This window comes from Chenopodium quinoa, unplaced genomic scaffold, assembly GCF_001683475.1.
Source record: "Chenopodium quinoa cultivar QQ74 unplaced genomic scaffold, ASM168347v1, whole genome shotgun sequence".
Classification (NCBI taxonomy): domain Eukaryota; kingdom Viridiplantae; phylum Streptophyta; class Magnoliopsida; order Caryophyllales; family Amaranthaceae; genus Chenopodium; species Chenopodium quinoa.
In genome coordinates this window covers 987,284-1,059,372 of record NW_018743510.1, presented here as the reverse complement: position 1 = coordinate 1,059,372, position 72,089 = coordinate 987,284, and the positions used below count along the sequence as shown (strand labels likewise).

Here is a 72,089-nt window from a genome sequence, read left to right as displayed (position 1 = left end):
GCTCAAAGACAAGAACCAAATACTTCGTTGTTTTTTTTTATTATTTTTTTTATTTTTTTATTTTTAGAAAGAACCAAATACTTCGTTTATACGGAGTACACAATCTCTTAGACATCTTTTAATAATCTCTTAGATATCTTTTAATACGATTAATTAGACCAACCCATTATTAATCCAATTCATTTCTCACTAAAAATATTAATCCCATTCATTAATTAATTAATTCACCACAACCCAATCAAACCGCCCCAATTCTCATAATCTTACTCGCCATTAACCTTCTCAAAAGCAACGCTTAATTACCCCGCCAATCCGCCACAATTACCACTCCGTAATTACAAAAAAAAAAAAAAAAAAAAAAAAATTCTACCGTAAATTTCCCATTTATTTTTTTCCCTTTAAAAAATTGCATTTCGTTTCATCATCCCTTTATTTTATTGACGAGTACATCAAATTTGAGCATTAAAAAAAAAAAAAACACTTTCTCTCTCAATTCAATATTTTCTGCTGTTATAAAATTCAATTCAATTCAACTCAATTGACTTTCTCTCTCCTCTTTCTTATTCTCTCTCTTCCATGCAAAAATCTTCCGCCATGGATGTACAAGTTAAGCAAGAATACGAAGTTCTCTTCCAACGAATGCGAGACAGAGCCGTCAATGCTGCTACTCCTTCGTCGGCGCCTGCTCCCGTCATTGATCTTAGCGACGACGATGACGCCGGCGATGGGGGCGCCGAGAAGAGAGCTTTGAGTTCCTCTAATGGCGGTGTTCCGGCCAAGAAGCAGAAGGTTGTTGATGGTTCTCTTCCGCCGGGGTTTCTAGATCCTATTCCGTCGTTGCCGGAGTCTGCTTTGCTACTTCCGCCGGTTCCGGTGAGTTCGCAGGGTAATAAGCAGTTTTGGAAGGCGGGTGATTATGAGGGTGCTCCTTGTGCAAAGTGGGATAATAATACAGGTTTTTTTCTTCTGGGTTTGATTTAATTTTTGTGTTTTATTAAATTGGTTTGTTTTTAGGTTTTTTTTTTTTTTTTTTTTTTTTTTTTGGTGCTGTGTGATTTTTGTAGAAATTTAAGTAAATGTGTGTGAAATTCGTTGCTTGAAGATTTATAATGTTTTTAATTGAAAGTTGATCCTTGGACTGTAATGGGGTTTTGAATGCAAGTAATTGGGGGGAATTGTTAATGGGAAGTTGAATTAGTTAATATTTTGATTTCAAGTAACTGGGTTTTTTTGTTTTTATGGCTTGAGAACAATTGTTTGTAGTGGTTTATTGTAGATTGATTATTTAGTTTGTGCGCTTTTACATGAATTGTGGAGGGTTTTCGTTGCGAAGTGAGTTTCTGTCATGAACTGTGGAGGGTTTTCGTGGCGAAAGGAGAGAGATAATCTGGTTTTGTGGTGCAATTGTGATTTTTAATACTAGTATGGAAGACTGAAAACTTGGAAATAAGTGATTCTTTTAGGGCACTAATGCTTGTTGAATTATACATCTAATTACAGACAGTTTAGTTATGGTTATTTTTCCTGGGAAACTTCACATAATACGGAGGTCTTGCTTTGAACATGGTTGCTGATTTGCTGGTAATTCATTTGAAGATTAAAGGGTTATTTTTCTTTAGAAGGGGATTTTTTAATATTAATGCGATTCGTACACCCAATGTGGTTATGTGTGCCTTTTGATATTTCATAATGGTGTTGGGTTGGTTTCTAAGAAAAGCGGATTGCTGTTTAAATTTGAATTTGTATACAGAATGAAGTTTTAATTAATTACAGCCTTTATACTCAATAGCCCCATGCTCAACAAAAGCTCAAGTTCCTCCTATGTTAATCGAGTTACTTGACAGAGCAAAGAACCCTTAATGGAGAGCATATTTTATGGATTATACTGAAGGACATACATTGATGGAGTAAGGGGACAAAATCAATGCCCTTCACATTAATGGAGAACATTTATGGATTATCGAGTTACCTGATTGTTCCATTAGGCAACTAAATCGTCATGATAGACCTTTTCATTTGAAATCTGAACTTTATGCTCTTTTTCTTTCAATTCAGTGCTTTCTGTGATCACTTTTGTCTGGTCCTTTAAGTGATAAAAACCTTCTCTGTGATTTAACTGCTAATCAATCAGCAGCAGGATACGGATTTTAATTTCTTTTAATCATTTTGCAGGTGGAATGGATCATGTTAGGGTTCACCCCAAGTTTCTGCATTCTAATGCCACTAGTCATAAGTGGGCTCTTGGAGGTAAGAACATTCTACATGTTCTATCTGTGGAAGTCCCGTCTTTGCATTATCTCTAAATGTTTGTATTATTATTTTTCTCAATTCTGTCTTCTCTTGTTTATCTAATGAGATTATCACATTCACTTTTCTGTGTAGCTTTTGCGGAGCTCTTGGACAATTCATTGGATGAGGTACTTGGCCTCTCTGTGTATGATTAACTATTGAATACATGTCCTGTCTAGAGTGTCTACTTTGTCTGCAATGACTAAGGTTCTGATTTTTTTACTGTTAGGTCTGCAATGGAGCAACATTTGTCAACATAGATATGCTTATAAATAAGAAAGATGGGAATAAAATGTTGCTGATTGAAGGTACTGATTGAACTATTGAAGTGGTAGCATGCCTCTTTGATGCAGTATTTTTATAGGCATTCATCCCCTTTCATTTCTATTCATTATTCAATTCATGTTCTAACTTCTAATCTATTTGGCCATCATATGCCTCTTACAATGATTAATGAAATCTACTTGGAACTTCTAGGTATAAAATTATCACCACCTCATCTTTTTATGATGAATGGTGGCTTTTAGTTGATATACTGAATTCTTATGATGTGGTTTCAACATTATAACAATGTGGCTATTAAATGCTGAATTGCTATGGACTTAACTATCTCAAACTTCTTCTGAGTTTGTTGGTAACCTTTCATATAGATAATGGTGGTGGGATGGATCCTGATAAAATGCGTCAATGTATGTCCTTGGGGTACTCTGCAAAGAGCAAATTGGCGAATACAATTGGGCAATGTAAGTGAATTTTGCTGTATATATGTTTGTTTTCAGTAAGTGTCTGGTTCTCCTGTTGTGTTAGACTGTTGACATGTTCTTATCTGTTATCTTTCAAGATGGCAATGGCTTCAAGACAAGTACTATGAGGCTTGGAGCTGATGTTATTGTCTTCTCACGCAGCTGTGGAAAAGATGGTAAAAGGTTTGTTTGAAAATGGCAAATTTTTCTCGTAGTGATTTTTGTTTTTCTGTGTCCCAGTTTGGATTCCCTTATAAATTTTCTACAGAATTACATATACCAGGACATATGTTGAGCCATTAAGTTACTAAGATGGACTTTATCCATTAAGATATGCTTAAGTCTCGAAACCCATCTTTGACTAGTTTATCCTAGATAAGCATTTTATTGTTTTGTCTCTAATTTTAATGCAGAAATTATGTTTCATTAAGTACACATGGGGATGCTTGTCCTACACAAATATGTCTATTTATTTTTCATATAATTTTCATTACTAATTATGCTTCATATGGAACTTGTAGTTGTCTTTCAATTTCATCGCTTTTAGACAAGCCACTTGTGAACAGCTTGTGAAAAATCATGAAAATTGTTTTCAAGTGCAAGGTGAAGAGTGAAAGCTTCAGAATTGCTTCCCTATTTAGGTCTTTGTCATGAGCATTGGACTGAGATTTACTATTTTTTTGTTGCAAGTTGCAACTGTTCTGTATCTCATTTATGACAGCATAATATATCAACCAAGCATTTCCTGTGTACCCTATGTGCATAGATTTGGTTTAGGTTTTAACGATGAATCTCACAACAACATCCCTTAATTCTGCAAATTGGAAAATCTAAGTAAATTCAATCATCTGATCCGGCAACCCTATGTGCACAGATTTGGTTTAGGTTTTAATGATGAATCTCACAACAACTTCCCTTAATTCTGCAAATTGGAAAAACTTAGTAAATTCAATAATCTGATCTGGAATTGAAGTTCCTGATTCTTACACTAGATTTATTGTAAAGAATGTAGTTTTACTGTTTTAGAGATGACTGATGGACTAATATGATGTATGAATGGAAACACATAGAAATTTGATTGAAGAGGGTATGAAATTATCCAGTAAGCAGAATTCCTGTTGAGATGGTCATCTTGTGGCAGTTTCTTGCTTTTGGGAAACTCAGTGTGGCTCTTGTACTAAATGATAAAATTTGTACTCTGCACACACCCAAGTCTAGTGCAAACTGAGGAAATTAGAACGGTGTTGAAATTTGAGTTTTTTTGACGAATTGTGTGCTCAAGTTATGTCTTGATTTCCTACATAATCCTGAAGATTTTGACCTTTGCCTCTTCTGACCAACTAGACTGGACAATAAGGATCCGTGTAGCGATTTAAGCAATTGCTACAATCGGGACAGAAATGCTTTTCTTGTTGGTCATTGTCTACTACACTTTATATTCTCTTTCATTGTTTGAGCGTGTAATTATTTATAGTTTCCATCATCTGTATGTCAAATATCTAATAATTTCTGATTTTATGTTCTTGTACATTTCAGCGTCACACAAAGCATTGGGTTGCTGTCGTATACATTTTTGAGAAGCACAGGAAAGGAAGACATCGTAGTTCCCATTGTAATGTCGACATACTCTTTCATGTTATTGTTGTGTCTAGCATATATATGTTGCTCTTTAATTTAAACATGAAGAATAGTATAAAGAAACCACTTCTAAATCTATTGCCTCTATTTCCCTTCCCCTCAAGAATGAATTTAATCAATAAATGGGTTTTGGTTTATGGTATAATTGTATATTCTTTGGGGGCCATTTGACCCAACATACAATCGAATAATCAAAGTATCAGTTGCTTTGGTTTCAATAACTTGTTTTGTAACTCTGAGACCTGCTCATGTAGTTATTGTGGTTCACTGTTCCCTAGCTAGTTCTGAAATACTTGAAATATGCTGTTGACTTTTAACCAGAGTTGATGTTATAAATTATCCAATATAAATTTTCTGTTTGTGTGTTTTCTGATTATTATATCTTTTGCACTTTTCTAATCCTGTCTACTTTGCTGTTGGATTCAAAGCTTGACTATGAAATGAGGGAGAGGGAATGGCAGAAGATGATGCGGTCCTCTGCCGATGATTGGATAAGAAATGTTGATACAATGATAAACTGGTCACCATATTCAAGCGAAACTGAACTCCTCCAACAGGTAATCATTCACTTTTTAGTTGTTGCAAGGTGAATTGTTGGTGGCCATCTTGTATTCTGAATTTTGGCTTTGCTTTTTCGAGCTCTCATTCTTCTTGTAAATGAAACTGAGGGTACAGACTACAGAGCCACAGAGCAGTTTATATCCTCATAGACTCATTGTAAAGCATGATATATTTCAAGTATATAGCTGTAGACTAATATCTTGTGTTTTCTATCATATTTATTTCAGACTAAATTTAATCCCTTGTTGTCCGTTAGAATTTTCTACTTTACCTTAATTCTAAGTTCCATGGTTTTTATGTGGTATGAATTTATAATTTTACATCCTAAACAGCCACTCTGTTTAAAATGGCCTTGCACTGCTGCAGTTTAATTTAATGAAAGACCATGGTACACGTATAATCATATACAACCTCTGGGAGGATGATCAAGGACTACTGGAACTTGACTTCAACTCTGATCCACATGTAAGTTTGTCATTTATTGAACTCTTTATTTCCCTAGTATTTTGTGCTATTGTCTTTCTTTTTTCTGCTTGTAAACAATATTGATGATGTGAAATGACAGGATATTCAAATTAGGGGTGTCAACAGAGATGAGAAGAGCGTAGAAATGGCAAAGGAATACCCAAATTCTAAACATTTTTTGACTTACAGGCACTCATTAAGGGTAATTGATACTGCTTTTGATATTTATTTGTATAATGTTAAAGATTTCAATTACTTGGCAAATCAATGTGAGTTGCTTCATATGATGTCCAACTTTTTAGATGAATATCTCAGTGATTCACGGAGTTTTGAACATGTTTGTATCGTTTTGAGTGCAAGCCTGGACATGGAAGTTGATTGTTGGATAGTTGAAGAGATGATAAATAAAACTTTATTCATATTCTCTGTTACTGCTAATATTTTTGTTTTTTTAACGTTCCTCCTCCCACAAGGCCACAAGAGACGTAAATTATTGAATGAATGCTTTTGATATGGCGATTTTTCAATTATTCATAAAACACTTGGCTAGGAAAATTCTTCCTCTTGTTTTTGTGATATAATATCTTACTGCTTTCTTCAGACAGTGAGCCCTTGTTATCTTTTCCTCCACTTTCCCTGTATGTCTATCTTGTTCTTTGCTAAGCAGTTTTTTCAAGTATACAACTTTTGCTCCCATGATGCTTGGTTTTATTGGGCTGGGAGGGGGGGGGGGGTTGGAGGGGGAATGTGATTCTTGTCTTCAGCTCTTTTACATGAATACATAGATCAACTCTGTGTACATGGTTCTCTAGATTTTCGCTGTTGCTTTCCCTTCTATTTGATTAATTTTTGCAAATTGCGGAGGTCTGACTGTCTGAGGAGTGAGGACATTAGTATTATTTTAGCAGTGTCCCTTTCTAATTATACTCCTGCTTTTCAACCTTCAGAGTTATGCATCAATTCTATATCTCAGACTTCCACCAAGATACCGTATGATAATTCGAGGAAAAGATGTTGAGCACCACAACGTAGTGAATGACATGATGATGAGCGAGGAGGTTACGTACCGTCCCCAGCCTGGTGCTGATGGTGCTCCCAGGAATGCAGATGTAATTATTCACTAACTAATGTTCATCTTTAATTACATTTACTGCTATCTCGCTCATTGCATTTTGTGTGTCTAATTGTAGATGGTTGCTATTGTCACTATTGGATTTGTGAAAGACGCGACAGCTCATATTGATGTTCAAGGATTTAATGTTTATCATAAGAATCGTCTAATAAAGGTTAGTTACATGTCTTTTATTGTTACCTTATAGTGTTTTCTCATATATGGTGTTCATCTTAACCATGGAGACATTATTCGTAACATCTCCTCTCGATTTTGTCGCTTGATACCTCATTTTCATGATTCTGATTTTCACATGTTATGTGGATACTTTTATTCCTCATAGTTTGATTCCCTACATAAACACTTTGCATCTGATATGAGCTTTCTCTTGGTTACTTTTGCTGCATTAGCCTTTCTGGAGGGTCTGGAGCGCTGCTGGAAGTGATGGCCGAGGTGTCATAGGTGCTGCTTTTTCCTTTCATTACTCCTTTATGTTGAATCTAGTTCAGCAATCTGAGCCAAAACATGTATTACAGGTGTGCTAGAAGCAAACTTTGTTGAGCCAGCTCATGATAAGCAGGGGTTTGAGCGCACTACAGTTCTTGCCAGACTGGAAAATAAACTGGTGCAAATGCAGAAAAACTATTGGTCTGTTATCTCACCCAATGCTTATTTCTGCTTTATTATATTCTTCATCAGATCTAAACATTGTTATTATTCTTTGTTCAGGCGCACTTACTGTCATAAGATTGGCTATGCACCTAGAATCAACAAGAAACAACTAGAAGCGGGAGACAGAGGTATATAATTATCATTTATGCCTGAATGAAAGTTAACTTGTGGTTGATTATTAGTGGGTTGCTATTTTTCTGTTACTTCTTGACTAGAGTAAAAAAATTACAATTTTTAAGTGATCAATTATTTCCAAACTTATTTTGTTAGTTGGTGTACCAATGTATGCATAAGAATTATCTCTCGTGATGAGGGGCTCTTAATGTCTCCTTTTCTTTACTATCTAAGGAAGCCATTATAAATAATACGATATCAATATGCATCCAAAGCTGACAATATTAGATTTCCTGTTTTATATTTTCAAATTACATTATATTCTAAACCATTTGTAATGAATTAATTTAGGTATAAACTATATTCAAAATCTAAATTATTATTTTAATTAAAAGAACGCAGTAGGGAGAAAATGTAGAAAACGTTTATGTACTATTCCCCCCCCCCCCAACAAAAAAAATAAATAAAAATAAAAATCGAAATAACATGAGCTGGAATTTTTATCTTACTGTAAAGGAGTTTGAGTTTTAATATATGTTTTTCATATTCTGAACCGGCAATGGCAGAATCTTCTCCTGATTACACTCCATCATCACGTGCTAAAAGCAAAGGGAGAGGCGTGGATTATGATAAGCTTTATTCCCCTCGTTCATCTGACAAGCATGGAGGGAATACAGTGGGAAAATACGACAAATATGGAAATGGTCGTAGATCTGACAAGACTGGAGAGAAAACTGCGACAAAACATATATCAGTGAATGAGAAATATGGAAATGGGCAATCATCTGACAAGAATGGAGAGAAAACTTCGGGAAAACATGTATCAGTGAATGAGAAATATGGGAATGACCGCACTGCCAGAGTTAGAGAAAGTTCTGAAGAGCCATCATCACCGTCTATGGAAGATACTTCTGACAATTATGAGCTACCTAGGGTTTTAAGGAAGAGAGTTAATGAAACTAGTCATTCAACATTGAAGACTCTTGAAACTAGTCATTCAACATTGAAGACTACTGACAAAGACCAGTCAGGAAAAGCTTTTCCTTCTGGAACAACGAGCTGTGCAGTACAACAGGTATATTCACATTTCTGTCAGTGTATAATTGATTTGTGCACAGTTCTCTTAGATGCATGCTCACTTTGGAAGAACTAGTTATTGCATGAGCAGATGATTCTTCATGTCAAAAGTAGGCTGTGATGTCATATATGAAAATGGATCAACGACAGTGTACAGCAAAAATTTTATCTATCGAGTTTTCTCTTTTTTGAAATGCTTCTGTTTTACTTAAATGAGGGCGGAAATGGTCTGTCCATGTGCGGCTTGAAAAGGCAAGTCTTTCCTAGATATCTATCTAGAGTTGGAGCTCTGACCGAAGAATTCTTGAATTCTAAAATTGAGGCACGTCTGAATTGAGTGCTGTTTTACTCCAATATTTTAAAGTGTAAACAAATTTGAATCATATACAATGCAGATATTGCATTGATGAAATTCATGGGCTAGGTTGGTAAAATTAAGGTGGTCATATTAGAATGAGGTTTGGGTTTCCTTTCTTGTTGTCATCATGCCTGCTAGATATCTGAAAGCTAAATTTAATTCAGAGTTTCCTTGTTTGGCGTAACAGGTTGAGTTTCTAATGAGTTTCCATTTTTCTTTTTAAATTACTTTTGACAGGAAAAAAGTGCTAATGGTGCTATGGATCCCACGTCCTCCTCCGATTTGCAAGGTTTGGTTCAGTCAGAAAAGGAGAAAGAAAGATTGCAAGCTTTGGATATGCTGAAGGAGGAGAATCGTATATTGAAAGAGAAGTTGCAAGTTTTGGATGAGTTGAAAGAGGAGAATCGTTTATTGAAAGAAAGGTAGGAAAGTTGGACTGTGATTCTGATTCCAGACGATCTGTGTTCATTGTGTCTAATCTGTTGTCTTACTGGTTTCTGCATCAAAACTGTAATGTTGGTGATGAAGCAAGTGAAGAAGAGTTTGAGTCTAAAGTTGAGACATGAAATAGGATAGAGGATCTTTACTGATATATAATGGCATTCAGATACATTTTTTTATGCTTACATTTTTGTATTTTTTTTTTTAATTAGGTTGGAGGGGAACAATGGGGAGAAGCTAGATGCTTTGCAACGCAACTTGCAATTTGAAAGAGGCAAATGCAAATCACTTGAAACAAAGGTAGAATCCGTAATACCAACTAGTCACTGCGAACAAACTTCCAAACTCTAGCTGTTCGAATTCGATTAATCTATCCTTATTATTTTCTAAATTGTTTCTTGCAACTCATTGACTCCTTACAGTATCAACCTCCTTTTCTGAATTCTCCTTTCTGTACTTCGATCTTGAATGCTTTTCCCCCACTCTATTTTACTGTGGTAGGAATCAGATGGTTGTAGTCTTGCATGAATCTATGGTTTGCCCCACTTTTGTTCTTGTGACACATGTTACGGTTTCTTTCTAATTGGTAAAATAATCATAGTAACAAATCTGAAACCATGCAATAAAAATCACAGTTCCTCTTTTATGGCTCCCTCTTGTGAATGGACATGATGGTTATTTTATTTGATGCATTGTCTTCTCTGTAACTGTGGAGCGTCTGTTTTTTTTGAAATAATTTTGTCCCTTAATTTTTAATTCTATGACGAACAGCTCCATGAAGCGGAATGTAAAATTGAGGAGCTCAACAAGGAGCAGGAGAGTCTAATTGACATTTTCTCAGAGGAGAGAGACAGACGAGACGTTGAAGAGGAAAATCTGAGAAAAAGACTAAGAGTTTGTTCTTTCACTAGTAGATTCATGTCGTTGCTTTTTTTACAGCATAAAAATAACAGTGCAATATCTGGTGTCGTGAATCTGCTCATTTCATCTTTTTTTGCCTAGCAGGATGCATCCAACACAATTGAAGAGTTGCGCGGGAGAGTGATGCAACTTGACAACATGAATTCTTCTAATGGAAGGCGTTAGTGTGAGGGAGCTGTAGATATGTCCTTGTTGCAACCTCTATTCAGCAATAGCAGTGTACATGGTGGGACGTGGAAGATATGTGTATCATAAATCATCTGGCTTGTAAATTTTAGTAGTATATCAGCGTCATTCATTGTTGTTCTTGGTAACAAACTTGTTCAAGTGTGGTATATTAGGTGGGCAAGTGCCTGAGTTGGGAGATTTTGTAGGCTTGTATTATACGAGTCCTTTTTTCTTTTTGGAGCTGTGAAAGGAAGCACTGGGCAGCAACAGCTCTCCTCTAGCACAGCTGCTTGCCTTGGGCCTCAGAAAAACTGATAATTCACTGAAACCATGATCTGTAGCTTTGCTACAGAATATTGTTAGCTGTAGTTCTAACACCCAGAAGATAATCTCTACATCATCTACCAATTACCGTCTGTGCTTCTCTTCAAACTCTGGGCAAAATAGACTCCTCAGTTTGGATTTTCAACTGAACCAAAGAAACCAAGGATTTGAATATGGACTTTTGAAGAGAGCTGAGGCCACGTTCTTAAATGGCGACTTTGTATTGCAGCCATCCTTCAGGATTGAATAGCGCACTAATCCTTTGCTCATAGAAAGGAGAATAATTGTACTGAATGTATGGAACTGTAATTGGACAAATTCCAATAATGTTGTCTTGATAAATGACAGAAATTTGCAGGAAGAACGGGCTGAAATACTCAGGAATTACTTGATGATTGACATTGATACACACGTAGATGGACAATAAGAATGCCATTATTGATACAATATCTTCAGAGTCCTTCGATTTTTTATTTAACCGATCCATTTACCAAAGTCCTAAACTCGTAATCAACCCTTTTTTTTTTTTGAATCGAACTTCTAATCAACCTTGTCAAAGTTAAAGTTAAACTTGATATAGCAAGCAAGGGTTGAGTCCCCATGAAGAGGAAATACAAGTTGATCTACTAGATCAACAAAAATTGTCAATTATAAGGGCATTTTTGGTTTTTCCTTCATTTAGTATAGGACAATTTGGTAAAAGCACAACCATGATTAGGAAATATTGCCAAATTACCATTGCCAAATCACCATCTCCATCTTCCAGTTGAACGGCAAACTTACCACAATAAACACCAAGCCTCATGGCCTAAGGCAGCGACCACAATCACCACCACTATGACACCCCTGTTGTCGGCAACCGCTAGCAAGAAGGAATCGGTGTTGAGCACGGTACGACATCCTTTTTTTAATTTTTTATTCTATTTTATAAATGGATGGCGATTTTCGAAATTTTCCATTGAAATTGAAGCTCTAAGGGTAGCATTAATGGAGGAGGATAGCACCCTTCCCCTTTAAGGTTAACCATGCCCTTAATTTCACCTTTTTAACATAGGGGTTTCGTTTAATTTGGCGGCGAAGCCGCCGTGATGTCGTCGGTAGAAGATGATGGTTTTTGTGAAAGGAGGAGACGATGCAGATGGTGTCAGTGGAAGGAGAAGGTGATGCAAATGGTGTCGGCATGGTGGAATTGGTGGTGTCGGTGGAAGGAAGTGGGAGGTATCGGTGGAAGGAAGGTTGAAGCTTCAATGGAATATTAATGTCTACTTTGATGACTAAGCAGTGACTAAGCATCACTAAACAACGACTAAATATAGATTGACAAATTTTGTTGATCTAATAGATCAACTGGGGCTCCCTCTCCCCATGAACTAGGTGTTATTGGTTGATTTTTTTTTTTTCTTTTTTTTTTTTTTTTTTTGTGACGAGGTATTGGTTGAGTTCACAATAGATTAAGTTAGTCCAATTTTTTGTGACATTCGTCTACTAACATGAGTAATATCTACCAAAGTAAGCAGGGGCTAATATAAACTACTAAAATAGAAAAATGAAGAGTTAACCATATACACTTAAGCATTGAAGTCCATAAGAGCTAGCCTAGGATGTAGGTTTCCAGCCTTCCACTAAAACTAGTCAAGCATGGTCTAAAACAAACCACATTAATTAACAGCCAATTTGTTTACTGATTATAAACAATGGTAATGTGAATAAATTTGTTTGCAAATTCAGAAAGATCATCAATGAGATCAGTTAAGGACGTGAAGGGTAATGTAAAAATCGAATTATGTTAATTCAATGTTTCTATATGACTATATTGATTTGAAATTATTAATTTAAGTGATCACATATATGTTAACATTACGGGTTTGAGTCGGTTTTGGATAAGATAAGTTTGGTTATTTAATCAAATTTAGGATAGAATATCAGTCACACTTTATTTGGATAGCAAATAAGGGAGGAAATTAAGGAAGGGGAGGGAAATAGGAGGAAGGGGAAGGGTCGAGGGGAGATAAAGGGAGGGGAAAGCTAAACTCCATTTTCCCTCCAAATCTCTTCCATTTAGGAGGGATTATGCTTATTTAAGACTAATTAAAGAGATAGGGATAATGGATCCCTCCCTCTCCTTCCCTTTCCTTCCACCAATCCATAAATAAACCTATATTAAAGCAAAGTTTTTTTTGGAGGGATTTTCCCTCCTAAATTCTACTTAACCTTTTTTCTTTTGATTTTTTAGATTTTTGCAAAAGTACTATTTTATTATTTATTGTTATGATTGACTTATAAGTTACATTTTTCTAGAGAATTCTATATTTGAATTTCAATTACTATTACGGGTTGTTTGGTTCGCACAAGGTAAATGAAATGGAATGAACAAAGGGAATAAAAGAGAATGGAATGAAAAACCATTCCATGTAGTGTGTTGTTTGTTTTTAAAAATCAAAGGGAATAACCACCACCACCAACACCACCACACAACCCCTTTTTCCTTCACTTTCCCACTTCTCCAGCCACCTTACCGCCCAGCCACCACCTCGTCGGAATCCCCTGGAGCCCGTCGCACAAAATCTTCCCCTAATCCCTTTCACCTTTCCTTCTCCTCTAAACCAGCCATTGCCGTCAATTACAAGTTTTGACGAGGGGTCGGGGAAGATTTTCAAGGGAGATGCGATCTTACCGGAGGTCGGCGAGCGGCAGAGAAGGGACGGCAATGGCCGGGGGAAGGGCGGCGAGGTGGCTGGGCAGTGGGGGTAGAGTAGAAGGGTGATTGCTGGTGTAGACATGATGGTGTAATGGTGGCTAAGAAAAGGGAATGGAAAAGGCAGGGGGGGTGGGGAATCAATATAGACTGATTTTGGGTAAACTCAAAAATAAAAATGGGTAAAGGGAATGATTAAAGGTGACAAACAAACACCAACAAAGGAAATGAGACCTGCTCATTCCCTTTCCCTTTAATTATTAACCCCAACCAAACAGCCCCTTGATTTTAAAAACAAAGTATGACTCGAGAAATATCTAGTCATTACCTAAACAAGAGAAATTATCCTCCTCTCTTTCTATTATCTCCTTTTCCTTCCATTTCATTCTATCTAAATAAAATGTTTATTTATTTTAAATTAAGGTCGAGTTTGATTTTTGTTTAATAAAAAAACAAGCTCGAGTTTGATTTGGATTTGTATCAGATTCATGTCCAAGTCTAAAGTCTTGTTCAATCAATCCAAACTTGTCATATTGTATACTCTAGTACTTATTACAGTTTCAATCAAACGTGGTCACAAAGGTTTTGGATTGGAGGTTTGGAATTGTATATTTGTACTCAAGTTCGAGTTTATAATATTCCAATTAACTACTAAAATTTGAAATTTTAACTACAAAGTTCGAGTATATTTGAAGTACTTATTACTTAATATAATTTAAATTATACTCGTATGTTACAATATGTGCTTTATATGATTTTGATATATACAAATTATAGGGATTCATGTCACATTTAGGGATTTTCCCTTTGGTGCCCAATTTTTAGTTTTACTCCGAAAGGTATTGTTGTAATTTTGACTTATTCTTTACTTATAACATCTCATTAAATGTAACATTAGTTTGGGACAATTGTGGTCCTTTTTTTTTTTTTTTTTTTTCGACTGTAAAATTTGATCCTTTAAAGTCATAATGACTCCCAAAACTTTAACCGAACATATTTTTTTAATAAATCAAAATATACAAATTGTGACATTTTTCTTGCACATAAACCGCGACATTTTAAGCGTTTTTTTTTTTTTTTTTTTTTTTTTTTTTGCTAATTCCGACCTCAAACTTGAACCTTAAGGCCGCTAAGGGCTACCATCCTCTTAAAACTTTAACCGATCAATTTTAATGACACCCAAATCGAAGAATACATAGTATATTTAATGGAATGCTACAGTAGAGAATAAATTAAAAGTATAGTGGTACCTGATTAGGGGATTTTCCCCGCCCAATCACTGTCTGCCACGTGGACCAATCAGGTCCTGCCATGTTTCCGCCACATGGACCAGCAAGGACCTGCCACGTGTCAAGCAGAGATCAGTCTAGCTTAGACCACTCATGCCACGCCACGTGGCCTTCCATCTGTCAATCAGGAAAACGGCCACCAAGGCCCGGTTTCCGAGAAAGGCCCAATTAGCCCTAGGTTGACCTAAACCTAGTGTTGGGCACGCTTCCCAAGAGTATAAATACATTAATTAATCCTCAAAAAAGGGGATTGAGAATTAAGTACTCTCACCTAGAGAAACCTAAACACCCGTGCTTTCTGATTGCTAGACCTGACTTAGCAATTAATTGCACTTCCTGATCACTCCTCCCCTAGAGGAACCAGATCACCTTTTACTTTCCGCACCTTTTTACTCCACATACAAGTACTAACTTGATCGTCGGAGGCGGAGCTCCCACCACCCGGAGTCTCCGTTGTTTTGCAGGTACAGGCACAAGGGTACCAGTCCCGGAATTGTAACTCTCCCGCAGGACATTAAAAAACCCCCAAAACATTTTGGCGCCGTCTGTGGGGAGAGTACTTTTGAGATGGAATCACAGTTTGTACCGATTCTAAGTGACAAGCGTCCCATGGACGATCCCCTGGTTCAATTCAGACGGACTAGGGCACTGACAATGAAATTGAAGTCGAGACTCATACGGCCTCTGACGGGACCTTAAGAGCTCGACGCACCCGTCCCTCCGAAAGGAAAGAACGGGAGGACTGCCTAGCTGGATCTAGTAAACCAGTCGGCCAGCCGCTTGATCATCAACATGCGGCCGAGGGATCTGCCCCCATCACTATAAACGAACTCATAACCTTCATGAATAGTTTCAAGGGGGAGATCTAGCCTCTAATCAACAAAAGGACGACAGTTCCACCAAAGGAACAATCAGCTAGAAGACCCTCCCAATCTGGAAGGAAGAAGCTTGTAAAGGATCGGGAGGCGACTCCTTACCCTAAGCTTAGGGCAAGGGAGGAACCAGTTATCGATCTAACTAAGTACCACTTTCCCTCTCCAGGAAAGAGAAAGCCCATCCGTTATGTCAGAAGAGGAATGACCGATTGTCAGAGTCGGCCTCTACTTCTGATTTCCAAGACAGCCTACATAATACCTCCCTAAGGTGTTCTAAGTCAAATTATGAGAGCCAGACGCCCGGAGCCTCATTTCGTTCAGCTTCCCACAAGCATCAGGCGGCCCCGTATGTCCCTCAACCATACGTCCCGCAGTCTCAATATTTCATGCAGCCTACTCTTTTTGGAGGACAGGCGGCAAGGAATGTCCAGCCTTTGGACTGGCAACTTAGGTTGCTCAAACTTGGAGAACAACCATCCGCCTTCTCTAAGGAAATAATAGAGGCCGCTCAGCCGACCAAAGTAAAAAATGTGTTGGTAGGGGCATATGATGGCACTACCAACCCAGAAGATCACATGATGGCATACACCAACCTAATGTACCTCCAAGGGTTGGATGACTCCACATGGTGCAAGTGTTTCCTGGCCACATTGAAGGGAGTCGCCCAGCAATGGTTCGGCAACTTGCCGGCCGGGTGTATCAACAATTTTAAGACCCTCACCTACTTGTTCACTTCAAATTTTGCAATGAACATTCCTGCTAAGAAGACCACCCTTGATTTGGGGGCCATACAACAGGGAGAGAAGGAGGGACTGCGCTCTTACATCAAAAGGTTCGATCTGATGAGAATTCAGATACAAGGACTACCTGATGAAGTAGCCTATACAGACTTTTTCAAAGGTCTGAAGGACGAGTCGAACTTTAAATTCGATCTCGTCAAAAAGAGGGTGACCACCCTCCAAGAAGCAATGATGGAGGCGGACGCCTACATTCAGGCAACTGATCTCTGTAATGTTGGAAAGCAGTCGGACCACAAAAAGTCCGACAAAAGAGAAAGCCGTCCAAAGCAGTCGGCCAATAAGGAAGAGAAAAAGAGAAAAGAAGTCTGGGCAGCCGACTCCTCTGAACAGCCGTCCCAGAAAAAGAAGAAGGAATTTAAACCATACTCCCCCAAGTATGAGTTTAACAAGGATAGCCATGCTATCCTCAATGAAATCAAAGGCCGGATGTCAATTGAGAAGCCGGCCGCAATGAAGGGTTCTGCCAGCAATCAGAACCAAGATAAATAATGTCACTATCACGAGGACATTGGCCATGAAACCAATGAATGCATCAGCCTCAAGCGTCTTCTAGACCGCTTGGAAGATAAAGGAGATCTTGACTCTTATGTCAAGTCCAAGGGGAAACCACCTCTCAAACAGAAACAAGCGGCCAAAAAGAAGCAACGGACAGCCGACAGCTCTGACACTGATGAAACGCCCATTTATACCACAGCAGGCGGCTTCGCATGAGGTGGTCCTACTATCCGGGTCAACAAAGATAACATCAGGCGTCTGGATATTAACTCCGTCGAGCAAGGACGGACCCGCAAAAGCTCATTTCCTGAGGTTGTAATCACTGAGAAAGACTTGGGAGGTGTTAGGGGGCCGCATGATGACCCTATTGTAATTGAAGGCAAAGTGGCCAACCAAAGAGTTGGTCGAATAATTATTGATACTGGAAGCTCATCTGATCTCATAAGTCACCGATGCTTGACCAAGCTGAAGTACAAGACTAAAAGCATGCAACCTGTCTCCCATCCTTTAGTAGGATTTGGAGGAGGAGGAGTCCACCTAGTTGGACGGGTGGATCTGCCTATCCGCCTGGGTGAGAAAGGGGAGGGCCGCCACATGGTGGTCCAGTTCTTGGTAGTCGAGGAGCTCTCGGCATACAACATGATCTTGGGGCGACCCACCCTGAACAATTCAAAAGCTGTCATCATACCACCTCTCATGCTTCTCAAGTTTGAGAGGGATGATGGAACAGTTGGCTCCCTGAGGGGAGACCAGAAAATGGCTAGAGAGTGTTATCTCTCTGATATCAAACCCACTGTGGCGGCTTCTAGCCCCAGTGGAGAGAAAACTAACCTTGATCAAATCAAGGATGATGCGCCTGCTCAGGTAGTAGGCGGCAAGAAGAGAAAGGCCGCCCACCCGGGGGTCGAATGAAAAGAAAAACGATAGAAATCACTTGCCAAGGAGTGGTCAGACGTGTTCCGCCCTCAGCCGGCTGGTGACACATGTGGACGTCGTTCTGGACGACTCGCAAACTGACCGAACTGTTAAGGTTGGGACGACTGCTCTTGCTGCGCTTGGTGATGATTTTCACCAACTCTTGAAGGAATTCAAGGATATCTTCGCATTTGAGGTATATGAGATGCCAGGTATAAGTCCAGACTTGGAAGTACATAAGCTGGCTGTGGATCCGAAAAAGAAGCCGGTCAGGAAAAAGAAAAGGAACCATGGCGAAGAAAGAAGCCAGGCGGCTGCCGCCGAAGTTAAAAAGTTACTTGATGCAGGGTTCATTCGGCAATGTTATTTCCCTGACTGGGTTGCAAACGTTGTGCTCGTGAAAAATCCGAATGGTACCTGGCGCATGTGTGTGGACTACATATACTTGAACAAGGCGTGCCCTAAAGATAGTTATCCATTGCCCAAGATCGACAGTCTGGTCGACTCTACAGCTGGCCACGCCTTAATGAGTTTTATGGACGCCTACTCTGGCTTCCATCAGATTCCCCTGTGGAAGAAGGACCAAGAGAAAACAAACTTTGTCATAGATCAGGGATTATACTGTTATACGGTCATGCCGTTTGGTTTGAAGAACGCCCCGACCACCTTCCAAAGAATGATAAATATGGTCTTCTTTGAACAAATTGGGAGGAATGTGGAGGCGTACATAGATGATATGATTGTGAAATCCAAACTCTAGACGGAACATTTGGCCGACCTCCAAGAAACATTCACCACACTCAGGCGGCACCATGTCATGCTCAATCCCAAGTAGTGTGTTTTTAGTGTTGAGTCTGGGATGTTCCTCGGATTTCTTATCAATCAAAGGGATATAGAGGCTAACCCTGAGAAGATGCAGGCGGTCATAGACATGCAGTCGCCCTGCACTGTCCGAGAGGTCCAGAAATTAACAGGTTGTCTGGCGGCCCTGGGGAGATTTCTCAGCCGGGCAGGCGACAAATGCCTCTACTTCTTTCAGGCAATAAAAAAGAAAGCTATGTTTGAATGGGGGTTGGATGTTGAGGCGGCCCTCCAAAAGATGAAAGAACACTTGCATTCCTTGCCAAGGCTGGTCAGCCCTTTGCCTAAAGAAGTGCTCTATATGTATCTAGCAGTGTCTGATCATGCTCTAAGTGTCGTCCTCCTTGCTGAGAGGGACGACTGCCAACTCCTAGTCTATTTTGTTAGTCACGTCTTGAAGAATGCCGAGTTAAGATACCCCCTGGTTGAAAAATTTGGCCTTGTCCTCTTCATGGCAGTTAGAAAGTTGAAGCCCTATTTTTTGGCGCATCCAGTCGTGGTATACACAGACCAGCCGATCAAGCGGCCCCTGACTACCATGGAGTCGTCAGGCCGAATGATCAAATGGGCGATAGAAATACAGAGCCTTGTAATCACATTCGAGCCAAGAAAAGCAGTGAAGGGGCAAGCGTTTGCTGACTTCATAGTAGAAATGACTCGGCCTTCTGATTCCACAATTCCAGACCAAGTCTGGAAGGTCTATGTGGACGGAAGCTCCACTATGAATGGTTGTGGAGCAAGCATCATATGTCAGTCGCCCGAAGGCGACAGGTATGAGTATGCTCTACGATTCAATTTCCAAGCCTCGAACAACGAGGTAGAGTATGAAGCTTTGCTGGCTGGCATCTGCATGTGCAAGGCGGCCGGGGCAAGGAAGATAGCCGCCTGTTCAGACTCACAATTGATAGTAAGTCAATACAATGGTGATTATGAAGCCACCCATCCGGCTATGATTAAATATTTACAGGCGGTAAGACAGGCGGCCGGGTCTCTTGAGGAATTTCATTTAACTCAAGTACCCAGGTCCGAGAATAACCAGGCGGACGCCCTCTCTAAACTGGCATCCTCGACCTCCTGTGACACTCCAAGGACCGTTTTCTGGGAAGTTATGGAGAAGCGAAGCATTGAGGAAGATCCTATTGGAATCCTTGATAGAAGCTCAACCTGGATGGACCCTATCAGGGCCTATTTAACAACCGGCACCCAGCCGAGTGATCACTCCCAGGCGGCCCTACTGAAAAAACGGGCGTCCAGTTTTGAAATGTGCAAGGGAGAACTCTTTAAAAAGGGCTATCTTCAACCTCTCCTAAAATGTGTCACCCCAGAAAGAGGACGAGAGGTCTTAGAAGATCTACATTCGGGGTACTGCGCTTCTCACCTAGGCGGCAGGTCGCTTGCTCAAAGAGCAAGGCGACAAGGTTACTTTTGGCCTACCTTGGAAGTAGACTCCTTGGAGATGGTGAAAAAATGTGACAAGTGCCAAAGGTTTGGCAAGTTAATCCATCGTCCGGCCACTGACCTCACGGCCATCCATAGTCCTATACCATTTGCTAAGTGGGGCATGGATATTCTAGGGCCTTACACGGCGGCAACAGGCGGCAGGAGGTATATATTCGTTGCAGTAGACTACTTCACTAAGTGGGTGGAGGCAGAAGCAGTTAAGGGTATCAAGACTAAGGACGTGATTTCTTTTATATGGAAAAATGTCATCACTCGATTTGGGGTACCCATGTCTATGGTTTTTGATAACGGTCCCCAATTTGAGACGCCTGTTCTCAAAAACTGACTGGGAGACCAAGGTATCTCTCACTGCTTTGCATCGGTCGGTCGGTCGCAAGCAAACGGCCAAGTAGAAGCTTTCAATAAAATCATCTCAGACGGTATCAAAAAGAAGATTGAACGAGCAGGCGGCATGTGACCAGACGAACTACCACATGTTCTCTGGGCCATAAAGACGACTGAAAAAGGGGAAACTGGAGAAACTCCGATCCTCCTAACTTATGGGGCAGAAGCTATTCTGCCAATTGAACACTACGAGTCGACCCTTGTTTTATGACGAAGAAGCAAATTGGGAATCGATGCGCTTGGCATTGGATTCACTCTTAGAACGTAGGGGCAATGCAGCCCTACGCCATGAAATCTACCGCCTGAGGATGACAAGGGCATATAACAAAAGGGTACACAGGCGTCCAGTCAAAGTGGGGAACTTTGTACTACGAAAGATGGAAGCGGTCGGTAGGGCCAATGAGTTGGGCAAATTAACTCCCAACTGGGAGGGACCTTACCGAATCTTTGAAGAGGTTAGGGACGACACCTACCTTCTGGAAACACTAGACGGCCAACCCCTACCTAGAACTTGGAATGTTGATAATTTAAAGAAGTATTATTTTTGAATGATGTAATTGCCGAGAGCAACTAATAAAACTTGCAAATTTGCTTCATTTATATTATGTAGAGAGGCATGCCACCTGCTCCATTAGCAGTCGGCTACTCTCCAATTTGCACCAATTGAGGGGCATGCCGACTGGACTAACAATCGGCAACTCTCCATTTTCTTCACTTTGTACTGTTTCAGAGGGCCGCCTGTAACTTTACAGTCGGCTACTCTCCTATACTTGTAGTTGAAGATAACTTAGCGCCTGTGTTCACCATGAACTAAACAAGGCCTACGGCCAGATGACCAGTTTAGGCGCCTTGCCAAGTGATCCTCTCTTAAAATTAAACTAATACGACCTGTCCCAACATCATAGCAGGCGTCCGGCAACATCCCTCCGGATTAGATTCGTTGCAGAGAGCAGCTCCCTTTTGGGTGGAATAATGCTCTATAAACTAAACACACGGCCCCTAAACGACTGTCCCCAGGGACAACCACGTAGTCGTTTATAACTGAGACAAGGATAACTCTACCACTAACCGAGCCAGAGGTAGCAGTTAACATCTGAGTCGGATGACCGCCTGTATTACTTGGGATAAATACAAGGGGTACCTCTTGAGTTAATAGCCAACAAACATTGGCGAATCAAGGGGACCAGCCGGCCTCCGCCGCCTGGGACCTCTACTACTCAAGCAGGAGTGGTGACGACTGGGCAATCTCAAAGATTACTCATAGTCACCCTCTCATACTTAGTATGGAATCTAAAAAGTATGGCGAGTTCGACTATTTTTTTGGCAAACAGGAACTCTCAAACCACTACTCCTACTAGGTGGACACCTTTTTGAGTAAATAGCCAAGCAACACTTGGTGAATTAAGGGGACCATCCGGCCTATGCCGCCTGGTTACTCTACTACTTAAACAAAAGTGGCGGCACCTGGTAAACCCGTGTGGGTAACCAGTCGTTTCCCTAGGTATAGAATCAAAAAGTTTGAGAGTCGACTGTTTTTTGGCAAACAGGGGCCCTGGGACACTTCCTACTTGATCAAAAATTAGAATTAATTGTGGCTATACTCATAAACACAATTAATTCAAACAGGCGTCCAACCACCTAGGTAACGCCCAAACAAAGATAAGGCAAGCCTAATATAGTTAAACTAGTTGGCACCAAGCTACTACAACTCACAAGGCGGCCCGAAAATATTAATTTGCAAAGCCTGATAGTCCGACTGGGTCCATGGACGACTGGTCGCCAATTCTGGAACAAAGACAACCAGTCGCCCGGGGGCATAAGCAGTCAACACCATGAGTAGTCGGCACCTGGAAAAACCTCCATCCTAGCCTACTACACCTTGCAAAAATTTTATCAAAATTTTTGAAATTCAAGACAAGCTAATACAGTCGGTATGGCATTTAAGAGGATATCAAGGATCCTCAATACTTGATAAAAATAAGCATAAACAAGGTGGAGGAAAATTTGATCAAAGACGACCGAACAGTCGCCAAATTAGTATTAACAGCCGGCCAAAAAGACCGAAAAAATATTCATAAACCCCGGCCCCCTGGCCGGGTAAAGTTGATACAAGAACAAACGGCACGCAGGCCGGAGAAAAGTTTGAAAAATAAAAGCTTTAAACATTAGGAGGGGCTTCGGAGTCAACTCCGTCTGATCGAGCTCAATTATGGGCGCCGGATCCTTCAAGGCATCCTCTTTCTTTGACTCGATTTCAGGGGCAGGATTCTTAGGAGCATCCGCCTCCGTTGGCTGGTCGACCATCTCCTCCTCCTCTCCTGAGCTGGAGCTGGCCGCCTCCTCCTCCTCTCTTTCATCCTCATATGCTGCCTGCTGCATGATCCTTCTATTGTACTCTTCACTACAGGCGGTGAACTTGGAATCCCATTGGGCATAGTCACCTTTTGAGAAGAGGGTCGACCAGGTCATCTTCATTATATTGGCCGAGGCCTCCATCATGGCCTGAGCCAAAGCCAGCTTCTCGGTCTCAGCCTTGGCCTTAAGCTCTTCAGTGATTGCCGCCTCCTGTTTCTCTAGGCGCTCCTTAACCTTGTCCAAAGACTTCTGGAGACTTTTAGCCTTATGGGCAATATTTTTAAATGGCTGCAACTCGTCCCGGAGGTCTTTTACCGTCTTCTCCAGCTCTCGGTTCTGTTTAATGGCCGCCTCCAACTTGTCTTTGATCTCCGAAGTAGCAGTCGCCTCCAACTTGTCTTTGATCTTCGAAGTAGCAGCCGCCTGATAATAAAGAATATAAGTTGTCAAAATTTCATTTTGGGCATTTTGAAACATTTCCTTGTCAAAGTCAGAGGCGGCCATGGCTTTGGCAGCTTTTACCTCTTTGTTTTTGGCGCTAATCGGTCTACGAAGACCGTGTACACGAAGCATAGCCTGAAAATGAGCACCAGGCGTCAGATTTGCAAAAACATGCGGCAGGCAAAGTCATTCAACATTACAAAAATGCCAAGTATACCTCGGAGAGGACACCCATGATTCCGTCAAGGTCGAGGGTGCCGACTCCCTTGACCGCATTCCTCTCTTCTAGAGGGATGGCTTTCACCCTAGACTTGGCCATGTTGACCAAGTCTGGTTCTTGATGGCCGCCTGTATTCAGAGACAAAAAAGTTAGAACAAAAGAAAAATAACAAAGAAAGAATTAAACAAGGGCCGAGGGAGCCGGTTATACCTCTTGGAGACCGGCTGTCCCTTGGGACTTGTGTCTGTTTACCCCCACTTTGTGGGGTGCGCGACTGCTTTTCAGCCGCCTGCTTTCTAGTAGAGCCAGGCGTACTCCCAGCTGTCTGTTTCCGAACCTTTGAGTTCGGCTGCTGGGAGGAAGAGGGTTTAAACGAGCCCGTCTGCAAAAACACGAAAAGTTAATACTGGCAAAAAGAGGATTTCAAAGAGAAACTCGAAAGATCATAACTCACTTTGGGTGCTTCCTAGCAGAAGGGCGGACGCCTTCTTTGATGCCGAAATGTGGTCCATAGCTTCGGCTGCAAATAGGCACAGCAAAGAGTTAGAAAAACTTAAAATAAATCAAATGATGCCTATACAGGAATAAGAGGCCGGCTACCTCTGGAGGTCCGACTGCTTAGGCCACAGGCGGCCAAAAAATATTCATCATACAGCCATTGAAATTTGGGGACGCAGTTCAAAGGCACCTGCTCCCGTACCCCAGTAGTAGAGTTGGCCCTAATCGCTACTTTGAAGAGTCCTCGGTCAAGGATCTTTTCCTCTGCTCGGTGAGGAACAGGCGGCTACTAGGGCCGCCTGCAAAAAGAGGCGGATCCCTATTCCACCTATTGTACCGCTTGTTTAGGAGCTTGTTAGGACTGGTGACTAGGAGGAAAGTGTTTCTCCAATCTTTCCACTTATTTTCCTTCCCTCTAGTCATCAAGTAGCCTTTGTGGCTTGTTATTTGGTACCAGCCGGTACCGCTTGCTTTGGGGGTTCGACTTAAATAATTTATATGGGCGAACGCCTCAAAATTCGGCTCCACCCCATGCATCTCACACCCGACTACATAGCCAAGGATGTTGAACCAGGAATTAGGGGCTAACTGCCAAATCCCCACCTTGTACCCATCAAGGATTGGTTGAACTGCCGGATGCAGGGGAAATCGAAGTCCAGCCTTAATGGCCGCCTCATAACAGCCAAAACAGGCGTCCCGTAACTAGACCCCGCGGGCTAGACGACTGTGTCTTCAGCATCCGGCACAAATAACTTAAAATTCAGACCCATCACATGGTCCGAGAGAAAAGTCTCTATTCGCTCATTCATGGCCTTGATCCGACCTTTTGGGACGTGACAGTAATAAGGGGTGTTTAACTAGCTATGGGAGGAGGATGTTTCTGACCAGAAGACCCCTTTTTCGACTGAATGAGATAGTCTCGCCTCATGTAAGCGAGAATGCCTTTCTTCCGAACTTGGAGAAAGCCGACTTGAAGAGCTGGATTCGGACTCACCATCAGAAGAGTTCGACTCCCCTCTCCCCGAGGGGGCCGACCCTTCTTCTTCAAAAGGAGCCGACTACTGACCAGCTAGGTCAAAAAAAGCATTAGAAGGGGCCACCTTAACCCCCTCCTCAGAGCCCCAGTGACGGAGTCACCTGGGGTACCAGTGGTATCAGGCGTCTGGTCCGATAGCTCACTAACTTGGTCCCGGAATGACGAGCCATCAGAGTTTCAATCCTCTTTGTTCTTTTGGTTCTTGCCATACTGTCCTGCATAGATACAAAGACAGTTAGATTCCAGAACTTGCGCAAAGATTGAAGTACCGCAGGGCAGTCGGCACCCCCAGTCCTAGACTCAGCCGTCCCCGGTGACCGGCTGATTGCTAACCTAGGTCGTGCCGGATGCTTTTGAGGCCTCATTTTCAAAAAGAAAGAAAAAATGTAAAAAAACAAAATAGAAAGGGATAAAGGAACAAAGGTTACCTGAAACTTAAGTTCTGAAACAAACTTGGTCGAACAGGCGTCTAAGGAAAGCAGGCGGTTGGTAAAATCAGTTGTCCAGGAAATCAGAGCTCAAGTTCAGGGGTTCGAGAGTTCTCTTTCAAGAAATTTTTTTGCAAAAGTGTGAACATAAGACTTTGGTCATGCCCTTATATAGGGTAAAATGAGAATGCGAAGGGTCACTTCCAATTTTGAAATAAGGCGGGAAAAACTCTCGGCCTATCACAGGCCGACACCTGTAGCAGGCCGTCGCCTGTTGCAGGCCAACACCTGTCACAGGTGACATGTGACCAGTCACGCGCCACCTGTGAGGGGTAAATGATTAGGGGATTTTCCCCGCCCAATCACTGTCTGCCACGTAAACCAATCAGGTCCTGCCATGTGTCCGCCACATGGACCAGCAAGGGCCTACCACGTGTCAAGCAGAGATCAGTCCAGCTTAGACCACTCATGCCACGCCACGTGGCCTTCCATCTGTCAATTAGGAAAACGGCCACCAAGGCCCGGTTTCCGAGAAAGTCTCAATCAGCCCTAGGTTGACCTAAACCTAGTGTTGGGCACGCTTCCCAAGACTATAAATACATTAATCAATCCTCAAAAAAGGGGATTGAGAATTAAGTACTCTCACCTAGAGAAATCTAAACACCCGTGCTTGTTGATTGCTAGACCTAACTTAGCAATTAATTGCACTTCCTGGTCACTCCTCCCCTAGAGGAACCAGATCACCTTTTACTTTCCGCACCTTTTTACTCCACATACAAGTACTAACTTGATCGTCGGAGGCGGAGCTCCCACCACCCGGAGTCTCCGTTGTTTTGCAGGTATAGGCGCAAGGGTACCAGTCCCAGAATTGTAACTCTCCCGCGGGACACCAGAAAACCCCGAAACAGTACCATTTAAAATTAAATTTAAAATTGGGTACCAAGTCGAAAAGCCCAAACTACAATGGTACCAAATGGAAAATCCCTTAAATTTATTACCAAAGTGGTATAAGTTTGAGAATTTATGAAAAAATAACTCGTTGATGAATCTTGTAATTTCTTAATAAGTATTAATCTTGTGGATGATTAACTAACTTAATTGGTTAAAATCTTAAGGGGTGGCGTTCAAGTCTTCAGGACCTATAATAAAATCGCGTCTACATAATTTGTCTTGTGGCTCTCTCTAATTCGATAAGCTAATAGCTAAATAATTAATTATTATTCCTCAATGTATTATAGCTAGGGGTGAGCAAAGATCCAGGGTACTCGATACCGGACCCGGAACCAGTTAGAACCCACCGGGTCCGAACCCAGAACTGGTCTCACTGGTTCCGGGACTGGGTCCAAAATGTCGGATCCGGTTGTAACCGGTTTCGAAACCGGATCCTAACATTTCGGATCCGGTACCCACTGGGTACCCAGTTTAAATCAATTCCACTTGTGAAATTAGGCCCATATTCAAAAAAATTATAAATTTTTATTTAAAAAACCCAACAGTCCATATTCTCCATAAGCCCAAAACCTAAAACCCTAACTCCACTCAGCCGCCACCCTTCTATCTCCTCTTTCATTTCTGATCCTCCCCCTCAATTATTTCTATGATTCTATCTCCTCTTTTCTCTCATGCCTACTCCACCATTGCTACACTTTTAACTCCATCTTCTTCACTTAAATCGAGATCCTCCATTACAAAGAGCATCGCCGAGCAGCGCTCGAAGAACTCGCGTCGAGCACCGTACACCGGCCTTCTACCCACAACCGCTGTAGCCCTACCTTTGTTTACCCTGAGCACAACTGTTGGTGTTGTGGGGTACCGTGGCTGCTGTGATGAGGCTGGTGTGGCTGCGCGGATTGTGTGGGTGAGCTGGACGGAGACGGAGGCTGACTGGTGGAGTCGGGGGTATTTATTGTGGTGGTTAGTTGTTGGTGAAAGTAGGCAGGGGTTGTTGTGTATGGTGGAGGAGCAAGGCAGCAGCTTCTTCTCCGTTGAAGAACCGAGTACCCGGTTTTAGAACCGATTCCGAAAGGTTCCGGGACCAGTTCCGAAATTTGGCTACCTTGTACAACCGGTTTCGGGACTGGGTCTAAGATTTGGCTTCCCGGTACAACCGGTTCCGAGACCGGATCCTCTGAAATGTACCGGGTAACCAGTAATGCTCACCCCTAATTATAGCCTATGTTTATTAAGAGTAGGAACTATTGTTTTGTAAAATTTGCCTATGTAAGAAATTAAGAGTGATGTTTGATTAGACCATATGGATTTAGTTGTTTTTTTTAACAAAAATGATAAGTTATAGAGACCAAAGGTTAATATATAAAATGTCGTTAAATAAACTTTGATTGGATAAGAATGGATTTGGACTTAGAAAAATTGTTTTTGAATCGAATTGGATCAAACTTGTGAATTTTAGTTTGGACTTGGACTAAAAAATTTCAAGTCCAAGTAATTCAATAATTCTAATTCAATCCAACCAACTTACACCCCTACCATTCTACCAATAATGCTGAACCAATATCAATTCATGTGCACTGCCTTCCCCTGCCCACCTTCCCACCATCTCAACATATTGGCTATCACCTTGTTTGTTCCTATTCTCTAATATGAATACCTAAAGCAATAAAGGATATCTTTGTCGTGTAATTGCCCCTAGAGCTAATAGCTACTCAAAACTAGAGCTGATCAAAGGTAGCCCGACTCATCTCGAAAAATACTAGGGTTGGGCATTTTTTGGGGCCAAATTAGGGGCTCAGAGTTTTTTTATTTTCTTTTATTGGACAACCTAAAATTTTGGCCCAATTCAAAAAACCTGCAATTTTAGTCTTAAAATAGTTAGGTTTAGCTAAGGATGTAACTGGGGCGGAATGAGGCGGATGTTGGCCTTTAATTCCCATCCCCACCCCTACGCGCGCGTGTCCAAAATTCATCCCCGTCTCTGTCTCGGTGGGTACACTTCCAAAACCATCCCTGCCTCACCTCACTTGGATATCAACACCCACCTAATCCCCACCCAAGACCCGCCTAATCCCCGCTCTCATATACAATAATACTACATAATGTACATTACAATTAAAAAAAAAAAAAAAATTCATTGTTAATATTACACATTATTTATATTTATTTTATAAGTTTATTACAAAGTATTATATTTACTACTTTTTTTATTATTATTATATTTACTACTTTGCTTTACTTAATTTTTTTATTTTTATAAAATGGTATAAAAGTATATAATTTTATTTCTATATGGATGTGGGTGCAGGGTAGGGTGGGTGGGGTGGGTACGAAGTAGGGCCGGTGGGGCGGGGCGGGTATGAAGTGGGGCAGGGTGGGAATGGGGCAGGTACAACCTAAAATCCACCATCGCCCCATCATATATGGCGTGTATGATTTTTATCCCTATCTCCGCTCCACCACCAGCCAAACTGAGACCCATCTCCGCCCCAGTCTCCTACTTGACCCGTTTCACTGACATCCCTAGTTTAGCAATAATATTTCAGCCATTTTTGACCCAGCGTGACCCGAAGCTTTGACTCAAATTGGGTCAAGATTTTGAAACAGGGGGAGTTATCTATGCCCCATTATTTGTGGTGAATTTTGCACAAATATATACTTCCTCTGTTTCACAGATATTGCGACAAAGATGAAATTATGCATCACAAAGCACATGTTATATGCTAAATATCTATAATTATATAAGAGTAAAAATTATAAAAAGTTGATATTGTGAAATTAAAGTATTCTACGAGATGAATCTAACAAGATTCCACATTACTATATTTTACTTTACGTATAAATCATAATATGTGGTCAAACAAGTATAATGAATAGTGTAAAAGTCCATTTATTGCAATATTACTAGAACGACGGAATTACTTTATTTGTCCCATTATAGTGCATGTTTTACTTTTCCTAAGTGCTAAAATATTGTGCCTATGTTTTTTTTTCCTTAATTTACCCAAAATATTTCACTTTTGTAAGGAAAAACTATGTCCCACTATTTGATGTTTTGTTGGGAAAAAAAAAAAGCGGAATATCTAATTTTCTTAATTTATTTTTTTAAAAAAAAAAAAATTACACCCCAATTGAGCCACGCACATAACCAAAAAAAAATAAACAAATAAATGAAAAGAAAAGAATGATATTGTACTACAAAAATAACACCAATAAAGTAAAGTTTATAAGAAATCAATCTACTCCTTGTATTGTCCTTCATAAATTAAGGTCCGAATCTTCTATCCTATTATTGTATCTCATTTCATGTACCATTTAATTTTATTCGTCGATATATGATTTTAACTATCTAATTCTTTATTTAATTTATAATAGTAGTAAAATTAACAAAAAAAAACTAACCTAATTTATATTTTAGTCTCTATCTCTCTTTATTTTCCTTATATACAATTACATTTAATTAAACTCTATTATTATTTTATTTTCTTTTATACTATCTCTATAACTTTACAAAAACCCTATTCATAATTATGTAGCACCAAAAATCACATTAAAATTTCAATAATAATACATGTATCCAAAACCTAAAACCGGTGTAATATCATTTTGACAATATTATAGAATATACTAAAAGCAATTGTCAATATATACTCTAATAGCTGCCTAACGATCAGAAACAAAACAGATGCATATAGTATTTCATAGACACCTAATTCAATAAGAATTAAACTCAACCAACAAAATTTTCATATCTTATATGGTAAATTGTCAACTATCGCTCGTCAGTATTTCTCGTGGAGAATCCAGTAAAGTGAAATTTTAGTGCGTTAATATTTATGGATGCCCTGGGCGAATGGAAAAATTCCTTCAGTAAAGTCAGGTCAAACTCTGAGGGCAGCTGCGAATTGGAGAGTGAAGGACTTTATCAACAGGGAGACTCAAACTTGGGATGCGGGGAAAGTAAGGGAATGTTTCGACCGGAATAGTGCTAAGGAGATCCTGTCCATGGAACTTCCTCAATCCACTGAGGAAGAAGATTTTCTCTACTGGAATTATCATCAGCCTGGGAGGTACACCGTTAAAACTGGGTACTACTATCTTTCAAAGGATTTGGGATTAGAAAGATCCACTTTTCTAGCAAGAGATCATGAGTTTATAAAGCTGGTCTGGAGATTGAACATTCAGCCAAAATGGAAGTTGTTCCTTTGGAGACTTTTTCATGATGGTATTGCAGTAAAAGATAATCTGGCTAGAAGGGTAATACAAGTGGACGCAATTTGTGATCATTGCGGGGTAGGCTTGGAAAACAGCCAACACCTCTTCAGGTTCTATACTCTGGCAAAGGAAGTTTGGGAGAATGGCTCCCTAACTATTTGCCCTGACTATCCTGGGTTCAACTCATTGAAAAGATGGATCCAGCACTATATCCTGTTGTTTAATAGCGAGGATGGTAAGCATAGCAATCGTTGCACCGTGTTTATTGCAACACTGTGGGGGCTTTGGAAATCTAGGAATGCTAGATGTTTCAAGGGTTCTACAGAGACGATATGTTCAGTAAGGGAATTTATTAATATTGCCATGAATGATCATGAAATATTTAATCTTCAAGCAAGTCCAACACCGGAGTTGGAGGTTTCCGACTGGTAAAATCCGACTTTTCCTCCGGGGTTTCATCACGTGCACCTGGGAAAGGATAAAAGTGGTTATGATGATTTCATTGTGGAAGCCGATGGCTCCTGGGATAAGAAGACAAGGAGGGCAGGGATAGGTTGGGCAGTTAAGAGTATTCAACAGGGCAATGCAATGGACGAGGGTGGAAAGCATGGAGTGGCTGCTTCAGCCATTCAATGTGAGGCTTGGGCTTGCCTAGAGGCAATGAAATGGGCCCGAGCGAAAGGTAAACAAGGAATTCTTGTTTTATCTGACTCGATTGGTCTTTTGACCAACTTACAAGGGAACCATGGTAATGATATTTCGATTTCTTGGTTGCTTAAGGAGTTAAGAGTATTGGGGGCATCATTATAAAGGTGCACGATTTTGAAGGTACATCGTGATCAAGTCTAAAAGGCGAACGACATTGCTAGAAAATGTCGGACTAACCTTTTGAATTTGTTGTAGGTTTTGTCTTAGTTTACTTTGCTATTGTCAAAATATATATATATATAAATATATATATATATATATATATATATATTTATATATGGATGCAATTAGAGAAAAAATGAACCGATATAATTAAAAAAATCCGGGTTCTTGTAGAGTTGTGGAGGTAAAAAAAAAAAATAGAGTTGAATTAAACGTAATTGTATACCGGAATATAAAGAGAGATAAGGACTAGAATATAAATTAGGAGTATGTAAATTCTATTTAATATTATTTTCTATTAAAAATTAAATAAAGAAATAGGATAGTTAAAATAATGTGGACCAATAAAATTAAATGGTACATGCAATAGAGCACAATAGTGAGATAGAAGATTCAAACCCATAAATTAACACTATATTGCGGAGTAGAAGGTAAGGGAAGTATAAAATAAGTATCATGTTGTTAATACGAAATTAGATTTTAAGCTATGTACGACAAAAAAAATTTTGAAATGTATTTTAATGATCGTCCACAATCGTCTCAAGTCAATGTTAATTATGCATAGCTCATAAGAAATTTGGATTGAACTCGAATAATTCACAAGTCTTGTTGGCTCTATAGGTATCTTTGGAAAAACTAGCGTAGAGGGTAGCGGGTAGCTGTCAACAAGTAGCGGGTGAAGGTTAGCTGTCAAAATAGCGGTTGATAGTATGAGTGTTATATAAAACTGGCGGTTGGATTATGTAAAAACAATAAAAATTTATTAAATTTATTAATTCATTATAAAATTAGTAATTTAAAGTCAGAATAATAATATGAAAAATTACATAGGTACTAGTATAAAAAAAGAATACATTTGTCCTCATCACAAAAAAAAAAAAAATATATATATATATATATATATATATATATAAAGAAAAAGCAATTCCATAAAAGAGAATGCGAGTGTTTCTTATAATAACCGACGTCTCTCATTTCTCGCCTTCCATAAAGCAACTGCTATTTTGTCACGAAAGATTTTCATTTCAGTACAACTTTCTATGCTATTTTAACCATGGGAAGTAACAAGAACGTTAACATCAGGAAGCTCACAAGAAGGTATAAAATTAGGATAATCCTCTAACACTCGAAAAAGGGGATCTTCTGGAGAATTTATTCGGATATAGTTATGTAGTGCAAATGTTGCAACCACAATCCTTATTTGTGTCTCAATGCTAAATTGTGGCATACTTCTTAGTATTTTCACCTTTGCTTCAAAACTCCAAAACATCTCTCAATGCAACTTCGAAGAGACGAGTGCCAACGATTAAAAGTTTCACGATTATTTTTTGGAGGCTCGTATTCAAATTGTGACTTATGATATATTGTCTTCGGATATGGTACAAGATAACCTTTTCGATCTGGATACCCTTTGTCAGCCAAATAGTACTTACGTATCACAATATAAAGATAAATAGTATTAACATAAACCACCTAATTTATTACCTAAAGAAAATATATAAATTTATACACACCTTCAGGCAGTTTAGGAAACTTAAAACCTGGAGATTCAATTGCATGAAGAAATACACGAGTATCATGCACAGAACCTTTCCAACCCGCTGATACAAACGTGAAACACATATCAAAATCACAGGCAGCTTATACATTAAATGTAGGAATTCCTTTTCTTCCTCTATAAGGCATTTGTAGGGCCTCTTGTATACATGCCTATATATGTGTACCATCAATACATCCAATACAATCCTGAAATACAATCAATATTAGTCTTCATATTAAAACTTTAGATAATAACACCATTACAAAAAAAAAAAAAAAAAAAAAAAAAAAAAAAAAAATTACCTTGAAGTAAGGCATATATCTTGCATTTGTTGTTATTTTTGCCGGCACACATGTAAAAGTTGGATCATATGGTCTTATAATATCATATGCAAGCCCCTTGATTTTTCGACAAGAAATTTAATTGAGGACATCATGAATTGCCCTACTTATAGTTTCACCAGAACGTTGTAAACGCTCACCAAGAACTCTAATTGAGGCACCTTGAGCAATTGCATATATGAAAAGACCCACTTTCTCGCGAATAGACATATTACAACTAGATTTTAGTCCATATTTCGATGATAGATCATTACATAATCTTAAAAATAATTGTGGCTCCATTCTAAATGCATTGACACATCGAATAGGATTGCCAATCAACATTTCTTTTACCCACATCTCTCCTGTTAGAATTGAAGTCATGCATGGTTCTTTATACATGTATTTATAATATATGTAGACATCAAATATATTGTAAATGCAATTGCAATCCAAAGTTTGCGCATTCTTTCATCATCAATATCCATATTAATAAAAACCTGCCAATTATAAAAATAAGTCATGAATAAAACTATTATAAAAAATACTGAAAAACTTCTCTAAGAAAAACACACATAACACAAATAATCCAAATATTTCACAAAGAACAAATCTACATTTTTATTTTACCACTAGAGCAAACAAAACATTGATTCCTAAACTACTCCTAGTTATTACCCTTAATATGTAGATAGTCTAACCACTTAGCTCTGCTATCATCATCCTCCATACTTAAAAAAAAATCTCTCCTTTAGTTGCATCTCCAATGACAGTAGTAGCAAAGCACCAAAACTCACTATGTTTCTCCAAATACTCATGTTCCACCATACGACTAATGGTATTCATTGCTATAGAAATCGTGGACGCATTTGATGTACTACTTTGACTAATTTGTTTAATACATTCTGTCATTTCAATAATTCCCTTAGATAACATTGCAGATCCTACGGATTGTCTTCTTGTACGTTTCACTTGACCACTATTAGACTTTAATGGAGGCTGCTTATCTTACTAGAAGAATGAGTGTCATTGTTTGCAGCTTCACGAGTCACTTGTGATGACCTACTTCCCGAACTACCTAAGTTTGCATCATAACGTGCTTGCTCTATAAAATGTTGAAAAAAATTCCCCTCATCATTAAGTAAATCTAGAGCATATTGGTCACTTGGAAAATAGGTATCGTCACCATCATTTTCAAAGTTCCCTTCCTCTAAATTTTCATTTTGTATGGTAAGATCTTCAATGGGGTCTATTGAGGGCACATAAACATTCTCTCTTGTAGCATGAATCTCCAAACAATTGTTCCCACTTTTTTTCAAGCTCCAAGTTTACACCCCTTAGTCGAAACTTTTGAAATTCTGAATTTTCCTACATTAGATTATTATAAAAATTAAAATGTTATTAAAAATAATTTCATACTATAATTGTTAATATAAAGAATATATAATAAATTAAATTGTGAATAATACACACCTTGATTTTTCTTTGCCACTATTCATTTGTAGCGTCAATTTGTCCCGACTCTGGATCCCATCCTATACCCGTCTCCGATTGTTTTAAGTTTTTCCAATTGCGCCAATCTTTTCTCATTGTATCATATTTCTTCTTGCAAGTATTTGGATTACTTAATTCAGGACCAATTTTTTTTTCGACATCCGTTTGAATTTCCTTCCACCTAAAAAATTGTGCCTTCCCATTATCCTTTATAAATGCAAGACAAACTTCACATAGGATGATTGAATCCTTGTCACTCCACCTAAAAAATTGTGCCTTCCCATTATCCTTTGTTATTCTTTCGTTACTCGATGAGGCCATCGAACCATCAAACACATAAAATCATCCAAGTATTAACATGGTTGTCAACCTCTCACACAATTAACATAAAAAAATATAATTAAATCATTATGATAATTGGTAATTTGGTATCATCATGATAAGTGGTATCATATGAAAATAAATCCAAAATTCAATATATTCGATATTCCTATACAATTTCAACTACAATAATAATGATTAATGAACCTAACTCTACAATGTAACAATGCAAGCTACTGATTAATGACTAATGTACCTAACCCTACAAGAGTAACAACTTCTTCTGGCAACTTGTATTTCTGTATAATTTCAACTACAATACAATTTGTAGGTGCCTATATATCTTACACAGAGTATGATCCTATCCTTTTCTTTCTTCCATTATAATTTTTCCCTTCAATTTTTTTTTTTTTTTACATGAATGTATCAATCAAGATCAATTTCATTCCATTAATAGGTCTTATATAATCTTATTGTAAACTTTCATCAACAACACAATTTCAACACTCATTATTAACCAAAATCGACAAACAACCCATCAAATAAATAAGCACAAAATCAGCAATTTAACATAGATAAGTGATTCAAAGAACAAGAAAAAGATCACAAACAAAGCTAAATAAATTCGTTGAATTTCACCATAAGCGGAGAGAATTTGACAGTGTTTCAATCTAATAATTCATTTATGCATAATAATCTAATAATATTATCACAATATATATATATATATATATATATATATATATATATATATATATATCACATATCACTAAAAATTAAATCGATCGAGAATAAATTGTCGAAACACATTTTTTTAGTAATCAACATGTGATATTGCTATAAATTGTAAGGTAATATTTCATGTCATTTTATAATATATGTACTTGTTTGGGTCCAATTTACTCCAATTGGGCCGATCCACAAATGATTCAATTACAAAGCCCAAAAGAAGGTTCAACTCTCCTAATACATGCTAAGTCAGTCAAAGGCCCGGTCAATATGGCGAGCCCATTTGACCTCAAGGCCCAATTTATCCATTTGAGTAAGGTATAAAAGCCTTGACTTCTCTCTATCTCAATTCATTCACTTCAAGCCTCAAGCATTAACTCTCTTGCATAGCTTTCTCTCTCTAAACACTGTATTGACTTCGGCATCGGAGGGTCCTTCCTCGGCACAACCCCGGCCAGTTTACGTGTGTTTTTTGTGCAGGAAACCCTCGTCTCAGTCATCACTTGGAACGAGTTCAATCTTCAGCTCATAAGTAAGGTCCACACGAAGGACCCATTGTTCTCACCCGAAACAATTTGGCGCCGTCTGTGGGGAAGACATTAAAAAAACAAGCCAAAAATCCACCATCTTAGCAACATGACTAAGAGAGAAAGGAGTGCGAAAAGCACCAAAAAGAATGGTCCTTCTTCCTCGAAGAAAGTCCCAATTCCATCTTCACCCTCGAAGAAGGGACCACCTTCTTCATCATCTTCTGAGGCTACCTCGTCGGGGAATGCTGCCTCAGAAAGGTCACCTTGTAACACGGGTCAACCGTCCAACTCTTGGCGGCCGAGCTGGTCAAATGTTAGGAGTCCAACTCCTAGCCGCCATTCCCAATCTCGTCCAATGAGGACGCCCCAAACGGGTCCCACTTCGAAGGAGATGGCAAGAGCCCTCGCTACCTTCATGGACTTCATGAAGGCTCAAGAAAATCAACATCTCCCACCTCTTGCTCCCTCGGTACATGCTGACTCCATAGAGCAGCCAAGGTACCTAAGGAGGAGAACAGGACCAGAGGAGGGAGAACGAGTTCCACCTTTTAAGGAGCTCGAACATTGGGATGAAGATACTTGGAGAACTGAATGGGAAAGAAAAAGAAACCCCCAATTCTTCGAGAGGTCCGAACCCTGAAGCTTCAAAAGCAGCAACACCGCATCCACGCGGCAAGAGTCTGCCCGCCGAAACGTTCACGAACGTATCGGCCCTAGGGAGAGAAGCGTACACAGTCGCCTCACCTACCTCCAAAGGGACTGCACCTTACCCTGCACCGTCCCAGCCGAGGAAGAAAACCACTTCTACCTCTCTAAGAGGGGGGAGCGAGGTCCAAACGACTGGGAACAAGGGGAAGGCAGTGATGGTTCCCTCCAGTTCCCTATTCCACAGCTGGATTCTGGAAGAACATGTGCCGACGGTGAAAATCCCGGCACACATCACATATGATGGTACTTTGAACCCGAAGAACCACATTGCCTCCTACGAGGGGCACATGTACCTGAACCCCAGGTCCAAAGCGACGTGGTGCAAATACTTCCCGACCACTCTGAAGGGTGTTGCACAAGCGTGGATCACCAAAAGAGTGAAGGAGGGTTCGATAACTGGTTGGAAAGACCTTTCTAACAAGTTCAAGAGCAAGTTTTCTATGGCAACCCACTAAGAGAAAACAACTGGAGAGGTGATGAGTCTGCAGCAAGGGGAGGACGAAAGCCTCTGAGACTATCTGACTCACTTTAGCAACGAGTCGTCCAGAATCACAAGTCTGGACCAAGGGCTAGCCGTTTTTGCGCAGCGAAATGGGCTTCAGGCTGGAAAGTTACTCGACTTTGTGGTCATGCACACCCCGCAGACCCTAGAGGAAGCTCTTAATGCTTCGGATAAGTACATCCGAGCCGAAGAGTAGAACAAGACCAAGTCCCAATCTCAAACTAGGACTGGTAAGGCAAAAGGACAACAGTCCGAAGGCCAGGGCCAGAGGAAAGGGAAGGCAAAAGCCTCAGAACCATCCTCGGAAGCTTGGCCGAAAAAAGAAAAGCCTCATTCGTAGGGAAATACGAATCATACACTCCTCTCGCTCTTCCGCGAAACAAAGAGAAGTGGAAGAAGCTGAGGCCACTCCCATCGTGGCATCAAAACAAAAATAAAGACTGATGAGTCTCTTGGACATAACATCGAGGACTGTATCCACCTGAGAGATCAGATCGAGGATATGGTCCGAAAGGGCTATCTGAAAAAATATCTCGCAGATCGCCGCGAGGAGAAAAAAGCTAAGCAAGACTCTCGGCTGCAACTAGATTTCAACCAAAAAAACGACAAGCCGCGGGATAAAGAGCGTCCTGACATCCTTGTCATTTCTTGGGGACGAGCTCTCGAAATGCTCGAAAGCGCCACTTGAGGGGTTTAACCCACCAAGTCAATCATGTCGCCATCCAAAGTCCAAAGTCTCTGGTGCCGAACATTACGTTCAGAGCCAAAAATTGCCGGGGGGTGGCATACCCCCATGATGATCCGCTAGTAATCATCACGGGGATCGCTAAGCACAACGTCTGGCAAACCCTCGTCGACGGTGACAGCGGAGTAAACATCCTATTTCAGGATGCTTTCGATCAGTTGAAGCTGCAGTCTAAGGACCTGAGTCCAGTACCCTACCCGGTATCTGGATTTAACGGTTCTGCAACGTATCTGGATCCGTCGGCAGAGTTCGAGCAGCTCGGAACTTGATGGCCTAATTTTTGGTCATGGACGTTCCATCTGTTTATAATGTGATCATGGGGAGACCCATGATCCATCAGATTCAAGGAGTGGTCTCCACGTACCATCAAATGATGTTATATGTTTCTGACGAAGGCCACTCCGAAAGAATTCAGGGAAGCCAAGAGGCTGCCCGAAAATGCAACTACCTTAAGCCATCTAAAGAGTGTCGTGAAGACAAGGATGATGAGGAAAAAGAAAAAGAGAGAGAGAGCGAAGCACCAAGAAGCAGAAAGGCTTAAGTGCTTCGGCCCAAGGGACCCCTGCCCAAGAAAAATCTAAGGGGAGAGGAAAGACTGGCTCCTTATTTGAACCAAAGGATTCAGAAAGCCAACCAAAGTCTGGGACACCTACCGACATCGACAGCAGGCCAGATTGTAAGGAGTCCAGTTCCAAAGCAATGGAGCTGGACCAGCAAACTGTGTCAATTGAGTTGACCTAAGGAGACCAAGAAAAATGTGTCAGTATCGGGCTCAGACTCCATCCGAACATCCGAGTTGAACTTATCCAACTCCTTCGGGACAACAGAGATGTGTTCGCTTTCTCAACAGCAGACATACCTGTGATTGATCCGAACCTCATCTCCCACAAGCTGAACGTCGTCCCCACCTGTCAACCGGTTAAGCAAAAGAATTGGAATTACTCCGCTAATAAGAATCGAGACATCGCAGCCGAAGTCAAAAAACTTCTATATGCAAGTTTCATCGAACCTTGTCAATATCCGGAATGACTGGCCAACGTGATGATGGTTCAGAAGGCAAATGGCACCTAGAGAATGTGTGTTGACTTCACGGACCTAAATAGGGCTTGTCCGAAGGACTTCTATCCCTTGCCGAGGATCGATCAACTAGTTGACTCGACAAGTGGCCATGCTCTGCTTAGTTTCATGTACGCATTATCGGGGTATCATGAGATCTTCATGCACCCCAACGACGGAGTAAAAACGGCATTCGTTATGAACGTCGGGGTGTACAACTACAAAATCATGCCCTTCAGATTGAAAAATGTCGGGGCAACATATCAAAGGCTGGTTGATCAGGTACTCGCCGAGCAAAAAGGTTGTAACATGGAAGTCTATGTTGACGATTCCATTGTCAAAAGCAAAGAGGACAAGGACCATGTCGCGGACCTGGCCAAAACCTTTGCCAACCTTAGAACACACCAAATGAAGCCGAATCCGAAGAACTGTGTCTTCGGCATGAAGTTAGGCAAGTTCCTAGGCTTCATGGTCGGCAAAAGGGGGATTGATGCCAATCCCGCCAAATTACAAGCACTGCTCTATCTTCCCGAGCCAAAAACAAAGAGGGATGTTCAGCGCCTCACTAGGAGAATGGCAGTCCTGTCCAGGTTCATCTCAAGAGCCTCGGACAAGGGGTTACCCTTCTTCAAAGCGCTAAAACTCCCAAAAACCAAAGAGCTCATCTGGGAAGATGAGCAAAAAGAAGCCTTCAAGTAGCTCCGTGAGCACCTAGCTTAACTCCAAACGCTGGCTCGCCCAGCGGAAGGAGAAACTTTATACTTATACGTGGCAGTTAGCCCTGCCACCATAAGCGCGGTTCTGCTGAAGGCAGAAGACAAAGTCTAGAAACCGATCTACTTCGTTAGACACACTCTGACGGATGCCGACACCCGCTACCCCACACTCGAAAAAGTTGCCTATGTAGTAGTGGTAGTCGCTCGGAAGCTGAGGCCCTATTTTGATTGTCATCAAACAGTGGTCTTAACTGATCAGCCGCTGGAAAAAGTCCTCGGCAAAGTGGAAAAATCTTGTAGGCTGGCAAAGTGGGCCTTCGAACTCACTGAATTCAGCATCAGCTACCAGCCGAGGACAGCCATCAAGTTAGGCACAAGCTCTAGCGGACTTTTTGGCCGAATGCTCATACCAAGAAACGCTAGATGAAGAAAAGAAGACCTGGACCATTTTTGTAGATAGATCCTCCACCGTAAATGGTTCGGGGGCGGGGGTAGTACTTACCTCGCTTGAAGGCAAGTCCTTCGCGTATGCACTCAAATTTTCATTCCAAGCTTCGAATAACGAAGCAGAATATGAGGCAGTGATTGCTAGCCTAGAGTTGTGCATATCGTTGGAAGCCCTGAAAACAGACTCTCAGCTCGTTGCAAATCAGATCCGAAGCGAGTACTAGGCGAAAGAGCCCTCGATGATTGCTTACCTCGCAAAAATGAAAACGATAATTGCGAGGCTAAGAACTTTTGAAGTCGAGCTAATCCCAAGGGATCATAACACACAAGCCGATGCACTCTCCAAACTTGCAAGTTCGACTCTAACCGAGCTGAACCGATCTGTTTATGTGGTGGTGCGGCGAGAAAGAAGTGTCGACGAAGCACCTGAAATATGCTGTGTCACACATGAACCAAGCTGGATGGATCCCACCCTAGCTTACAAACTTCAGGGAGAATTTCCTGAAGACAGAAACTTAGCCTCCAAATTGAAGCGAATCAGCTCAAGGTTCATCGTCTTCAGAGGAGAGTTGCTGAAAAAATCCTTCTCAGCCCCACTGCTGAAATGTGTGGGACCATCAGATGCTGATTACATCCTTCGGAAATTCACCTCGGCATTGAGGACAGGATACTACTGGCCCACCATGATCCTAGATGCTAAGGAGCTGGTCAAAAAATGCAAAAAATGTCAAAAATTCGCACTAATTATCCATCAGTCAGCCCGAGATCTCCAGTCGATTCTGAATCCTCTTCCATTTGCTCAATGGGGTCTGGATATCTTGGGGCCATTTCCTGATGCTCCGTACTAAAAAAGATGGATGATAGTCGACATCGATTATTTCAGAAAATGGATCGAGGCCGAGGCAACCTCGAATATCACAGAGCAAACTGTCCGGAAATTTATCTAGCAGAATATAATCACTCGCTTCGGAATTCCGAAGGTATTTGTCTTCGATCATGGGAGGCAATTTGACAATTCGCCGTTAAGGCGGTACACTAATCAATTTGGCATCAAGTTGGCTTATTTTGCAGTATGTCATATGCAGAGTAACGGTCAAGCCAAAGCGGGAAACAAGCAGATTCTCAACGCACTCAAGAAGAGGGTTGAGGATCAAAAGTTCAAGTGGATAGAGGAACACCCAGGAACCCTCTGGTCACTTTGGACAACCGAAAAAGAGGCTACGAGATATTCGCCATTTGAGCTGGTGTATGGATCCGAAGCCGTTCTTCCAGTGGAAATCGGCACAGAAAGTATGCGGGTGCACCACTCTCAGCCGAAGAAAATGAACAACTTATGAAAGAATCCCTCGATTTCCTGGATGAGGTAAGAGATTCGGCCCGACACAGAATGGCTGCATACAAACAAAGAATCAGCAAGTTCTACAACCGAAGGGTCAATGCAAGACCACTCAAGATTGGGGACTTGGTTCTTCGAAATGTCGCAGCAGTGCAAAAAAGTCGCATTCATGGGAATCTCTCAGCCACTTGGGAGGGACCCTATGAAATTTATGATGAACTTTAACCTAGAACCTACCGACTTCGTCAATTGGATGGAACCGAGCTGAAGAACCACTGGAACGTTAATGTACTGAAAAAATATCATGTATAAGTCCTTCGGGGAAGAACAATCTGTGTAAGTACATCTTTTGAAATTAATGAAAGGCCACCGAGCCACCATTCTTATCAATCTTGCATGATTCTATTTTCTGTCTTCTATGTTTTTTGAAAAAAGGTTTTCCTTCAACACTGTCCGAAGTATAGCCCAACAGTGGCACTGTACTTTGGATTGCCGCCAAACCTGCCCAATAGGGAACAATGATTTCACAACCGATGTATAGCCATATGAAGGCACGGTACTTCGGACAAGTCAGTTCCTTGGGGCAAAGAGGTTGTGGACAAATCTGAAGCATAGGTAATCACTAGCATTGTGCTTCAGAGGAGTTATATCCAAAGCATTACCAAACACTAGCGTTGTGCTTCGAATAGGCGTTCCCTCGAAAAAATTTCAAGGATTGAGAGAATACTGCTCTCGGAGTCTAAGACATCTAAGCAACTAACTCATAGATTCTTCAAAAAAAAAAGAAGAGAAAAGAAAAAGACAGAAACTTCAAAAATTTTGCTTAGTACAGGGCAAAACGAAGCAAGACTTCGTCTATGCAAGTAAAACCAAGCAAACACCTTAGAAATTCGAGGATTAAAACTTCAGATTTCTGATTTCTGGGGGGCAAGAAGCACCAAGCAGCCCTACTCTTCCAACAAGTTGGAGACCAGACAAGTCCAAGCCGAAGCTCAACACTTAGAAAAATTTTGCAAAAATTTACAAAAAAAGCAAGCAAAGAACTAAGCAAAAGAGCAAGGCAGTTGGAAAAGAAAGCAATGCATTTCAAGCAAGCAAATTATGCTCGGATCATCGAGTTACATCAAGTCAAATCCAGAAAATTCAAGAAACCAAATACTAATTGGTAGCCGTCCACAAGGCGGATAAAAGCAGTTGCCGAACTAAGTAAAACTACTCAAAAACTAAATAAAGAGTTTATACATCAAGGCAAGCTGAAGCAAAAGGGTTCAAAAGGCAAAAACAGATGCGGCGTATTCTAAAATTAAGAGCAAGTTGACCCGCAAGACACTGTAGACGACTACCCGAGTTCATATGCTTCAGCTGAGGAGCAACTGCATCTTAGCTACCTAAAGCTTCAGCACCAGCAGTGTAACACCCCAATAATCCTCTCTAAAAGAAAACCTGTAAAAACCTGTAATAACCTGTATAACCTGTAAAACCTGTAGTACCTGTAAGAGAATTATTGGAGTGCTACCGCCACGTGTTCAAACGTTAAGGCTACTTTCAGAAATCAGCAGCGGAAAACTAACTTAGTTTTTTTTTTTTTTTTTTAAAAGAAAAGGATATAAGTTTTGAAACTAAAAACCAAAATCAGGCTTTAGACTTACAAGTTGGAACCATAAAGGCCCTTATTCAAAATCCAAATGAAATAGGAAGTAAGTAAAATTACAGTCAAAATTAACTCAGTCACCAGTGCTCTACTCAATTCCCATTACCCTGATGTAATTTCAGTTTATGCCAAAAACCTGTGATGAATCTGCTCCCCAATATTACAAGTGTAGGGATTGGATCATTACAGGGTCATTGAAGGCGTAGGCCATGACCAAAGAAAACACACAAAAGCACACAATCAGCAACGCTGAGTACATACAAGCTACGAAATGTAGTAAAGAATCCTAGCATGATGCTAACAAGTATTCCATACACTCACAATATTATCATTGACTCGAACACATGACTCAATAGTTACTCATTACTAAGTTTTTATTTAAATAGCATTGATCACTTCATTAATTGATTAGATAAAGCAATAGACTAGGTTGTCTCCCTGTGCTCCATTACGGAACATTAAATAAGAAAACCCTATGCCTCCTTTCGAAAGACATTAATAAACATCCAATGGCAGACGGGCGCGACTGCGTGGCCATAGCTAGTATGAGATCTCATCTAACTCATTATAATTTTAAAAGAATTTAAAACAAGAGACTCGTAGATCAGACGACCTCTGAAAAGTGCACGGCTAATACCCCGTGAACCCCAACCCCTGTTTGTCATTACTCTAGATGTGCACAAATCCAGAGTTTTATTGCTCATCCTTCTTGCACTTTACGTGATTTACCAGTTTAAATTTGGTGATGACTCATATGCAAACAACGCAACCAATCTTATATCAAACATTCAAACCATTCAAGTTTCCAATTTAATTCTTAATTTATTAGTGACAAACAACATTTATTATTGAATCCTTTAACTACCTCGGTGTATAAACACCTTAAGTGCATAAGGCACCTCATATCCACAATCTTGCCTTATAAGGCTTTTAACTCTTCCTTTACTCATTACATTTCAATACAAATGAATAAGTAGTTAAAATGATTCATTCCATATATATATACTTGTAGCTTTGCTTCTAAGATCTCTTTGCAAAGTATTGCAAAAATAATGCTCATGGGGAAAAATCAATGCAAATTCTCATACTTGAATTAAAGCAATCATCACATTTATCATCAATCAACTCATTACCAAACAATTTCAACCAATCCACAGTTTCTTAACATGATTCTAGGTTTTTCCAAGTCCCTAAGCATGCTCCTAAAATCAAGGTTCTTCGTATTCTTGTACGTAGCTTGAGTACACGAATTGGTTGGCCACTTTAAGGCTAGAAGTCACCTTCTACGAAGTCCTCTCCTAAAAAAAATAACAGTAGTTCAATCAACACCCAAGCAATATATTTTACAGCAATACCAAACTACTTTAAAATCCATTAAATTATTAAAATCATGCTCTTAAATTATTGTCAATAGCCAAAGTTAATAATTTAGTACTTCAACTATAAGTTTATATGTCTAAATCATAGAAATATGGCTTATAGCAAAAATTTCAGCAACTTTAAAGTAAGATTATAGTCTGAAAATTTAGTTTAAACTTATAAAACAACCACATAAACATTTTCATTTGAAATAATCGTTACATAGTACGTTAGTATGTTGAGAACTTGAAAATCCATCATAAAACCATGATTTAAGGCTATTTAAAGTTAAGGTTAAAATCTGAAATTTCAGTTTAGTAGCAAAATATAGGGATACATATATCTAAACTCGAAATATATGATTAAAATTCAATAATATTCATAAATACCCAATTAAACTTTCAAATTTCACAACTTAAACCCTAATATATATATAATTTGAAATTTGAAATTTAGTTTATAATCAAGGTAATTGAATTTAAACATAATTTTACACATGTTATAATTAAATAATTAAATCTTCCCGCTTTAAACCAAAAAATCAGCTTTCTAAAAATCTGAAAATTACTTACAATCATAAAAAATTAAAGGTAGAACCATGTTTAAATACAAATTAATTAGGTAAATCAATTATTCATGGTTTAAGTCCAAAACTTGCGAAAATCACGATTTTTAAACCCTAATTTCGTAGCTAATAAAATCTGAAATTAATCACATACTTAGTATATCATAGACTCAACAAATTCGCAACATAACTCAATAAATTTACAATATTCATCATGTATATGCATAATCAAATCAATAATTCATATAAAGATTAAATCTTTAAAGTAATTAAAGAAGAAAAGAGGGAGATAGAAGAAAAGGGAAATTGAAGAAACCGGCTAAGGTGGTACGGGCTGCAGCGAGGGTCGCCGGTGGTGATTTCCGGCTGAGGCCGTGGCGGCGCAGAAGAGGCAGCAGCAGCGGAGAGGAGAAAGCAGCGAATTTTTTTTATTTATTTTTTTTTCCTCTGTGTGAGTCGTGAAAGGAGGAGGAAGGTAGTGAAGGAGTAATAAGGGGAAGCACTAAAGGAGGGTTTTTGAAAGAAGTTTACTTAATTAGAAAATGAGGGTTTGGGCTCTTTTATTTTTTTGTAGAATTGGAATGGTAATCATAGCCCAAAGTGAATAAAATGCTATTGGAGTATAAGTTATTGTATTTTTTTTTTTTTTTTTGAAATCTTCCCAAAGTATTTTTGTATAATTATAAAATTATTAAAATAATCGTATACATAAAAATATATAATTATTATTTACTAAGAAAATATGGGGGATTACAAGCAAGGATGAAGCAGGCATGGCAAGAGCTTTCTCAGACTCGTTCTTCTTAGTTGCTTCCTTCTCTTTCTTTTCAGCTTCTTCTCGTTCTCGAGCCTCAGCTTCAGCCTGGCGAGTCAGGAAATCAATCTCAGTTTGACTGCCAGTGGCCAGGTGAACATCCTTTTCGTCTGAATCCCAGACCTCCACTTGATCCCAGTCAATGTTAGGATCAACATGGAATGCCAGACGCCGAGCCACATTGAATCCATTCTCATAACCCTCTTCATATTCGGCTTGGGTGTAGATCCGGACTGCTAGTAGCTTCTAAGCTTTCTCAAGCTCGGTCTGAGTCTGGGCAGCCTCCTCCATTAGACGAAAAAGATAAAAAGGCATCGGTTCAAACCCCCCTTTGGCACCGGTTTTGAACCGTTGGGTATTTGAGGGATGCCAAATCCATGAAAATTTGGCACCGGTTCAAAACCGGTGCCAACTACATGCTTTGGCACCGGTTAACCGGTGCCAACTACCATGGCGTGATTTTTTTTTTTTTTCAATACTATTGGCACCGGTTCAAAGCAAGAACCGGTGCAAAAAACCCCACTATAGGCACTGGTTCTTGCTTTGAACCGGTGCCAAAAGTGTAAAAAAAAAAATAAAAAAATAAAAAAAATAAAAATTTGCATTTTTTTTCACTTAAATTGATATAGAAACATTAACATATATATAAAGTTACATATTTTCATTAAAAAAGGCTGTAATATTACAATTTTCGTCCAAAAAAAATCAAAGCAAGGAACAAAAATATAGCAGAAAGGGCCAGCTAGCAAGTTATCCCAACAACAAAAACCCAGTAGAACGCCAACAGCAGCTAGAAAGGTGCAACACAGCACCAGGCAGGAGGTAGCACAGCACCAGGCAGAAAACAACTGCAACTGGCAGGACGCAACAGCACTGGAAACAGCAGCAACAGAACAAACCACCAATCAGCACCAATAACAACAACATCATCCAGAGCCCAGCTGCAACACCAAACAGAACCCGAGGCAGCTGCAACAGCAGGGAAGCAACAACAACTACCAGCAGCACAACACAAAGCAGGAAAATATCTAAGACCAGCTCCACACTAGCAGCTGAACAGAGGAAGAAGGAACCAGCCAACACACTGCGTCAACCCTCAAGCCCAGTGTGTTGGCTGGTTCCTTCTTAGCTTAAAAAAATACCTGACGTATCAGCTTAAAAAATACCTGACGTATCAGCTATATTAGCAAAGTATTCTAGATCAGACTAATTACCTCCTTGACGGTACCATATTTTGTATCGTAGTTGACTGTACACTGTTCATGATCATGACCAGAGAGGACAAGTACCTGATAACACAGAAAAAATGAAGTTCATTGCAGGGACTAGTTTCATTCTGCTTCATACATATTGAGGATAAGCCAGAGAACATACAGGTTGAATAGAGTCCAATATATGCTCTGAAGACTCCTTAGTGACATAATTCTGGTATCTGCATCATACGAAAAACAATCAGCATTGACAAAATAGTGAGAAAAGCAATATCACACATTGACAGAAAAGTTTTGAGGTTTGAAATTTACAGTATCCTCTGATCATAAGCAGAGCGAGAAACCCTCTGAACACAAAGGAAAAAAAGCCTGTGAGTTAAGTGCCAAATGGTCAGGCTACATATGATAGGGATGCAAATTTAAGCTGCACAAGGAGGTAAAACCCCCAAGTCATAGGTTGCTTTATAAAGGGAAGACATCAATACCTGATTGATAACTTCTGAAGAACGGTATGGGCCACAATGAGTCCAATCTGGACTGTACAGAGGGATATGGGTCAACAGCACCCTTGGATTTGTTCTTCCACTTGAGGAAGAGGATAACTTAATTTTTTGTCATACACAAAACATCTTTCTCCAAATAATAGCCTCTTTTAATCAAAACGAATTTCAACTTTTGATGGGATTCTATGCAGCATGAAAACCGATACAAGTTGGTAAACACAGACGAATTTAAAAAATTTTATCTCCAAAAAAAACTAGGAAATTGAATGACGATATGGATATTAAAAAGATTGTATGAATTGTAGAAACGAGACAGTTTTCTAATCTAAACACTAAACTAGCATCAATCAGGATAATCCTTTCTTTTTGAGCTGAAAGTACCCCCTACACTCCCAAGTCCCACCCTCCCTTTCTTAAGTGAGACTCAGAATAAATCACCCCCTGTGTATATTTCTAGCAAGCATAAAAAATGAAGTCTGGAACCTGAGCACACTCGCATGTGAGATTATGACCAACTACTCCTATGGGAACTCTATCTCCCTATCTCCTCAGTAGATGTGCAGACCACACCTTCACTTAGCTTTCTGTCTCTCTACACCATCCACTTTCAATACCCTCTTGTGATTATCCAACTATAGCCCAACAAAGCTAGAGAGTTGACTTACCCATGGAGAAACCATCCACAAATGACCACGTCAATAGTACAAATGAAAGGCCTTTTAGGAGGGCAGAGGGAGCACTCAAGTTCAGCTACTTAAAATATACATATTGCTGAGACTAATAGAGGGATAATGAAGTTGAATTACCCATGGAGAAACCATCCACAAATGACCAAGTAAATGAAGTTGTATTGTCTTTTATGTACCTGTAGGAGACAAATAGATCCCTTGGTAAAATTGACTCCATGAACCACCATTATAAAATGACTTGGTAAAACTTACTCCATGCTACCAACATAAAATGATTCCCTTAGTAAACTAACTCTATGAGCCACCAACATAACAAGTGTTTGGGAACTTGCTTGAATTAATCTGGGAAGCAAAGCATTAACCTAAAAAGCTATGGAATTTTTACAAAATATGTTTGTTATTTAGAGACTAAACAAAGGAGATTATGCAAAACTAAGAAAAACTAAAATGGGAAACAATTTTAAATACTACACAAGTACACAGTGTTTGCATTATTTGCTCTTGTTCAAGCCAAAAAAATAGAAAAAACAAAGTATGTAAGACTCTACAAAAGTACAAAGTACTTTGCAATAAATATATCATTGATCAACAATTTGGTCAGAATAATTAATTCCTTTGACTTTTTAAAAAAAAAACTTTCCACAATTTTACTTTGCATAGTTTACTCATTGATAGGACTTCCAAATATATGAGCCATAACTAACGTGAGTCATAAATTCTCTAAACAATAATCGAGCACTGATTATAATTAATGAATCAGACAGAACTTCAACCTAATGCCACTTCGAACATAACAAGAACAAATGTGGAATTGAAAAGTACACCTTAAGCTACAAACATCCAAAGAAAATTTTATTACCGCCTCTAATCCAAATTAAAATCCTTGATTATGAAGATCACATATGCAACAAAGATACTGCGATAAATGAAATTTAATATACCATCAATGGTTTGGGCATCAATTGCAACAAAGTCTACTTTTCCAATAGTAAAATTATAATTTCTTTTGCCAAAAATGCCTTCATAACGCTCTATAATCTGCAGCAAAGAATTTGTAGGCCAGTCAGCAGGGTAAATGAAAACGATGAACAACGTACATAGAGACATTAAGCATGTTGACCTGTCCTATTTGTTGCAAGATCTATAAAACATGATCAGATCTAATTCTAAGAATTAATGTATAGTAAATCATCAAGCGTTGCATAAGGAACCCTTTGTCAGATATTCATTTTGAAGGTACTTAAGATAATATATAACTTTCTGCTAGCAAGGTTGTAAGTTGTAACTACATAAAACATTTTATGAGAAACCTTGAAGGCTTTGATCAGAACAAGTTCACCCAAGATCAATAGGTAACACATACCTCTGGCTTATGGAAAAGATGGCCTGCATAGCCAATGTCGTGGTTTCCAGGAATGTAATAAACTGGAATATCTTTAGTTCTTTCTTGTTTACCCAGATCAAAGATATGCTTGAACCGGCTCAAAGATTCCTGCCATCTATTGACTAAGAGAATGTAAGTGATTCCTAAATATAAATGCATAAGTAGAGCAAACTTCAACATATTTTAATTGATGATTCATCTAAACAATTACTTAGAGTCCGACATAAAGTACTTGTCATCATATAAGTTAAAAACTTACATACAACTAATGATTTATGATTGTGTTAGTGTGATAACAGATGAACATGAGAGATAAAAATTTATGTCAAACTTCAAATAACCATGCAAGATTTCTATCAAAGAATGTCAGAATAAGGTCTCACAAAAGAAGTTACAGCCACAACGATCATAAGAAAATCATTTATAAAAATCCCGTGGTGACTGATCGGAATATAAAATTCATAGGCTGCACAAGGAGTCAGTTATAAATGGAACACTAACATCATAAAAGTCCAAGACTAGAAAGCATCTAGAATACTAAGCATAAAATTTAGACAAAATAGTATTAAGAATTTAAAAAAAAAAAAATAAGAATACCCACTTCCTTAAGCTTCTAAGGTGAGAAGCGAAAAGTGTTTAGGCCCCCTTTAAACCCTGTAAAAATCATCAAGTATATTAAATAAAACAAAATTCAATCTAATTTTATCCAAAAAACAAAGGAATGATTTAATGAAGAGGGTGAAACAACCCTTCATGAGTGAAAATTGAGGAAGTTGCAGCAATTGCGGACATTGTTTTTCCCAAAATAACGAGTCAAGTTCCAAAATCAAAGAACCCACAATACACAATCTACAGATTCTACACAGCCAAGGTTAGCAAAAACATTACTTGAAATTGGGGAAGAAATTGAGCAAAAACACGCAGATTAAAAAATATAAATAAAAAACACAACGTAATACCACAAATTTCAACTAAATCTATAACAAAATCAACAAAAAAATACAGCATAAAAGAATATAAAGATGAATTAAGCGAAAAAGAGAAGAAACTTACTTATAATTGGGAAAAAAATTGAGCGAAAGAGAGATTTATATTAGGGTTTTGTAAGCTTTAACAGGAAAAAAAAAAAAAACCTTTCAAGCGCCGGTACCGGAAGCCGTTAAAGGTAACGGTGTCTTGGTCGGAAGCGTTGCAGGTGACGGTGTCGCCGGCCTAACTGTCTCTCTAACTGTTCACCACTTGCTTTAACTCGAACAAGATTTGAACGAAAATCGAAGACCTTACATGAGAGATGAGAGCAGATCGAGATGGGAACGAAAGAGGAAGGAGAGATGAAAGCAGAACGAAAGATGAGAGAGAATGAGAGATGAGAGCTGAACAAGAGATGAGATAGAACGAGAGCAGGGCAGAACCAGAGATGAGAGAGAAGGAGAGCAGAACCAGAGAGGGAGAGAATGAAATAGAGAGGCGGATGAGAGAGAGATATAATTAAGCTATAACCTGGTTTTTTTTAAACAGTTGGCACCGGTTTTGTTTAGAACCGGTGCCAAATCCCTTTTCTGCTCTTTTTTTTTTTTTTGTAGTTGGCACCGGTTTGAACTGGTGCCAAATAGTTGATTTGGCATCGATTTAAGAGGAACCGGTGCCAAAAGTCATCAAGCTTCTCCCGCCCATTTCCTTTGCCACCAGTTTTCAAGAACCGGTGCCAAAGGTGCATTGCCTAATTCATTTTTTCTACTAGTGCTCCTTCTTGGGCCTTCAGCAAATCCTGAGCTTCCTTGAGCTTATCGTGAGACTTGGAGAACTCCATCTGTTTGGCATTTAGCTCGTTCTGAAGCCGCTGAATCTCATTTTGCACCTCAGTCTGCCTTCTCAGCGACTCCGCTCTGGCAGCGATTGATCTTTGTTTGAATTCCTCAGCCATCATCCGCTGAATTTTCTCTTACCGCTGCTGCATTTCCTTGATCCGAGATTCGAGGCCAGGGATGTCTTCAGCCTCATACTACTTCAGCAACTTGGACCCCTCATCCAAAACAGGGAATATGTATTTTTCCAAGTTCTTGACCATGGTCTCCGAGGCTTCCCTCGATGCAGTAGCTTCTTCCTCAGCAGCTTTGGCCATGAGTTCAGCGAGACCAGTCTCGAGCTTTAGCGTCCTCTTATTTGAACCTTAGCTCCTCGTTCATCTCCACAACCAGAGTGTGGTTCTGAACAGCCTGCGGAGGTAAAAAAAACGGTTAGCAGAAGCATAACAGTTACAAAACAAAAAATATAAAAATAAAAAAGAAGAAAAAGAAGCTTGTGTAAGCGCCAAACGCCTTACCTGCATCAGCAGCTTCTGGGTTTCAACGAAGTGATCTAGAACCCTCACAGAAGGCTCGGCTATTCCAACTGTAGCTCAGAGGGACCAAATCCTTACCCTCTCCGCTTCAGACTTGCTCGATAGGTCCCTGAAGAAGGCCACGGCCGTGTCTCAGTGCACTAGAGAATCTCCCTCGTGCTATCAGGGACATGGAGAAGAAGGGCTGAAGAGAAACCCATGTCAGCAGATTGGAAGGTCTTGAAAGACTGTTTCAGCGAAGGTGAAGGCACTTCCTCGATTCCTTTCTCGCCCTCAGCATCCTTCTTCAAGCCCTCATCATCAAAATCCTTTGGTTCCTTGCCCAGAATCTTCACATCGTCCTCGGGTTGATGCAGCAAAAGTGCATCAATTTCCCTCTGAATATCGTCAGTGAAAGGTCCTTCCCGAGGCGGGGACGAGGAGCGCAGAGGAAGAGTCTTCTCTCTGGATTCAGTCTCTTGAACGTTGACCAATGGTTCAGGAGGAGGGGTTTTCTGCTGAACTTCCTCTTCAGCGGGAGTCTCTAGAGGAGGAGGAGTTCTCTCCTTGGTCTCTTCTATTTTCTCCTCATCTAGCCAAGGCTTCTTCGCCGGAACAGGAGCGGCTTGAAATTGCCCCGGCTTGATAATAACTCTCCTCTTCCTCGGCCCAAACATTTCTTCGTATGAGGATGACTCTAGGACAGGTTAAGTAGGCTTTCTCTCGTCCCTTTCTTCTTCGTCAAACTGCAGAAGAAGGAACAAGGGGGGCAAGGAGCCATATAAGCACCAAAAAAAAACAACAACAAACAAGTCAAGTTTGAAAGTTTACTGAAGTTTTGAGCAGACGCTCGTCTTCACTTCCTTCAACTCCTGGAGCAGTTGTTTCAGCTCGCTCGACAACAGGAGCAGAAGTCCTAGCATCAGCGGAACTCTCAGCAGCAGCAGAGGCACGAGCTGCAGCAGCTTGTTCCTCGGCAGTCAGAACAAAGAAGGGGTCACTCTTCTTCCACCAAGGTTTTTGTTGCTGATACTCAACCGCGCTGACTATTGGAAACCTCTTCTCGTGCAAGCTAAGAGGCCAATCCTTCGAACCAGTGATATTCGGAGTATTGGTGATCGGATTCCTCTCCTGAGTGATCCCGAGCACCTCGTAATCGATTCCCGAGTTCTCTTCGTACAACACTGAAAAGACAAAACAATAGTTAGCTTCGGCGAAGAAAATAAACATTGAAGAACAAAAGAAATAAAAAATAATCCTCGGCCCCAGCCGAGCTCCTTACCGCCATGGTATCTTCGGCTGAGGCCTATGACAGCAAGCATCTTCTCATGAAAGATGTAGTGGCAACAGGGCAGCGAAGTAGTAGGGAGAGTCTTAATTCGGCCAGCAGCCCCGCGCACGGTGGACTGGCCGAAATGTTCCATTTGCTTCAGGTCCGCCTTCGAGAACTCATCAGGACCAATGCTGGCCATTTTGGGATCAAGCTGCCTCAGATACCTCGGCGCACCGAAATAATTTGGGTGTTCTTCGTCTTGGGGTGCCCTTACCCAGATCCATTGACCCCTCCAGTCCTTGTCCGAGGTGTCATTAGGCCAAATCAAAAGGTAACCTTTTTCATCCTCAATCTGCCACCAACCAGGACCATAGTGCTTGTTGGCCTGGACATTCAGGACTAGCTTATGCGTGCAACGGAAGCAATGGACGCTCGGCGTAATCCCGAAAAACAAACACACCCAAAGATACGACATCAGCCTTCGGATGCTCACAGGGGTTAGCTAGCACAACGAGATGTTATACCCATTTAGCACCGAAGTTACAAAAGAATGAAGTGGGAATCGAAGCCTATACTGCAACTGACGGGTGTAAACCTCGATGTAGCCTGGCGGAGGGCGGTGAATCCTTTCATTCAAAGAGGGCATTCAACACCAATACCCATCTTCCTCCATAATTTCATAGAAAATCTCAATTTGCTCGACAAAGTAGAACTCGGCGTCGTTCCCAATCCACCAGCCATAAGGAGGAGACGAAATAATGCCCGCGTTCGCCGCCTAGTCCAGCCATTCCTTTTCCTCAGGAGGTAGAGGCCTAGATGCTGAAGCCACGCTTTGGCCGGAGGTGCTAGCTGATCTCGAAACCCGAGGCGAAAATGTAGTCAAAGGAGCGACACTAATTGCAGAGTCGTTAGAAGAGGCGACGACACCAACCCTAGCCCTAGGATTCTGGTCACTAAGGGGAGGCATCATCGCCAAAGGGCGGTTCTGCCACGCGATCAACTGCGGAACCTCCTCCTCCTCTTCATTACTTGGCTCAGCCTCCACCTTTTTCTTTCCACGATCGCCGCCCATTTTCAAAGATGGTTGCGCGAAAGAGGGAAAAAGGGGGGGGGGGGGTACTCGAAAAGGCAAGAAAATCGAAGAAAATTTGAAGAAAATTACCTTGGTCAAACGCGGAATTTGTCGATCTATAAGTTCGGAGCAACAAATTTCAGTTTTGAGCTTCGGATTGCTGAATATAAGTGAAAAAAGAAAAAGGGTTTAACAGCGATGATTAGCGAGAAGAAATTCGAAATTAGCAAAATGAAATGAGGAGAGAATGTAGGACGAGCGACTTAAATACCATCCAGAAATGGGAATCTTGGGAGTCCACGCCACTAACACCCCTACTAACTCCACTTCAATGCTCCACCTCTCTGTCTTCTTCTCTGATTAACCGCCTACTAAACCATCCAAAGTCCCAATTAACTCCCAACTGTTGTTATTGCCTCAATAACCACAATAATTTAAATGTTAATTAATCATTTGCTTCCCTCCATTTTGCAAGTTAAAACCCAACTCGTCAAACTTCCGAATCGGGTCCGGGGGGCAAGTTGTTTGGGTCTAATTTACTCTAATTGGGGCGGTTCACAAATGATTCAATTACAAAGCCCAAAAGAAGGTTCAACTCTCCCAATACATGCTAAGTCAGTCAAAGGCCCGGTCAACATGGCGAGCCCATTTAACCTCAAGGCCCAATTTATTCATTTGAGTAAGGTATAAAAGTTTTGACTTCTCTCTCTCTCTCTCAATTCATTCAATTCAAGCCTCAAGCATTAACTCTCTTGCATAGCTTTCTCTCTCTAAACACTGTACTGACTTCGGCAATGGAGAGGTCTTCCTCGGCACAACCCCCGAGACTCATTTACGTGTGTTTGCTGTGCAGGAAACCCTCATCCCAGTCATCACTTTGGCTGAGTTCAGTCTTCAGCCCATAAGTAAAGTCCAGATGATAGACCCATTGTTCTCACCCGAAACAGTACCTAATCGATCCTTATACTTGGTATTTATGCTTATCAAAACTAGAAATGTTTACATGCAAACAAACACCAAACATGATATTACCTCTAAATTTAAGTTATGATCCCATTGTATCAAAATAAGTCTTTCAATTTGATCGATATATATGCCATCACGAAATTTTGACAGTAATTACGGTGTAAAAGTAATTGTGCAAACCAAGAAACAGATATATTCACGTACTCGTAGTATATTTTTTATTTTTAATTTTCTTATACAAATAAAGATTGCATTCCTTTGGCATCATATTTGATACACTACTACATCAACACAATCAATGACAAGCTAATCTTACTAAAAACAGCAATAAACCTAGAACAAAACCACGTGCAACACTAATTAATTAAAAATTAAAACATAACAAATTGAATAAAATATGATCATCATTTATCAAATTCTATCCTTAACTAAATTAATAATTTTGTTTTTGAACAAATTAAATTAATAATTATTAAATAAACATACATACTCCTATTAACATTCCCCTCATCATTTGATTTTGTAGGTTGTGCGCGTGTCACTTTCCCCCCACTCGTGTGTAAAATCACATTTCAACATTCCCTCCACAACACTACCCCCCACCTCACCTCACCTCACCTCACCTCACCCCCACTTTCCACTCTCACTCACTTTCTCTCTCTAAACTCCATTAATGGCTTCCTAGAATTTTCTCTCTCTAAATCCCACCATTTTTTCTCTCTCTAAACGTTTGTCTCATTTTCTGCTACTGCTGCATCAACAGTTTCTCTCTCATCGTCTGCGCCTTTTGTCGGGGTAAATTTTCTCTCTCTAACTCTCACAATTTCACTCTACTTTTTTTCTGAAGCTTTTGCTAAGTTTAGACATGGCAGAATCAAATTTCTGTGCTCCAAAATGCTTCCATTTCTACTTTATTGAGTTTTTATTCAAATAAAATCTGGTTGAAATCCCAAATATCTCTCATCTAGGGTTTGGTGAAGTTTCTGTTTTGGTTGATTTGTTCCTCTCTTTCCAATGCTCGTAAAACGATGCATATTTTCGATGCATAATCTCATTTTCTCTCTCTTACCTTTTCCAAAAATACGCCGTCGATTTTGAGATCTTCAGGAAGTCAAATCCTATTCTTCTACAGTAATTTTTGTTGTTTGATGTGATTTTTCTGACGCTTTTTTTTTATTTTATTTAATTGTTACTCTTCACATTAAATACTCCATTGTTTCATTTTTTCGAGGTTTCATATACTTTTATTCTCTCTCCAGTTTCTTCTTCATCAAGCTCTCATTTCTGAAGGTCTCCTTTGCTGAGTTAACTCGCTCCGAGTTACGTAGTTCACTCGATTGTTCGTTATCATTTCCACTGTTTTAACGGCGATGTGTACGTCGACGAGTACGCCTTCTTCTGGTGGTTTGCGGCAGAGAATCGCGGTTGTTACGACGGCTTTTTCGTTGCTGATGTTCCTCATTCTTCTACTTCACACTGGTACACACTATCAACTATTTTTTTTTAGATTTTTTTTAAAAATTATGGAATCATCTGTACTTTTTTTTTTTTTTAAATTTTTTTTTAATTTTTTTTTTATCACAAATTTCATTTCAAAAATTTCTTCGTCATTTATTTTTAAAAATTTGCGTTTATAGTATAATTAAGCCTTTTTTTTTTCTCTCAACTGAGTAGAATTTTGGCATCCTGATATTTTAACTTTTTATTTTAACGTCGTTTGATTTTTTTTTTTTTTTTTTTTAAATTTTTTGTTTAAATAATCTGTATTTAATTCCTCACAAATTTAATCTCAAAAAAAAAATTCTCCATTATTTTTTATTAATTATTTCGAAAAATAACGAAAAAATTTATTCGTCGACTGAAGTACAGCTAAAAACAATGGCTGTCTATGATATTTTTCTAATATTTTTGTTATATATATTTTTTTATTTATAGGGAAGAAAATCAATATCAATGGTTTTCATATGAAGAGGTTGATTTCATCCGCCATTAACGACGTTCTTCCATCTCCTCACCGGAAACTTCTAGGTACTTTCTCTCTCTTACCCTCTGTTTGTGTGTACTTTTTCGGGGTATCTGGCCTGGAAATTGTGAAATGGCGATGTGTAGTGGAAACGCATATGAACAGAGGTAAAGGGGGTGTACTAGTACTATTACTGTTAAGATTGAGTACAATATTATTTTTTTTGTCTTTGTTAGAATTTTTGTCTCATTCAAATTAATTTTATTTTGAGGATGAATTTTTGGGTTTAATCATGTTAACTTGCACCTGGTTGAATTGGATTGGGTTAAATGCTAAAATGCTGTATTTTTTCCTATTCATACAATTTTGGTATGGTTTTGAGAAACAAATATTTGGTAGGGGACCACGTGAAGTGGGGTTTTTTTTGGTAATTCTGAAATTTGTCATTTCAGGGCAATTTTGTTTTAATGGCAAATTTTTTGGATGTGCGCATGTTTAGCAATTTACGGGTAACTAATTAGGGATTTTCACTAAATTATGATATAACCCACTTTTGAACTTGGTTTTGTAGAATTGAAGAACTTTTTTTGAATCCACTATTCCCTTGTTTCTAAATGTTATTCTTACTTTGATGTTGCTAGAGATAGGTGGGAGTAGTTAGACTTGTGATTTTCGATTTGAATTTTGATTTTGTCTTATGTTTTTGATAATTGTAGTCGAGTTTAATTGGTTAGATTGTACTAATTGATTGGATCTTTGTTTTTTGTATTTCCATTTAAGCTAGTGTAATTTTGGACTTTGGGTTTAAGATATAATGATTTATATTATTCAATTTATGTACAAGTTAGTGGCGGTCACCTACAATAGTGCAATTGCTCTTCTATTTGTTCTATTTGATACAATTTCTTAGGATCTGGTTAATTTCTGATTTGAATGAGATTGTATATTTTTTATAAATTCGATTTCATGCTCCAATTAGTATGCTATTTGAATGACATTATTTCCTTGCTCTAGTAGGTGCTTGGTAAGTTGGTGGTACTACGGAATCAAAATTCATGAATTGGAAATAATTTTAGCAAACCATATAAATTGGGGAATAATAGTGATAAGCACAGTCTTTAGTTGTCGCATAAAAGATAAACCATAGTGTAGGGGACCTTACTAAATTCACTTACTCTATGATGTTTGCTTTTAGTTGATTATTTATGCTTGCCCCTGTCCCTTTCCAACCTCATATCACACTCAACAAAAAGTTAATATTGTCTCCATAATCCAAATGCATTCTATATTTCTATTAACATTAAATTTTGTTATGTTCTTTGCTTAAATGGGTGTTGTTTTTCTGCCGAAAAGTTGATTACAGTGTTACTCTTTTTTAACCCGTGTTTTGTTTCTAAATTTGGGCAGCACCTAAGAGCGTTGATAGGCCAACCCGGTTTTGGGATGATACCAACAAGTGCTCTGAGTCTGATCTTTCCGTTGGCCAAATACCCAGTGCACCATTGCCCTCGGGTATACCCACTTACACCGTTGAGATCGTGAATGTGTGCTCCTCTGGTTGTGACATTGCCCACATTCATCTCCGTTGTGGATGGTTCAGCTCTGCCTTCCCCGTCGACCCAATTCTCTTCAAGCGTATCCGTTTTGATGATTGTGTCGTCAATGCGGGCAGGATTCTAGGGAATGGGGAGTCCTTTACCTTCCAGTATGCCAATACCTACAGCTACCCTCTTTCTATTTCATCCATGACTTGCTTATAGATAATTAGATACTTGATAGCAATTAGTCTTTTTTCTTTTTGCCTAACGGAGTAGTACCTAATGTTGTCTACATTTAGGCTTGGCTTAGGCTAACTAAAGAACACCCAGCAATTATATGAAGCAACGAAGCCATAATTGTGACTCGCAAGCTCGTGCCTTATATAATTGTTGGTTGTTGATTTGCCTTCTTCATTTGTGGGTAGTTTTTCATATAATTCTTGGTATACATGAGGCTTAGAGGGAATTAGTATTGATTTTGGTAGGGAATTTTGTGATGTAATTAGTCTTAAAGTTCAAGTCTCTACCTTGGGCAATTTTTTGTGGGGGGTATATCTAGATGTATATACGAGTAATTCTCGTAGTGAAGTTTTTGCTAGTACGTTTTTGATACTAAAAGCCTAAAAGGTAAAAATATGATTTGTTCACATTATTGATGTCCTACTCATACATTGTATTAGATTTTTTTTATTTTCAATACCCATGCTGGATCTTGACCTGTGTTGTCTTGTTTGATTTTGTTAGTCATACATCCGAGTTTAGACATAAATTTTGACATATAAAGGCACAATAATAGTATAGACCGGTTGCACTATAATTAACCAAGACGGCCTTGTGCCATCTTTTATGTGTAGGGCCTAATAAGGTTCTGGACTTGAACCCAACATAATCAGCTGTATAAGGAATGAACCATAGAGGCATATGTAATTCCATTTGTTATGACTTATGAGAAAAATACCAATTTCCTGTAGTTAACTTTAGTGGTAAATGGTAGACAGAGGATGAAGGTAAAAACAACAGACAATAAATAGAAGCCAATGGACATACCCTGATGCAAAGAAGCCCTGAAAAAACTAGTGGTCCCTAGACCCTGAGTTCGGTGTTTGGTTTGGTTAGAGTTAAGTAAAGAAAAGGAAAAGCTTTATCTGTGATGCCAATGGGTTGATAGCGAAAAAGTGGAAAGTATGAGGCAGGGGACATTGGGGGAAGTGTGGTGGAAAACCAGTGTTTAATAGCCGCCAGTAGCTGTAAGCAGTGGGATGGACGGTCATCTCCACCTATTTTATTTGTCTCTCACTGTCACCTCCGTTTGACCACCCTTTCTCTTACTATCACACTCTCTCTACGGTGTACTCTTTTCATTACTTTAAAAAAAATAAAATGTAAAATTTCAATTTTTCGCATTTTAAGGATTACTCACTTGTTTCAAAAATACATTACTCCCTCCGTATTGTATTACTTTGTATTTGCTTCTCTTTTTGCGGTCGTACTTTATTACTTACTTCATTTATTTTTTTGGAAGCTTTTAACAATATTTTACTGGTATTTTTTTTCATATTCTCTCTCTTTCCATTTATGCTCACTTTTGTTTTTTTAGATTTTTTTTTTATTCTTCAACCAACTCCTCTTCCGTTATAAAATAATACTTTTTACTATTCCTCATAGAACTCCGTGTTTAGAGATATGGAGCAAGTAATAAAATACAGAAGGAGTATAAGTGTTTTGTTTATATATAATTATCAATAAATACATTGTTTGGAAAATAGACGATTTTATTATGTACAAAATATGAATAGGTCATGTTCACTTCACCTTATTTTTGCTAAACTGAAATTATTTTTACTAATTTGAAATTATTTTTGCTGAAGTGAAATTATTTTTACTGGACTTATATTAATTTTATTAAATTGAAATTAATTTTACTGAATTGAAATTATTTTTACTAAATTGAAATTATTTTTGCTGAATTGAAATTATTTTTGCTGAATTGAAATTATTTTACTGAATTGAAATTATTTGTGCTAAACTTAAATTATTTTTGCTGAATTGAAATTAATATACTGAGTTGAAATTATTTTTATTGAACTGAAATTATTTTTACTGGTTCTTTGTTATATTTTTTTCTTTAAAGTTACTGATTTTTACTAAATTAAATTTATTTTTGCTGAAATGTTTGCTGAACTGAAATTATTTTTACTGAATTGAAATTTATTTTTACTGAATATATTTTTTTTAAGATGAAGTGAACATGGGCTTAATCTTGAGATGATACTATGTGAGTCCAGATTCACTGTGAGAGAGGTATAACTTATTAAACATTTCATATAAGTTATGTAAAATCTAGACTTTTGAAATTCATTCAAATACTTTCCTCTATTTCATTAATATTGCACCAGTAGTACAAAAAACATCGCACTATATATGACCCCCAAATCATTTTCGAGAAGATACTTGGGGGTTTTATTCAAATCATTGTCCTTCACAAAGCATAATTTTCAACATTTAATTGTTAAAGCCGAACAGAAAATGAACAGTTGGTCCATCTAACACACTCTTCAAAGCCGGAAAAATTGTTTTAATTTAAAGTCAATGCCCTGTTTAGAGAGCTTTTTTTTCGGTTGTTAGTAACACTAATGAGGAAAAATATGTACACAAATATTTTTAAGGGTATAAATGTCCATATACTGTTCTTAAGAGTTAAAGAAAAAAGGTAATTAACATTAATGAGGGCAAAAAAGTAAATAAACTTTTATACGATATAATTTTCCAAATACTATTCATAATAGTTCAATCATTAAATCATACAAGTACAAGGAAAACCTTAGATGCAATTAACATCATAATTAGAGGGGTCTATAGGTAAACAAACATTTTAATAATGATATAATTGTCCTCACACTATTAATAAGTATTTTTTCATACTTTTTAAAAGGTAGAGAAAGAAGTGGTTTGATCTGTTATTAATGATGTGTTGTAGAAGTTCCATTCTAGACTAATAGCTTTGCATACATCACATTTACAAGATATTTAATGAGAAAATTAATTATGTTTTTATATGTTTATTTTAGTTTGTTTTGTTGATGCATCTGAACTCCTCTTCCTTCATGGCTTCTCATCACTTATTGCAACTCATCTCTACGAACAACGAATGTGGCACATTTACTAGTAGTTTAAAAAAGTTAGTTAAGGATTGTACAATTATGTTTGAGGCTTTAAGTAAATATTTTAAAGTATAGAGTTATTTTACAATACCTATGTGGTAATTGCATTATTTAAATTAATATTATTAATAATTTTAAATTATGAATCACTAACATGGTCAAAGTGGATTATGTGAAACATTTAAAAAGTTAAAATGGGTAGTTATTGAAATGGAGAGAGTAGAAAATACATATGGCTGGTTAGAGTGCTTTGACACGTATGTTGACTCTCTTTGTATATATATATATATACACACACATATAAGTGTGAGTAAAATACCCCAATCAATACAAACCCAATAATTCTCTTCAATTTGTGCGCTAGTGTTATTTCTCTTTCAAATATTTAAGTTTTGTCTCAACTAGAATTTTTTTTGTACAGTTGGACATCTATGTTCCATGTAACAAGAGTGTAACAAGAGTGTAATAATGACAAATATGTAGTTTACAGATTGATACATATTCTGCGTATAGATGACGCGGAAATGTTTATAAGAGAAGTCGCTTACTTTATAAATTTCTCAGATCATCAGATGATGGTCCTCAAAATCTTTCCCAACCATATATGCCCCAATTTTTGGCAATCCATTACGGTTGGCCATATCTATACAAGCCCTTTACCAAAACAAATACACTGCTATAAGCGGTGTAAAAAGATATCTTAGAACAACTTGTACCAGAGTCTTTTCTGATATACTATCTTCAAAACTCCAATCCGATTATTCAATTCAATTTATCCCATACCAAATGATTCGAATTCCTGGATCTCCAGATCCAATTTTTGGTTTCATCTACCTCAAAATTTGGCCACAAAATCATGTCTTTTCCACAAATTATGACATATTTTCGTGGATACATGCATTGGGCTACATCGAGGATGAAGAGGACCGAAGCCTATATCTGACATTTTCAAAAGGTGAAATTGTATCGGAAGATGAGGTGAGATCATTATTCACCTTAGAATTTGGAGACTGTGTCCAGCGTGTTCATATGCCAGAAATTAGGCATAGCCAACAAAATCTATTTGCTCGTGTTTCCCCGAAGTACGTCGAGACTACAGATATAATACTTAAAGGTAAAAGTCTGATCAAGTTTAAGATTAGAGGAGGAAAGCATGTTTGGGCAAAGAAATATAGATATCAAAACTCCAAAAAGTAAAGAAATTTATAATTTGAAAAGATATTGCCCGTTAATAATTGTAATGGTTTGCTTAATTTTTTTACTCTCCTATATAATGCTATTTGTATGTGTGAAAGAAGATAATTGTTTGCTATGAGTTAAAGAAACATGGTGTGTAAACCATCAATTTTCTAGTAAATAAAATATATTAATTACAGAAAAAATAAATAAATAAATAAATAAATTGCGGAAGTATTAATTTAAAGGAGAGATCACTGCCACACTTAACCACAATGTCAAATTTTAAGGCTTACAAAATCACATGATCAACTTGCTTAATCAATCTTGAATGCCCACCATTATTTACAATTGTAATAAATGGATCGTCATGGGGCCACCAAAAGAAAAGGCATGGTCGCAAATAAAATAACCCAATATCCGCAATATGTCTTCACCATGTTGAGTAATCGTCACTTAATGTGGGTGGTTTTTAGAATCATATTAATGCATAGTTTTCAAATATCAACTTAATTATATACTTATTGAAATTTAAAATATTATTAGTCAAAGTTATACATACGCATACGTACCTAATCAAACTGGGGGATTTATTTTGAAAGGGAGTATTAAAACAATATTTTCATTTGCAAAACCATTTTCTATAAAGAAAAACTATGATCAAATTAATGAGAATTAATTATCTTGGGATTTGTTTGATCTTTTCATTTAATATACTTCATCCATTCTAGTAATATTACAACAATTACAACAAAGATAAAATCATGCATATCAAAGCACAAATTATTCAGTAATTATCTATATATATACTTGGTATTTTTTTGTAATTTACTTCTTTGGTACATAATTATTCAAACTGTTACATTTATATGATTTACTTCTAAACTGCTATGATTTCCATAACCGTATATATATATATATATATATATTTTAATACTTGTTCACTACATACAGATACAGATATATAGAAGAATAATTTACATACATAATTTATAATTTTTGAAGATTTAATATAATAAAAGAATTTGTTTGCCAAAATTTCTAACTTAAAGATTAGTTCTACCAAATATATAGGTCAATTGAACCTTAGAGGATCATACTGTAGAATTATGATAAACTAAAATATGTTTATGTTTCCTCTCTACACGACCGTTCTGTGAGGGGTACCCACACATGATGTTTGAAATAAAATCCCTATGGCGCTGAAATAGTCAAGTAAACAATTAAACTCTGTCCCATTATCACTTTGGACAACTTTAATTGTTTGGAAAAATTGTCTATCAACCATGGCAACAAAGGACATAAACATTCGGAAAACTTTCAATTTATCTACTAAGAGGCTGTTTAGTTCACCTGATTTTAGCTGATCTGATCTGATCTGAACTTATTTTTTCTGATCTGATCTGAACTTATTTTTCCTGATCTGATCTGATCTGAACTTATTTTTTCTGATCTGATCTGATCTGAACTTATTTTTTCTGATCTGATCTGAACTTATTTTTTCTGATCTGATCTGATCTGAACTTATTTTTTCTGAAATAAGTAAAAATAAGGTGAACTAAACAGGGCCTAACAAATAGATCCACATAGCTCTTGAAAAATCATCAACGATAGTTAAAAAATAACGAGCTCCACATGACGAAGCATGTCGGTATGGACCCCACAAATCACAATGAATTTTCTCAAATATTCTAGAAGCTTTATTTTCGCTCAAAGAAAATTTATTTCTCGGATGCCTAATATACAAACAAACTTCACAACCGATGTCTATATGATCTTTATTACTACTAACATGAGGAATTAACTTAACTACTTTTTCAGAGGGATGACCAAGGCGACGATGCCATAATTCCAAGTTTGACGTAGCGTCCACCAGTGACACAAACTCTGGTTTGCTAAAGTAGTATAGTCCATCTCTTCTAGTTCCCGTTCCAATCAGCTTCTTCATTTGGTCCTGTATAGCACAAACATTAGAATCGAATTGGACAAGCAATAGTGTGTAAATCATCATTAAGTTGAGAGACAGAAAGTAAATTGCAATTCAAGCTTGGAACATAAAGAACTCTGGTGAGAGTTATTTTATCCGACAATTTCACGGAACCCATCAAAGTAGCTACTACTTTTGCGACATTCGGTAATCCAATAGGGTAATCAAAATTTTGAGTGTCAAATAGCCAGGAACTATTTCCAGTGACGTGATGAGTCGCATCGGTGTCGATAATTCAAGAAGAGATATCGAACTTACCGGTCAAACGATTTTCTGGAATTTGAGAATTACCAATGAGGCCTGCGATGGCCTTCCATTGTTCCGGTGTGAAGAGATGCCCAAAGGATGAATTGAAAGAAGAGGACAGAGTGGCAGCCGCATTAGCACGAGCTTGTCCACGTCCCTGCCCCTGTTTCTTGTTCTCGGGCCTACCCACAAGGTCATAGCAATGACTCTCTAGATGCCCCTTTTTTCTTACAAAAGCCACAAGTGATGTTCGCCCAACAATTAACGGCGTCATGCCCAGTTCTCCGGCACATAGTGCATGCCGGTTTATCAGAATTCCGGCCTTTACCACGAGCTGTTCCTGCTGCCGCCTCCAGCCCTGTACGCACAGCGAAACCGACAGCCTTAGTGGCCATGGAATCGTTTTCCGGTTTGGCTGAGCGAACACGCTCTTCTTGAACTACCAACTGGTATGCTCGATCTATGCTAGGAAGAGGATCCTGAGATAGAATCTGGGTTCGCAAAGACGAGTAAAAATCAGGATGCAGCCCCATTAGATATTCGTGTAATCGGGATTGAGATCGGCGTTCTTCGTGCAGTTTTTTGGCGGTACACGACGCACAATAGGAACACGAAATCAGAGGTTCGTGTCTATCTAACTCCTGCCACAGAGTATGTAATTTTCCGTAGTACTCAGAAACGGACATTAGCTTGGTTTGTTCACACCGCGTAATCAAAGAACGGAGCTGTTGAATGCGAGGGCCATTGGTCTGAGCAAACCGGTGTTTAAGATGGTCCCAGAGAGATTTCGCCTCCCTGAATTTGGACAAGGTGGATTTTAAATTGGGATCTATGGTATTGGTGATCCTTGAGATGAGCATAGTGTTGATTGCCGTCCAATCGGACTTCGTACATGGGGTGATGGGGTAATAATCGAACTATCTAAGAAATCAAACTTTCTACGAGCTTCTAGAGCTGTTTGAATGTCGGCAGCCCAAGAATCATAATTGTCTGTTGTAAGGCGGGTAGGGGTGATGAAATCCCCCGGTCGGTCTTGCGAACCGAGGTAGTACGGTGAGTTGGGTTCAATTTTCGGAGGTGGTGGAGGTGGTGTTTCATCACCGCCAGCCATGGCTATTGATTAGCGAAGAAAAGAAAAATTTAGGCTTGATACCATGTAGAATTATGATAAACTTTAGCTTAATTCTCATTAACACACAAGTCAATTTATAATACAAGCAATCAAGTTTCCTTCCCTATATCAAACAAGATAAAATATATCCTAAAACTAAATATATTATCCAAATCTAAATATTATCTTAATATTCCCTAAGTATATCTTAATACATACATATCTTTTAGTTCAAACTTTAGAATATGAAACTACTTTAAATTAAGTAGGTAAATAAAAAAAAAAATAAAAAAATTGATGGATTTTCCGTGATATGTTTCTAAATTTCAAATTTGTTTTTTTAACAAACACATTTCTTTTCGAATTTTACAGTCTATCATATAAATGTTAATGTACAAAAATCAATATACAGATTGCATGATGTTCTCTTATCTTAAATAGTTGTGTCATCTTTATAAGGATTCCAAGACTTGCCATATCAGTACTAATATTTTAAAATAGGAAATTGGAAGGACACTTGTCCTCTTCTTGTTTTTCCTGTTTTAATTTTTTTTTATCTTGATTTTTTTTCCCTTTTTGTTAATAATTTTTTTTTTTACAAAAAATTCAATAAATAGTTGCTTCTACCCTTTTTTTTTTACATCCCAATTTCTAAATATATTAATCATGTCTTTTCCCTAATATCAATGAAGCATTATAATTCACTTTTTTTTTTCTTTTCATTTTCACCTATTATTTCTTTTCCCATTGTTCATCTTTGGTTTCTTTAATAGTCTGTTCACCATTCCCATATGTTTTAATTTTCAATTCCCTCAAAAAAAAAAAATATTAATTATATTCCCTTTGCGTCTCTTGGTAAATTTCAATATAATATTTTACCATTATGTTGAAAATTAGTTTATTTTCCCTTCTCTCACCATCTCCTCTTTGTTTCTTCTTTCTCTCAATTATTCCTCTCTTTCGCCCTACATATATCTAATAAACTTGAAGAACAAAATGGTAGTGTTGAAGCACTCAAAGGTAAATTTTCTCAATTTTGTTTACAATTCATTTTTAACTTTTTTTTTTCCCAAATTTGTTTTTGATTTTTTCCTTTGGCAATTATACGTTTAATATTTTTTTTAACAAATTGTCCTTTATATTTTTGTGTGATTCTTTTTTGGAATAGAAGATCTGTATAATTTTGTTGAATTTTATAAAGATTTTTATTTGCTTTCAATAATATACAATATTTTTAATTTTCGTTATATTTCATATTTCCTAAATATTAAGATCCTGTTTTTTATTTTTATATTGATTTTCAAAAATTTGTTTTTGAAATTTATTTACACTTTCAATAATATTCAATATTTTAAAATTACTTTATAAGTACTTTATTTTTCCTATACATTAAGATCCTGTTTTTTTTTTATATTGTTTTTAAAAATTCGTTTTCAAATTTTTAATCAACTTTAAAAGAAAAATTATTTTTTGGAATTTTATTTAGGTTTTTATAAGGATCTGTATTTTGTATGTATTTTAAATTTGATATATTTTTTTCCTTACGGTATTTTTTTTCCCAAATTTGTTTTTGAAAATTCATTTTTTTATTCTTATTTTTTTGTGAAATTTGTTTTTATTTATTTTAGTATGAATATACCATTTTTCAAAGATTTTAATAATTTTTTATTTTCATTGTTTACAGACTTGCTTTTTTTTTTTTTTTTTTTTTTAATTTTCTTTTAGAAAATCTTTTAACTTCAACTTTGCTTGTGGTTTTCATTTAGGATTTTTTAACATTGTTCTTGTAAAATTTTGAATTAGATCTACTAAACCATTTTTTTTAATTAGGATAGTTTTTTAATTTACGATTGAAAATTGATTTTGATTTTATTTTTACAGTTTTTTTAAATGTTATTTTGATTTTTTTTTAAAAAAATTTCCGATCTTATCTTAACGTTTGTTTATGAGTTGATAAAATTCATATTTGGCTTATCTTTATTTTTTGATCATTTATTTCTTTTCCATTTTTTATTTATTGGTTTGGATTTATAATTTTTTGAAAATATTTTATTTTCTTTTATCTATTTCTAAATTTGACAATTCTATTTTTAAAGATATTTTACTCTACAAGATACTATTTGTCTTTGATGTACTTAATTTTTTTTTTTTTAAAAAAATTTATGTTTTTGATTTTGGTGCTTCTTCCAAGTATTGTTGACTTATTTATTTATTTATTAATTGATTTTGTGTGTTTTGCAGGTGAAAATCCTATCTTTAGTGTTATAAACCTGGGTGTACGGTACACCCATGGTTATAACGGTCATTTACTTTTAATTTTGCATGACATTTCACCTGCACATGATTTTTCCTTCAATTTTCTCTTTCTTCACGGTTTCATTTCTAATTTTCAATAGAATTCTTCCATTCTTCTTTCTCACTCTTCCGTTCTTCCTTCTCTGTCTTCAATTTGTAGAATTCTTCGTGTACCTCGTCTACATTTTCTATTTTTTTTGCTTCGAAATTGCATTTAGTTGCAACAATGGTGAAATCTAGGTAACTTTTATATTTTTTTCGATTTTTGTCTGTATTTTTGGTTGGATAATTCTGAATTTCTTACTACACTTTTTTGAAGTAGGTTTTATATGTTATATGGAGTATAAGAAATTGTTTCATGTATTTTTGTTCAATTTTACTTCGTAGTAAATTGTTGTGTTTAGTTACGATAATTAATTTTGCTGCGATCTATTGTTCTTATTTATGTATCATTAATTGTGCTCATTTTGCTTCATTTTTTGTGGATTTTTTGTTTTATGTTTGCTCATTTTATGTATGTTTGTTCATTTTATGTTTATTTGCTCCTCTATATTTTTGTTTGCTCATTTATGTATGTTATATGCTTGTTTATTCATTGTATGTTTGTTTGCTCCTAAATGTGGGACGTCCTTTGATTTTTTTTTTGGTGTTTCTAGATGCATAATGATGTAGTTTATGCATAGCAAGTGTTGAACAAACAGGGCTTAGATTTAGGTATAATATAATATTTCTTGCTTATGGGGCTTACCAAACAGGGCTTAGATTTAGGTATAGTATAATAGTTCTTGCTTATTTGAATAAAAATTATCTGAGTTTAATTGCTCCAACATGTTTTTCTCTAATTTTACAACTCAAAGGCAAGTAGGGGAGACTACCATGAATGATAATATATCCATATCACATCAGATAGTGAGACTGGTATTGCACCTGCTTTGAATGAAGTTTTTAGCCAAGCATTTACTAGTTTAAATTGTTAGCCTATTAGCTCAATTGATCGAGCACTGTGTTCCTACATTGCATAGAAGATGTAAGTTCAAATCCTACATAGGCTACTAGTTTAAAACATTTATAATTATACTCAATATTTTTTTTTGACAGCCGAAATAAAGGGAGTTTAGTCCCTAGGAACATTACAAACTACACTAGTACAATGAAACATTGATAATAAGTCAGAAATATTTTGAAGTAGCATTCTTGCGTGTTGAGCCCCTGCATAATCACCCTACATCCACTTAATGGTTCTTTTGTTGTGGGTCAAAATCTGTATATGTCAGAGATCGTAACTGCTTGTAAGTCCTTGTAGATGGTTCTTACCATGCTTGACTCTTTATCCTCTATTTGAAAGTGTTCTTCTCCTTCCCGAATGGCAGCTTCTATAGACTTAAGCATCCAACACCATCTTCCATGCTTGCTTCCATTCCTTATTAGCTTTCTCTCCAAGTGTACAGGACTGCAAGCACTATTTCTTGTAATTAAGCTAGGTGTGGCACTCGCTGTGCAGCTGCATCCCTACATTAGGTCCATAATTTTACTCAATTGGGTGTACATAATAAGATGTTATAGTCACAATCATTTCATTTAACTTACGATTACTCTCATCTTCAAATGAGTAAACATTATTGCTCATTTTAGCAAAGCAATGTTGCTCATTTTAAAGATGAGTAAATTTGTTTTGCTCATTTCAAAGATAAACAAAATATGTTTGCTCATTTCACAGATGAGCAAAATATTTTTACTCATTTCACAGATGAGTAAATTTGTTTTGCTCATTCATAAAATTGGCACAAAAGAGCAAAAGAAATTAGATGAAAATTGCAGTCCTTTCACAAGTTTTTCTCATTTTGACGATTAGAAAAACTGAACAAAAGTAATAATTCAATAGCTTGTTCAAATCTAACAAAATTTGCTCATTGTGATTAATTTTACACAAATGGAATATATGTATGATTATTGGACTTGAATGAGAAAAAACATTTAGATACATGTTTGCTCAAATTTCAGAAGCTTTGCTCATTTGCATATAAATAATCTAATTAATAAATCTACGTGGGATTCAAACCCACTTCCTTTGTGCATTTGCACAATGCTCTACCAATTGAGCTTGTAGGTTAGTGTTATGAGAAAAACTGTCAATAGAATAATCTAAAATTATTAGTGAAGCATATCTCACCTTGAGATTGTTTACTTGATAACAAGAAAACAAGTTTCTTTACCCTATACTGTACTAAGAGCTGTATAGTGACTCGAACCCTTCATGCTGCCTGTATTGTACTCATATTCCAATTTTATTTTTAAAAAGCAAAGCATTAACCAATGATACTTGTCATAGTTAATAGAAACACGAGTAACAAACAACAATCTTATGTTTAACAAAAGTATTAAACTATTTGCTTGATTCTGAAGACTAAACCGCATACTTAAAAAAAAAAAAAACGGAGAGAGAGATTTACCTAGCTTAGGTCTCATATTGGCTCCATTTGAAATGCATGGGTAACAAAGCTAAAATATGGACCAAGTGCAGAGCTTCCATCCTTCAGAAGCACCAGGCCATACAATGCAACTTGGATCATATTAAAAGCTGGTAAGTGCATTCTTCTGGAAAAAAAACATATTGAAGCATTCTTCTAGAGTAGATTCTTTTCCCTTTGTGGGAACCCGGTTAAGAATGTGACATGTTGTCAACATAGCTT

At 38.2% G+C, this 72,089-nt stretch overlaps 3 protein-coding genes, 1 long non-coding RNA gene and 1 pseudogene across 4 annotated transcripts; 3 read left to right on the top strand and 2 right to left on the bottom strand.

Moving 5' to 3' along the window:
• Positions 1–390: 390 nt before the first annotated feature.
• On the top strand, positions 391–11,243 carry LOC110739675 (protein MICRORCHIDIA 7-like). The gene is made up of 20 exons (XM_021920128.1): positions 391–955; positions 2,173–2,247; positions 2,383–2,417; positions 2,519–2,597; positions 2,940–3,032; positions 3,131–3,215; positions 4,569–4,644; positions 5,099–5,227; positions 5,598–5,696; positions 5,797–5,898; positions 6,644–6,805; positions 6,887–6,982; positions 7,218–7,269; positions 7,344–7,455; positions 7,537–7,607; positions 8,160–8,668; positions 9,266–9,450; positions 9,682–9,769; positions 10,241–10,363; positions 10,475–11,243. Exons 1-20 carry the CDS (start codon positions 577–579, stop codon positions 10,553–10,555), a joined length of 2,631 nt encoding a protein of 876 aa, XP_021775820.1. The 5' UTR covers positions 391–576; the 3' UTR covers positions 10,556–11,243.
• A 21,775-nt stretch (positions 11,244–33,018) lies between these two features.
• LOC110739595 lies at positions 33,019–35,414 on the bottom strand (annotated as a pseudogene).
• Positions 35,415–44,825: 9,411 nt separating this feature from the next.
• Positions 44,826–46,590, bottom strand: LOC110739674. The gene is made up of 2 exons (XR_002514860.1): positions 46,007–46,590; positions 44,826–45,064 (listed from the first exon to the last, which is right to left on the bottom strand). It is a non-coding gene; the product is annotated as an uncharacterized LOC110739674 (long non-coding RNA).
• Positions 46,591–56,997: 10,407 nt separating this feature from the next.
• On the top strand, positions 56,998–60,239 carry LOC110739594 (TPD1 protein homolog 1-like). Its single transcript, XM_021920052.1, has 3 exons — positions 56,998–57,401; positions 57,858–57,950; positions 59,293–60,239. The coding sequence occupies exons 1-3, from the start codon at positions 57,293–57,295 to the stop codon at positions 59,643–59,645; spliced, it is 555 nt and encodes a 184-aa protein (XP_021775744.1). The 5' UTR covers positions 56,998–57,292; the 3' UTR covers positions 59,646–60,239.
• Positions 60,240–63,160: 2,921 nt separating this feature from the next.
• On the top strand, positions 63,161–64,134 carry LOC110739615 (the record flags this gene model as incomplete). The annotated part of the gene is made up of 1 exon (XM_021920065.1): positions 63,161–64,134. A coding segment is annotated over one exon (621 nt), but the record flags the coding sequence as incomplete, so codon positions are not given.
• Between the last annotated feature and the right edge of the window lie 7,955 nt (positions 64,135–72,089).

Bases quoted from the DNA above. Each gene is read 5' to 3' on its own strand.
- LOC110739675 (XM_021920128.1), top strand. From the start codon at position 577: ATGCAAAAATCTTCCGCCATGGATGTACAAGTTAAGCAAGAATACGAA. The intron at 7,608-8,159 runs GTATATAATTAT...CGGCAATGGCAG, and splicing joins ACTAGAAGCGGGAGACAGAG to AATCTTCTCCTGATTACACT. The intron at 9,451-9,681 runs GTAGGAAAGTTG...TTTTTTAATTAG, and splicing joins AATCGTTTATTGAAAGAAAG to GTTGGAGGGGAACAATGGGG.
- LOC110739594 (XM_021920052.1), top strand. From the start codon at position 57,293: ATGTGTACGTCGACGAGTACGCCTTCTTCTGGTGGTTTGCGGCAGAGA. The intron at 57,402-57,857 runs GTACACACTATC...TTTTATTTATAG, and splicing joins CATTCTTCTACTTCACACTG to GGAAGAAAATCAATATCAAT. The intron at 57,951-59,292 runs GTACTTTCTCTC...AAATTTGGGCAG, and splicing joins TCCTCACCGGAAACTTCTAG to CACCTAAGAGCGTTGATAGG.